We start from the raw sequence: 72,089 nt of genomic DNA on the forward strand, positions 1-72,089 counted from the left end.
GGGTAAGGTGAGAGCGGGAGCATCAACCCTTCAAATCGTTATTTGGAAGCAAGAGAGAGCGGGAGGGTGGTTTCCGGAATCCACTTCGTTCAACACGGGATGTTCCCTTGAACTTAAAGAAATAAATTAGTAATTTCAAATCAAACACATAGCCATGTAATTTACACTAGAATGCATTTTTGTAGTGGATTATGATCTGTGCGCATGAAATTCTTTCCTATGAACAGAACCATGATCTTTTTCACAGAATCAACTGTTTATTCAAATGAGTACAATTATTCAAAGACAATTTGTTGTTTTGATAGTTAGACTTTTGTAAGTTGTATCTTGGAGTTTTGTTTTCAGAAAACTCATAAGAATAGGTGTTTATTAATTTATTTATAAATCACTTTAATAATAACTCGGATCCAACTTTCATCTACAATATTGACTATAGATTAGATTGATGGTTTACTTAATTGAAATTTAAGAAAGAAGATACTTGATTACTAGCCAAACAAATCCAAACTCGAGTACAGGGATCAAGCATGAGAAAACGAACCACATGGTTGAAACATATCCATTGTGTAACACCCCGACCAAAGGCGGATTATACATCGGGGCGCCACATATTGCTTCATTACTCGCGACACTATTGGTGTCAATATTTATTAATACACATTTTATCGCGCACGCGCAGCGGGGAAAATAAAGAACATAAATCAAACATAAATCAATATATTATAAATTATAACATTCAAACAACATTAACTTGTCTTGATACATTTTAATTCTAGGTCCAAAAGTAAAAACGTCCTACGTGTCCACAAGCTCCAGAACAGCTACTGCAAACCTGAACATGTGTTAAAATAAACGTCAAACACTTGCGTGTTGGTGAGAAATCAAGTTTAATACAATACATAGATAACAATAAATCTGCGCGCAACATGTGTATGTCTGGTTTTCAACAAGGGTGTAATCTGATCGGGACCAACTCTAAGAGACAAGACTGCCAGTGCTCACAATTGAGCTCACAAACAAGACTAACTGTGCAAGTGTAACAAAAGAGAAAATCATAAACGAATGTTCTCCCGTGTTCATCTAATGGTACCATGAAAACTGCGGAATAGACCGTCCATACGGTTAATGATCCACACATACAAATAAACAGCCAAGTCTACGTCCTCAACACATGGGATACTGCGCGACTAAAGTTCATAAACAAGTTTAAGACTCTAAGTTGTATGAACACATGAACATCCCAAAACATTAAAAGCAAAAAGGGATTAGATACGAGATAACTCACTTGATAAACGATGCGGTGTAAGATAAAGCAAGAACCAACTTTAAACAAGCACAAGTTAACCTATAATTAAGATTATTGTTTTAACGATCTGTTTTAAGTCTTGATAATAAGTTAGCATAATTAATAAGTAAATTATTATATAATATATATATATTACCGGAAAAGCAGGGCAGAACAGGGAGGAAGACGGAGGCAGAGAGGAAGACGGCAGAGAGAGCAAGGAGCAAGAGAACAGGAGAGATTAAGTGTTTGTGTGTGATGTGTTATGAAAATATTATTATTATTTATAGGAAAACCCTAGGAGACACAAACCCTAGAAAAAGGGGAAAAGATCTCAAAAAGTAAAAGAAAAGATATCAACGGTAAAAAGTTCTGAAAAGTAAAGATATCAAAAGATATGGCAGCTGCAGGGGGCAAGATAAAGCTGTCAGGGAAACAGTAAAAAGCATGGGCGGTTCAGATAAAGGTACTGGTCAAGCATGGCAAAAGCAGATCTCAAAAGATAATGTCAGTCACTTTTTCTACCAACCAATGGGGTTGGTACGCATGCTGCGCCGAAAGTAACTATTCAGACATTAGATAGGTTAGGTCAACAGCTCAGAAGAAAAGGCAACACAAAAGCATACAGGCTGGATAAAACAGAAGATACAAGGGTTAAGCGCGAGAAGGCTGAGTGCGCGAGCGCGAAGGCTGGCACAACAATCCTTAGCGCACTGCGGGAAGAATCACATCCTTAGCGTGCTGTGTGAAGAACAAGAATTCTAAGCGCATCGCGGGAAGAACATACATTCTTAGCGCATTGCGGGAAGAACATGCATTCTTAGCGCGCTGCGGGAAGAGTTCTCTTCACGCATCGCAGGAACAAGATGTCTTCACGCAGGCTTCCATGTAAGGAGTCTGGCGCGTGGAGCTGCAGACATCCTTAGGCGGGAAGAACCAAAGGACAAGCAAAGAGTTAGAGGGAAACAAGGCTTAAGGGCGGGACGGCGACAAGAGGGAAAAGAAGGCGGAATGAGAGAAGGAAGAGGGAGGGGACGGCGGAAAGAAAGAGAGAGAAAAAGGCGGGAAGGAAATATATATTTTTATTAAAAGTAAAATATAAGTATAAATAAATATTAAGTCATAAAAGAAAGAGATCGGGTCAGAGAAACGGGTACCTGGGTCGGGTCGGATCAGGGCAGATGTCACAGTCTCCCCTACTTTAAGAAATTTCGTCCCGAAATTTATCTCGAAGTAGGTTGCGCAGAGAACAGGTGCGGGTACTTGATCTTCATTTGATCTTCCCTTTCCCATGTAAACTCGGCTCCGCGCTTGGACTCCCAACGAACTTTCACGATAGGGATACGACTGCGCTTGGTTTGCTTAACCTCGCGATCCATAATCTCAACAGGCTTCTCAACGAAATGCATAGATTCATCAACTTGGACTTCATCAAGTGGAATGTGAAGGTTCTCGTCAGCTAAACACTTCTTGAGATTGGAAACATGGAACGTTGGATGCACATTACTGAGCGCGAGCGGCAGGTCAAGTCTGTAGGCAACTTTTCCCACACGCGCGAGAATCTTGAATGGACCAACATAACGAGGAGCAAGCTTACCCTTCTTCCCAAAGCGAACAACACCTTTCCAAGGCGACACTTTGAGGAGAACAAGATCACCAACTTGAAATTCGAGAGGCTTTCGCCTACGATCTGCGTAACTCTTCTGTCGGCTTCTGGCAGTCAGCAGATGATCACGGATCTTGGCGATTTTATCGGTTGTCTCTTGAACAAGTTCGGGTCCTGTGATTTGAGTTTCACCCACTTCGCTCCAACAGATCGGGGAGCGGCACTTACGACCGTAAAGTGCTTCAAATGGGGCCATACCGATACTGGAATGATAGCTGTTGTTATAAGAGAACTCGATCAAAGGCAGGTGTGAATCCCAATTACCTCCAAAATCAAGAACACAAGATCGGAGCATATCCTCAAGAGTTTGAATAGTTCGCTCAGACTGTCCGTCAGTCTGAGGATGATATGCAGTACTCATGTCCAAGCGAGTTCCTAACGCAGATTGGAGAGATTTCCAAAAGCGAGATATAAAACGGCCATCACGATCGGATATGATGCTCAAAGGAGTACCATGGCGGCAGACAATTTCCTTGACATAAAGCTGCGCGAGATGCTCAACACGGTAGTTTTCACGAATGGGCAGAAAGTGAGCAGACTTAGTCAATCGATCCACTATTACCCAAATGCTATCATGTTTGCTTGCTGTCAAAGGTAACTTGGTAATAAAGTCCATCGCTACACATTCCCATTTCCACGTAGGAATTTCTGGTTGTTCGAGCAAACCAGACGGGCGTTGGTGTTCAGCTTTTACTTTAGAACAAGTCAGACATCTAGCTACGAACACAGCAATATCCTTTTTCATACCGGGCCACCAATAAGTAATGCGCAAATCCTTGTACATCTTATCAGCGCCAGGATGAATAGAATACCGAGATTTGTGCGCTTCACTCAGGATATCTGCGCGAAGATTCTCATCAAAGGGAATCCAGATGCGATTAAGATAGCAGAGAATTCCACTCAGATTAGGGACAAAGAGTGCTTCCGCGCCACACGCTAACTCGGCGCGAAGGTTACCATTACTGATGGATGCGCGCTGCGCGTCACGAATACGCGATTCAAGGTTGCTTTGAATCGGCGCGAAGTGAAGCTGGGTGCGCGGCAAGATACAGTTAAGTTGGCAGGGTTTTCGGCTGAGCGCATCGGCTACCACATTAGCCTTACCAGGATGATACCGGATCTCACAATCGTAATCGCTGATGAGTTCGTTCCATCGGCGTTGCCTCATGTTAAGTTCCTTTTGATCAAAGATATGCTGAAGGCTTTTATGGTCAGTGTAGAGGATACACTTAGTACCATAAAGGTAGTGTCTCCAGATCTTCAAGGCAAAAACAACTGCACCAAGTTCGAGATCGTGAGTTGTATAATTCTTTTCATGAACCTTAAGTTGCCTTGATGCGTAAGCGATAACCTTGCCTCGTTGCATAAGAACACAACCGAGACCTTGGTTGGAGGCATCACAATACACAACAAAATCATCACTTCCCTCAGGTAGCGCTAGAACAGGAGCTTCACACAACAAACGCTTGAGCGTTAGAAAGGCTTCTTCTTGCTTCGAGCCCCAAATATACGGTTTACCTTTGTGCGTCAGAGCTGTTAAAGGCAAAGCGATCTTCGAGAAGTTCGAAATGAAGCGCCGGTAATAACCAGCTAAGCCCAGAAAGGAACGGATCTCAGAAGGAGAGGATGGCGTAATCCAGTTCTTGATTGCTTCAATTTTGGATGGGTCGACATGAATACCCATCTTGTTGACAACATGGCCAAGAAACTGTACTTCATCAGACCAGAATTCACACTTGGAAAGCTTAGCATAGAGTTGATCAGCTTTAAGCTTTTGCAATACCAATCGGAGATGTTGCTCATGCTCGGCCTTGGTCTTAGAATACACCAGAACATCATCGATAAACACGATCACGAATTTATCCAAGAAAGGCCTACACACCCGATTCATTAGATCCATGAAAACGGCGGGTGCGTTGGTTAGACCGAAGGACATGACCAAGAATTCAAAATGGCCATAACGAGTTCGAAAAGCAGTCTTCGGAACATCTTCATCGCGGATGCGCAACTGGTGATAGCCAGAGCGGAGATCAATCTTCGAGAAACAAGAGGCACCTTGGAGTTGATCAAAGAGGTCGTCAATACGTGGTAAGGGATACCGGTTTTTAATGGTGAGTTTGTTCAACTCGCGGTAATCAATACACATGCGAAACGATCCATCTTTCTTTTTAACGAACAACACCGGAGCACCCCAGGGCGAAGAGCTAGGGCGAATGAATCCTTTAGCAGTCAACTCTTGAAGTTGGCTTGCCAATTCTTGCATCTCAGCGGGTGCAAGACGATAAGGAGATTTAGCCACGGGGGAAGCACCAGGGACAAGATCAATACGAAACTCGACTTCACGAGCGGGAGGGATACCAGGAAGATCATCAGGAAAAACTTCAGGAAAATCACGCACAACAGGGATATCGCGAAGCTTCTTTCCTTCATCGGGTTTAACCACATGGGCTAGAAATGCAATACACTTCTTCCGCATGAGTCTTTGGGCTTCGGCGCAAGACATAAGTTTAAGACCACTGGAGGGTTTTTCGCCGTAAATATGAAGATCACCATTTTCTCGAGGTATGCGAATCAATTTCTTGGCGCAAATAACTTCGGCGCGATTATTCGAAAGCCAGTCCATACCAATAATAACATCAAAGCTTCCAAGAGGCATAGGGATGAGGTCAATCAGAAAATCGTTTTCGTTAAGATTAAGCGTACAATCTTTAATCACTGAGTTAATTAAAATAATTTCACCATTAGCCAATTCAACTGAAAAATCTTCTTTTAAATCGTTGCGCGGTCGCGCAAGCTTCTGCTCGAAGGCGCGAGAGATAAAGCTTCGATCGGCGCCAGTATCAAAAAGTACAGAAGCATAAAATCCGTTAAGTAAAAATGTACCATTAACTACGTCATTATTCGCTTGCGCTTGGTGCGCGGTTATGTTAAAAGCTCGTCCACGCGTCACTTGGTTCGAAATCTGGTTCACCGGATTCGCTTGTGTGATTTGCACTTGCAGTCTCGGGCACGCGTTCCGGAAATGACTGGGATCACCGCAGTTAAAGCACGATCTGGGTCGTGGGTTTTGGTAGATTGATTGTGGGTTCTGCGGGTAGACTGGTGGTGTTGGCGCAATTGGATTTGCGGGAAGGACTCTACAGTTTTCAGCAGTGTGACCAGTACGGCCACATCGGGTACAAAGTCGACACGGGGTTTGGGTTGGGTGGTGAAATCTACAGGTTGGGCAAAAGGGATGGTTTCCTGTGTAAGGTTTCTTAGGAGGCGGGGCAGGGAGTGCTGGATTGGTTAAGGCATAGTTATGGACTGCAGGAGGTGCTGGGTAGGTTGACAGTGGGTTAGGCGCGTAAACTGGGGGTTGGTAAACGGGTTGCTGGACAATGGGCGGGTTGGTAAGCGCATAGGCCTTGCGCCTGCGCTTGAGGTTGTTACGGTTTGAGGGTTCTGGTTTGGTTTCTGCGGGTTCAGGGACAGTTTTGGTGGTTTTGGTCTTCTCAGTTCCCCGCAGGAACAGGGTTCCTGCTCTGACATGGTTGTCGCTAAGCACAGCGGCCAACTCGATGGCGTCAGAGAGGGTAACTGGGTTTCTGGCCCATACAGAATCTTGAATTTCCATGGGGAGACCCCCAAGGAATTTCTCGATGGCTCGGCGTGAAGGGGTAACAAGGTGAGGGACCAGTAAGCTTAGCTCGTGGAAGCGCGTCGCGTACTCTCGCGCTTCACCACTGTACTGCTTAAGATTCCAAAATTCCTCCTCCAGGCGCTTAACTTCGTTGGGAGGGCAGAATTCTCGCGTAAGAATTTCCTTGAATTCCTCCCATGTCATGCTAGAAGCAGCCTCTGCGCCACGCGCATGAGCTACTCCATTCCACCATGTAAGCGCTCTGGATTCCAGGACACTGGAAGCATACAGGGTTCGTCTGTCTGAGGGGCATTGGGTGTGGAGGAAAGTGTTTTCTATTTTCTCAAGCCACTGGAGCATCACGGTGGCTCCTTCAAGACCTGTGAACTTTGGAGGGTTACCCGCGTTAAAGGATTTAATGTTATAACTCGAGGTGTTGGTATTGTTTTGGCTCAAAGCTTGGGCTATTGCGGCGGCCATTTCCTGGGAACGTTGCTGTCTACGCATGCGCGAGGCTTCTCTTCTCTGAAATCGGCGAGATAGCGGAGGCATTCTATAAAAGTTTTAATTTTTGGTTAATGTCTTAGCGCAAAGTATAATCTCATAAAGCTTGGTTTCGCAGGGTTAGATACTATCAAAAGTTAAAGTAAAATAAATGACCCTAAATGCAGACTTAATAAAGGTAACAAATTCGAATCAAGAATCGACAATTCATGTATCACCATGACTTTCCGAATTCCCAATTTAAAATATACGAGCAAACGAGTATTGGAGATTGACGATTCATGTATCACCATGACTTTTCAATCTTCAATATAAAACATACAAGAAAATGAGTATTGGAGGTTGACAATTCATGTATCACCATGACTTTTCAAGTCTCCAACCTCAGAACATAATCGTAAATGGAAATTGAAAATCAACTATTCATGTATCACCATGACTTTTCGGATTTTCAAACCCAACAAACGAATATGTAAGAAAAATCAATAAAAATCGAAATTCGACAAAAATCGAAATATCGCGAAATAAAACATAAAATCATATACCGCGCAAGTGCGAGCATATTCATAAATAGCGAGTAATTAACAATAAGCGCGCAAACATGAGATTTCTCTCATGCGCGAGAAGGGACTCTTAGGTATTCTAGGCCGTTACGTCTAACCACCTATCCTAAAGTCAACGAGCTCTGATACCAATCTGTAACACCCCGACCAAAGGCGGATTATACATCGGGGCGCCACATATTGCTTCATTACTCGCGACACTATTGGTGTCAATATTTATTAATACACATTTTATCGCGCACGCGCAGCGGGGAAAATAAAGAACATAAATCAAACATAAATCAATATATTATAAATTATAACATTCAAACAACATTAACTTGTCTTGATACATTTTAATTCTAGGTCCAAAAGTAAAAACGTCCTACGTGTCCACAAGCTCCAGAACAGCTACTGCAAACCTGAACATGTGTTAAAATAAACGTCAAACACTTGCGTGTTGGTGAGAAATCAAGTTTAATACAATACATAGATAACAATAAATCTGCGCGCAACATGTGTATGTCTGGTTTTCAACAAGGGTGTAATCTGATCGGGACCAACTCTAAGAGACAAGACTGCCAGTGCTCACAATTGAGCTCACAAACAAGACTAACTGTGCAAGTGTAACAAAAGAGAAAATCATAAACGAATGTTCTCCCGTGTTCATCTAATGGTACCATGAAAACTGCGGAATAGACCGTCCATACGGTTAATGATCCACACATACAAATAAACAGCCAAGTCTACGTCCTCAACACATGGGATACTGCGCGACTAAAGTTCATAAACAAGTTTAAGACTCTAAGTTGTATGAACACATGAACATCCCAAAACATTAAAAGCAAAAAGGGATTAGATACGAGATAACTCACTTGATAAACGATGCGGTGTAAGATAAAGCAAGAACCAACTTTAAACAAGCACAAGTTAACCTATAATTAAGATTATTGTTTTAACGATCTGTTTTAAGTCTTGATAATAAGTTAGCATAATTAATAAGTAAATTATTATATAATATATATATATTACCGGAAAAGCAGGGCAGAACAGGGAGGAAGACGGAGGCAGAGAGGAAGACGGCAGAGAGAGCAAGGAGCAAGAGAACAGGAGAGATTAAGTGTTTGTGTGTGATGTGTTATGAAAATATTATTATTATTTATAGGAAAACCCTAGGAGACACAAACCCTAGAAAAAGGGGAAAAGATCTCAAAAAGTAAAAGAAAATATATCAACGGTAAAAAGTTCTGAAAAGTAAAGATATCAAAAGATATGGCAGCTGCAGGGGGCAAGATAAAGCTGTCAGGGAAACAGTAAAAAGCATGGGCGGTTCAGATAAAGGTACTGGTCAAGCATGGCAAAAGCAGATCTCAAAAGATAATGTCAGTCACTTTTTCTACCAACCAATGGGGTTGGTACGCATGCTGCGCCGAAAGTAACTATTCAGACATTAGATAGGTTAGGTCAACAGCTCAGAAGAAAAGGCAACACAAAAGCATACAGGCTGGATAAAACAGAAGATACAAGGGTTAAGCGCGAGAAGGCTGAGTGCGCGAGCGCGAAGGCTGGCACAACAATCCTTAGCGCACTGCGGGAAGAATCACATCCTTAGCGTGCTGTGTGAAGAACAAGAATTCTAAGCGCATCGCGGGAAGAACATACATTCTTAGCGCATTGCGGGAAGAACATGCATTCTTAGCGCGCTGCGGGAAGAGTTCTCTTCACGCATCGCAGGAACAAGATGTCTTCACGCAGGCTTCCATGTAAGGAGTCTGGCGCGTGGAGCTGCAGACATCCTTAGGCGGGAAGAACCAAAGGACAAGCAAAGAGTTAGAGGGAAACAAGGCTTAAGGGCGGGACGGCGACAAGAGGGAAAAGAAGGCGGAATGAGAGAAGGAAGAGGGAGGGGACGGCGGAAAGAAAGAGAGAGAAAAAGGCGGGAAGGAAATATATATTTTTATTAAAAGTAAAATATAAGTATAAATAAATATTAAGTCATAAAAGAAAGAGATCGGGTCAGAGAAACGGGTACCTGGGTCGGGTCGGATCAGGGCAGATGTCACACATTGGTCTGGTTATAAGAGGAAACCCTTATAACCCAAGCATTTCACTCTTATAATGTTATCTACAAGTCGATAATTTAATCAGATTATTATGCTTCACGCTATGTTTTTAAACTTTTGGTTTTCATTTTTCACACTCTACAAGTCGATAATTTAATCAGATTATTATGCTTCACACTAGGTTTTTAAACTTTCAGATTTTCATATTTCACACTGCCCCGTATAGGGTTTTCCGGCAAGGGCTGTGTACACAATCTATGATACCAACTTAAACGTAGAAATATGATGTATTGTATTGATTCTTAATTAGGGTTGCAAATGATATCTCAATTTATAGCTTAGAGAGATATTACATTTCCCTTTATTCTAAAACAATTTTTATTTTAACGATCAATCTTTTTTTTATAAAACTAGCAATCTGTCAGATACACCAATACATGTCAAAAGGGCCGGAAATTAATCACACCACCAAAACAAAAACAACAACACAAACAAAAGCAAGCGCTGTAACCCCACCCGAACCTCTAATTACACCTGAAACCGAGACCAATCCTCTCAAGAAAGTTTGCGCATTCTCCTCCTATTCTTTATCCAAAGAAAGCTCAAAACTTTAATTTCCTCCTGCAATATAGAGAGAAGGATAGGAGTCCCGTTATGAACTAAAGCATTTCTTCTTTACCACAAACTCCATGCCACAATCCAACAAACCGCATGAAAAACTAACCTTTTATCCTTTGGAAACTTCAAGACTTTATGTAGTTTCAACAAATCCCGAAAGCTAAAAAGAAAAAAGTAGGGCATCTTACACCATTGCAAGATTACACTCCATAAAGATTACATAATACATAATTTATTTATAGTCTAATACTATTTAGCAACACCCTATCTAACTAATTATCTGACACTTGATGTTATTTAACTTTTTCTGTTTAAAGCAATTCTTCCAGAATATGAACTGTTGATGATGAACCTAGTTATTACCATTGTAAGCTTTTCTTAACTTCATTTCTAACTGGAGCTACCCCATAAGTCTAACTCGCATTAAAGAAAGGTTATCATTCATTTCATGTAAGAACTAAAAGCACAAAAGTCATTATAACTATTTAAACTTTACTCTTGTCTAAAAGTTTTAGTTAAACTTTAAAAAAATTATATTATTTTCATCCCCACTCATAAATATATCAGTTTTACGATATATATATATATATATATATATATATATATATATATATATATATATATATATATAGATGAACCGGACTTGTGGGCCCGATACTAATTAATAAACTAAATACTATAATATTATATTATTCAATATTATCCACATAAAACCCTGATTTCATATAATACTTGTAAACCCTCAAAACCAACATTTTAATTCACATTATAGAATTGCTTTACACTATAAAATTAACTCAAAAACATGTTATACATGCGCATAATGTAAATTATAATGCTTTAACTTATGTGTTCTGCAAAAATGATGGTTAGGCTTTTCATGAGATGGGTGAAAAGACCAAATGCCTCCATTATGTTAAATCACTAACAAACTATACTAACGCCCTTAGACGGATAGACACCAAATCGATCCCTCCTGTAAACCACAAGGACACAAACTGCTAATTTTTCATTGGAGGGGCGAAAGTGATTCCCACCCGTATACCACATGCAACTCATCATCTAATTGAATATTATTTTTTTTAAAAGGCAAAGCAACTTAAAAAAAGAGTAAAGTATCATTTTCGTCCTTTTGGTTTGACAAATGATGTGAATTTAGTCCAAAAAGTTTATTTTTTTGTATATGGACCATCCACGTTTCCCATTTCTTGTCAATTACATCCAAATTACTAACTCCGTTAAAATTAATCGTTAAGTCAGGGGTGGACATGTCTTTTCACTTTTTCTTTATTGTAATACTTATTTCAGTTAACTGCGGTTTTCGTATTTGTAGTGTGTCCACAAAAGCGGTTCTAGTCCAATAGTTTCAAGTTTGCAATTTCCGTCCTTGTAGTTTCATTTCATTTGCAGTTAAACCCGAATTTAGTAACCCCGTGCTGGTCGTTAACTCGTCTGCGTGCCCCTCACGTGACGGCCAATTTTGTCGTTTTTCTCCCCAAATAAACCTCATTCCTAATTCGCAAGCCCCCTCACGTGAGGGGCTGGGGTGTATTTGGGGAAAAAGGGAAACAAAAAAGAAGGAACAAAACCGCCCCTCACGTGAAGGGCACACTGTAGGGTTTAATGACCAGATTTAACGAGATTAGTGAATTCGGGTTTAATTGCAAGTGAATTGTAACCATATGGAAGAAAATTACAAATTTGAAACTACTGGACTAAAACCGTAGATTTGGACAAACCACGGGGACGAGAATCGCAGTTCGCTTAAATAAGTATTATAATAAAGAAATTGTGAACATACATGTCTACCCTAACTTAACGATTAAATTTAATGGAATTAGCGATTTGAATGTAATTGAAAATAAATGTGAAATGTAGATTATCCATATGCAAAAAAAATAAAATTTTTGAAATAAATTCGGATTATTTGCTAAACCAAGACGACGAAAGATAACATTTTACTCTTAAAAAATAATTGCTTTAACCTTTAAATTTCTTTTCAGATGTTATATCTTGGACATGACAATATGTTGGTACAATTCACGAAAAGATGTATAACTCCAACGCATGCTAGGTAGCTAGGTCTATTGATATTCTACAAAAGCTTGAACAATAGATGGTACAGTACAATCAAAACCTGCACAGTCACGAGTTGTAGAGGGTGAAAGAAAGAAAGAAAGAAAGAAAGAAAGAAAGAAAGAAAGATTGATTGATGACTGATGAGGGTAAGGCCGAGGGGTGCGGAGCGCTAGGAGGGGCGCGAGAAGGCGTTCGATAGCGCCCCGGGGCGCGAGAGCCACACCACCGGGGCGCGAGTGGGGCGCGAGAGGGGCGCGAGAGCGGAAAACGAGGCAGGCGCAAGGGAGGTAGCGCTCGTTATGGGCTGTGGGAAAAGGAAAGAGCCGTTGGGAGGCTTAAATAATTAATAAAAAAATATTTTTTTTTTTAATAAAATCATCTATATATATCACAATACATATCAAACACCAACCATTCTCACATATCAAACTCCAACCATTCTCACATACTACAACCAAAACCAATATCACATACCACACACAAAACCCAAAATCACCCTATCTTCGAAACCTTTAAAAATAATGTCGTCGTACTCGTCTGATTCCGACTCCTCAGAAGAGGATGATTTGATTCCGACATGAGTTGGTTGAACATTTGTGGGCGAGGAGACCAGATGATCTTGTATTAGATTAGTGTTATTATTAAATATTATTGTTTGTTTAATTTTTAGTATGTTTTTTTTATTATGAATTTTCAAAAAAATGTGTGTTTTTTTAAATAATTTATTGTTTTTTTAATAATACGTTTTTTTAATACATTTATAAAAAAATAAAAAAATAAACCGCTCGCGCCCCCTCTCGCGCCCCTCCACACCATGCCCCGGGGCGCTATCACCACTACCAACACCCATCTTATCAAGCTTCTCTCTCTGCCACACGTCACAATATTATTGGATGGCGCCCCCACTCGCGCCCCCTCTCGCGCCCCCCACACCCCTCAGCCTAATGTATCCAAACACACGAGATGGATATTGTAGCTTCAAATATGCCATAAATGGATACTTAATTTAATAAACAAATAAAGAGGTCTTAAATGTTTTTTTGTTCATTATTATTCTGTCAACCTACAAATCTATTAACCCAGTCAAATACGTAAACTACTTGATTAGAATTTATTACTTATAAATTCAGCAAAATAAATATGTATTGTTAGAAAATCAACAACAAAATACTCATTCTTCACAAAGAAAAAAAAAAGAAAAAAGTGTGGTATTCTTTTATATATATACTTTTTTTAAAGACCGATTAGACAAAAACCAAAAAAGTGACCTAGCAAGTAACTAACTCAAAATCAAGAAAACAAGGGAGATAATGAATATAATTATTACCGTATGTTGACTCAAGCTCTATATTCTTGTGGAGTAGAGGTGACAGCTGTAATAGTTTTTTAGGCCGAATGTTGTGGATTAATAACGCCCCGGTGTTAATCTCATCCACGTTAGCCACAACATCTAAATATAAGAAAGACAGATGATATAAATTAAGACTGGTTAACCACTGCTTAAACTAGGTTAGCTTATATAAAAAGCAACCAATCAAACCTTTTTTCTTTGTCTTAGAATGGTAGGTGTCGCCCCTAACATCATTGGCACGCACGCTCTCTCTTTTATACCAGTGTCACATTATTTTTACTTAAAAGAAACACTAAACACCCATTGCAATGGTTATCTTTCACATCCCTCCAAACCATCAAATTTTGTAGGTATTGTGTTGCCTTACATGTACATTAGAAATTTTCTTCATCGTTTTACATTGGTTGGTTCCAATGACGGGCATATGCTGCCCATAATCCATATCATGCCGTTGCAGGTAGGGTACTAGCGTTCCCTTGTTGCACGGCTTGCCACCTTAATGTCCTGTTCTTGAGTTTTTTTAAAGGAAGGAAATGAAAAGAAAACTAAGGATAGTTAAAAAATAGATGTTCTTGAGTTTTTTTTAGGATGGAAAGGAAAGGAGTAAGAGGAGTTAGGAGTGATTAAATTAATGTATTCTCTCAATAAGTTATCCTTCCAAAAATGGGATGATTACTAAGGATAACCATTTTTTAACATAGTTATCATTTCCTTTCCTCTAATTTCCTTGTAACTCAAGAACACACCTAATTTAAAAAAAATTTCTTCCCTTCCCTTCCATTTCTTATCCTTCCCTCTCATTTCCTTTTCTTTCCTTAGTTAAAAAACTCAAGAACAAGGCGTAAAAGCCTTGCTGAACAGCTGGCACGATCCCGTATCCATAACCACCTCTTATAATGTTTTTTGACCATAACTTATTTTTTTCGCGAACCAAATTTATAAGCACAGCCCCTAGCCCGTCCTCCGTTCTATATTCTTCATTATTCCCGTGGTGCCAAAAAGATACAAACCCGATGGGTCAAAGCATGAAAAGATTATTGCACCGGTCCATTTATAGTCTTTATATGTGTCTCTCTTTTATTTTATATCATCAATATTACAAAAGTCAACATAGATAAATCGCTCAAAGTAACATGAGCAATATCTATGGTAATTAACCCCATTTTCGTTATTTTTTATAACAACTCATTATCTCTAACGAGTTCAATAGCAAATAGTATTTGTTTCTCCATGTCTCCGTTTAAAGAAGTCAAGTTGTTGAGCCACAACCAAAGGTAGAGAGATTACAAGTTGACCTGAGCTAGCTCGTATAATGTTGAGCTTGAGTTTAATCTCACTTTGACTTGACTCATATATGAACAAAATGCATTGCATCTTTTACTACAAATTTTAAGCATTGGTGAGAAGAAACCTAAAATGAGCACGTTACTTGGTGCTAGTACCAACATATATACTTTTACAAAGTAAAAAACTTTTACTGAATTTATTATTTCGAGTATTTTTTTTTCTTATTCTAATAAATTTCTTTGTCAAGAAAACATGTCTTAGAACCAAGCAGTTTAGGAATTAAGCCAATAACAATGTAAATTCGCTTTTAACATTCCATAAGACTGGAACATGGGAAAACCGACAAAATGTTAACGATATGTTGACAAGGTATGAAACACTTAAAATTGCATTTTGATTAATTAGATATACATATGGTGTTTAATACATGGTTACATTATGGAGTGCGAGTGGTTATTATTACATAGTAATGTGATGAATTTTCATTGTAGCAAAAGTGAAATATAAGTGGGACATAAGTTGTGGTCTGCATAAAAGACATTCACGAGTCATGCTCTTTTTCTTTTGTAGATAAAAATCATAAAACCAACCATGAGAAAAACGTTTCACCAACTATTCCTCCGTTTTACTATCGTCACATGGCAAGTTATGAATGCTTTAATAGTGTTAATTGACACAAAGCTCATAACATATATGCTTTAATATGGCAAGTTATGAATGAATGCTTTAAAAGTTCAAATAGCACTAAACTAGTTATATGTGATTGACTCTCTTCTATCGAGTAGGGCTGTAAACGAACCGAACGAACACGAACAAGGCCTTGTTCATGTTCGTTCGTTAAGGAAATAATGTGTTCACGAACACTTACCGAACGATATTTTATGTTCATGTCCGTTCATTAAGGAAATGAATGTGTTCACGAACGGTTCGCGAACACAAACGAACACAAATAAAATCGGTAGAGCCTAAAGATTGAGACCGATATATTCATTAATGTGAATAATGAAAGCATGTAAACGAATCAAACAAACATGAACAAGGGCATGTTCGTGTTTATTCATTTAACTTTAAACGCACACACACACCTAATCGAACAAATATATAGGTTCATGTTTGTTTATTTAAAAAATAAACATTTGTGTTCGTTTAAGTTCGTTTGTATAATCTAAACGAACATAACTGAACAAAGATAAACGAGCATATATGAACAAATGTAAATCACCATAAACAAACATAAACAAACATAAATGAAAACACTTAAATGAACACGGATTAACAAATATAAAACCTTTAAATAGATGACTTATTCAAATAATATTTAATTATTTTCTAATAAACGAACATAAACGAACGTTCATGAACATAAACGAACGAACGAAACATGTGTTCATGTTTGTTTGATTAATTAAACGAACACATATTTTGAGTTCATGTTCGTTCGTTTATTAAATAAACGAACATAAACGAACTTCCCGCCGAACGGTTCACAAACAGTTCGTCGAACGTTCGGTTCGTTTACAAGCCTACTATCGAGTGTAATATATACATGTCACTACCACCCTCTATTAGTTACCTGGCTCTCATATTATGATAAAATTTAACATTTCATCACACCACTCGCACGAGCCGTTATCAAATTTAGCGAATATATCACGAACAACAATCATCATTGGAATTCAAAAAACCTCGATGCTAAGTCGGAGTCTTTCATTTTTGGGTTGTTCATTGTAACAAACTTATCACGCATTAGGATTCTTTTCTCAAACTTTCTCTGTAAATCTAGCCTCTCGTATGATTAATATTGTCAGCTACCACGTCATCGCCAACGTTACTACCAAGAGGGCCTAAGACAGTCATTTTGATCAATTTCATGGATGGTCTTTGTAGGTTAGATAGTCATTAATTAATTATATCAATTTAACAGCACAAATTGTTTTTTTTTTCAACGAATTTCATTAAAAAGCTAGTAAGGCGCTAAAAAACGAACACTGAAACATATTAAGATTACACCAATAATTCGAAGCCAAATTTTTAAACGAAGAAGAACGATTTTTAATCCAAAGGAAACCCAAAGATTATATATCCTCCACCGTTTTAGAAAATATAGCCGACTTGTTTTGAAAGATAACTTCTTTGCGGGTCTTTCATATGCTTCAACATGCCGTGAGAATGATCCCGTATAACACTTTGTTTTTCTTGTTCCCCAAATTTCTAGATTCATGAATATTGAGCAATTTCAGACCGAGAAGGCGAAGATCGAAGGAATATGTATTACACCAATTGCTAACATATTCCCAAACTAACAAACTGTTAACTAATAAACCTAGGACCAGTGTTGCAAAAATCCCGACTAGTCACTGATTAATTTTGGGCTAGTCGGCCAATTAATCGGTTAAGGGTCAAATCCGGCCAAAATCGACGATTTTCGGCGAGATTCCGACCATAATCAGTGGTTTCCGGCGAGATTCCGACCCAAATCAACTATTTTCGGCAAGATTGCAGCAAAAACTAGTGGTTTCCAGTGAGATTCCAAGCCAATTTCCGGCTAAAATATGTTTGTGTATGTATAAAACTGAAAATTACATATAAAAATGTGTATGTGTATGTATAAAACTGAAAAATATACATTAAAGTCCGATCCGTCTTAATCCTGATTAATCTCGCTAATCCCGATTAATCGCTAGTCCTCACTCCACCGCCCACTCCACCGCCCGACCACCGACTAACGATTTTTGCAACACTGCCTAGGACCAAGGATGATATAGTAATAGAATATTGTGGACCATATTCATAAATTTTGAACTTTAATCACCAAATTCAAATCTTTAACCAAACAATAGAGACCAACCATATACTTACTGTTTTTATAAATAATAAGGTTGATGTATTTTTGTTAACCTATAATAGCTAGTCTGACAAACAGCCGTTAAAAAAAGGTGGTGTAACAAACAGTTCTTATTATCATTATTTTATTATTATTTTACGAAATCAAGAAAAGTAAGATTTGAAGTGTCACATCAATGAAAATTAAGAATAGCAATAACTTGAAAGAGTTAAAGGAGAGTTATCGTCTAAAAATAACAACCTTAAAAAAAAATCTCTTAAAAAGTAACATTTTAAACATCTGGTCAAATAATTCTTTTTGTTTAAAGAATGCTACTTTCTATCTCTAAAAAATATAATGATGGAAAGAACTATATTTTTCGTTTTTGTGGTTTGTTTAAATTTATATTTCATTCAGAAGTTTAATAATCGTCATTTTCGTTCATAAATTATCATTTGCATTGCAAATTTCATCCTTTCATAAACATCTTTAACTAGAATAACATATTTCAACAAATAACAGAAATTGTAACAAAAATGAAACTCCATAGACGGAAAAAGGTAGTTTGAACTTTTGGACTTAAACAACAAATTTAAACAAACTATAAGTATAAAAACCGCAATTCTCATAAAACACTACTAGAAAACATGTCTTTTTCCTACAAATATTTTCTACAAATTCCTATGACAACTAATTCTAACATATTTCAAACGAATTTCCAACAACAAAAAAATAAGCTCTAATTTTGCTACAATATTGCAACAGAATAGTAACAATATGATTTTTGTTGGAAAATTGTTGCTAACTTTCCAAAAAACTTCCAACAAAGTATATTTATCAGTTACTTCTTTTGTTTTTTTTTTCTTGTATAAACTAACACCAAATGAAAAATAAAACATAAAATAGCTTTTGTAGGAAAGTTGTAGGTTGTTTGCAACGATATATATTTGTAGTAATTTTGTAAGAAATCTGTTGGAAAATTGTTGCTAACTTTCAAGCATGTGTTTTTCTATCACGACCATTTTGTTGGAAAATTCTTGAAAAGTGAGGTTTCCAACAGATTTCCTACGAAATCAGTCATAGTAAAATGTCTGATTTTCTAGTAGTGAAATAATGATATATGTTTGAAAAATACATATATTGTTTTAGAAAGGGACAGTAACGTTTTATTAATTAGTTGACAGGACCCAAAAACTAGCCAAGTACTATATTAATAATTTTCCATCATGTATACATTAATACATTGGTTGTGCTTTATGTGAGAGTAATGAGGAATCGCTCGAGCACTTGTTAACCGGGTGTTTCATTTCTATGGCCGTTTGGAATCGCTCTGGTTCATGGTGCAACATCCCTAGATCTTTTGTTTTTCATGTCAATGATTTGGTGGAAGTGCATAAGGTTTGTGGTGCGACGGGGAACAAGAGATTGATTATTCATGGAATTGTCATCATTACTTGTTGGAGGATTTGGCGGGCTAGGAATGAAAAGATTTTTTCGGGCAAGAACACTAAGGTGGTAAAAATGGTTGCGGATATAAAATCTTTGGGTTTTCTTTGGCACAAAAATAGATCTAAGATAGGGGTAGTGGATTGGAAAAGATGGTGTTTATTTGATGTAACGTGATTGTTGTTTTTGGTTTTTGGATTTCAGCGTCTTTCTCCGTCTTGGTGATAGTCGTTGGTTGTGTTTGTTTTTAATGAAAGTCAATTTTCAAAAAAAAAAAAAAATGTATACATTAATAATATATATTGACACAACACACCTGATGTTATTGTTTGGCTTTTCTTGTGTTTGTTATGAAGATGTTAACAGCACATAAACTGCATGTAGACCTATACTATACATAATACAATCAACCCTATCTTCGAATCTTTCATGATACCCACCCATGACCCGACCCAACCTGTTATAATAAATACAGTCGAAAATGTACAACCATTGAATCAGACCTGAGAGTTAAAGTCCAAGAAACATGTATGTATAGGGGTAGTTATGGGATTTTATGTTTAGAGGAGATGTGTTGACCATTGAGTTGACTAGTGTTTGTCAGTATACTGTTGGCTGGCATCTGTTATGTTATGTTAGGTTAGGTTACGTGTGTGTGAAAAAGATAAAAGGACAATCTAGCTTTTGTTCAGTCATTGGTGGAGAAAGTGTTTGGGTTACATTTGTGTTTGGATTCTTCACTAGTTATTATTGGTATTGGACACTTTAGGTACTGTCTTGTGTGCACGTGTATGTGTGTATGTGTGTATGCACACACATCACTCAATTATCAACTCAACTAGCTATACCCTAAAAAACTTTAAAAATGTACCACCTTTGATCATTAAGATAAATGAAATATGTAAAATTGTTAACACATGTTTGTAGATAATAATCATCAATACTAGTGGTGGTAGAAGTCTTAATAAACAACTGACTGATTTTTATCATAACTGTTAATTAAAATGTTGTAAGTTGTTTTAAAAAGATATAAGTGAACGTTTTGGATGGACGGGGTTATGCTTTTTGTCAGGGTGAGATATTTTTTTTGTAACGAAAAGTAAAGTTACATTTTATTAATATGGGTTGTTGTCGGCTAATGAGTTATAATTTGAATTAGACACTTTAGGTACTGTCTTGTGTGCATGTGTATGTATACAGCATACACACAGGTCACTCAATTATCAACTCAATTAGCTATACCCTAAAATCTTTAAAATGGTACCACCTTTGATTATCAAGATAAAGGAAATAGGTTAAATTGTTAACATATGTTTGTATATAATAATCAATACTAGTGGTGGTACCGGTTTTAAAAGAAGTCTTAATGAACAACTGACTGATTTTTATTATAACTGTTAATTAAAATGTTGTAAGTTGTTTTAAAAAGATATAAGTGAACTATTTGGATGAACAAGTTACTATTTTTGTTAGAGTGAGATTGTTTTTTTGTAGCTAAAGGTAAAGTTACATTTCTAATATGGATTATTGTCGGCTAATGAGTTATTATTTGAATTGTTACCGATTTAAAAAGAAGTCTTAATAAACAACTGACTGATTTTTATCGTAACTATAAATTAAAATGTTGTAAGTTGTTTTTAAACGATATAAGTGAAAGTTTTGAACGGTTGGGGTTAATCTTTTTGTTTGAGTAAGATTGTTTAAATGTAACGAAAGGTAAGTTACCTTTCTAATATGAATTATTGTCGGTTAATTAATGAGCTAGTTATAATTTAAATTGTTAAAATAGTTTTCGTTAAAGGATAAATAGACTATATAAAAATATTGTTGATTTATGTTAAAAAATTAAAACTAAATGTTTTGACGAGTAATAATTATCTATTGATCTAGTGGTATACTGTCCATCTTCAAAAATGTGATCATGTTGCGGATTCAAATCCTTGAAAGTGCAAGATAAATGTGAAAATTTTGCTCTTCATAAAAAGAAATTTCGGTGAGTTATAAATGCTTTGAATCTTTGATCTTATCTTCAAGAATGAAATCAAACCTAGTGTTGAAACCACTAGTTTGACTATAATAGTTAAAACCCTTGGAAATTTATCTTCATTTGAACTATTTTGTCAACTCACTTAAGGTTTATTACAAAATTAAGTTATAGGGTGTAAGTTGTTGAGTGGTATGGGTGTTAGTGACAGTGTTCTCATTTATAGCAATTCATCATGTAGTCAAAGATTTGGGTAGTGTGAGTGTCTGGCAATGGACCCTTGATTTGATATGTATGAACCCTGATTAATTTGTTCAAAATGTATGAAATCTATGTTGTATAGTTGCAGGAATTTATGTTTTTTAAATGCCTAAGTGAATACTTCTATACAAACCTAGTTCTTACTTCATTGATGTTAGAGGAAATCCAAAAATGCATGAGAACTACTTAGTTCTTTCAAAATGTATCATTTGATTTCTTTCATGCATTATGGAACTAAAAATCCATTATGTTAAAGGGTTTGTGAAAATAAGACATAAACTCAATCAATTTTTTTTTGAAAGGCAAACATTTATATAAAACCACTCTGGTTAGAAATTTCTAACCAGAAACAGACAAAATTGCATACTAAGTAACGGATTTTTCAACCACGTCACCCAGTTTATACGATGTTTAAAGTTACGAGACGAATACCACAAAAAAGAAACTGAAACAATGGAATCAAAGAGACTTTCTCTATACTTGATACTCGAACCAAAAATCATTTCGTTCCGGGCACTCCAAATAATCCACCAAGCTGTAAAAAATAATCGTCTCGACGACCTCTTTTCTCTTTTTCACCCAAGTATTAGAATCCAACCAATCAATAATACTTTTGGGGCCTTTATTAATCGAAAAATCCAAATCCAACCACCGAGCAATAGAATTCCAAATTTAGAAGCTATAGCACAACCTCCAAAGACATGATCCAACACTTCCACCGAATTCAAACACAACTCAATCAATTTGTCATGTTAGGTCAACCATGGTAAATCTTGATCAATAATATGCAATATTGATATGTCATGCATGGGCATAGGGATGACAATGAAACCCGAACCCGATGGGAAAACCCAAAACCCGACATAAATGGGACGGGTAATACCCGACCCATTAGGGTTTGGGACGGGTTTGGGATTAGTTTTGAAAAAACAGCGGTTTCCGCACGAGATTCAAGCAAATTTCCGCCCAAATGTGTTTATGTATGTATAAAACTGACAATTACATATAAAACGTGGGTCTGTATATATAAAACTAAAAATTATACATTATAATCCGATCCGATTAATCCCGATTAATTGTTAGTCCCCACCTTATCGCCCGACTAGAGACTAGCAATTTTTACAACACCTGATGACATGTTTGTGCTTATTAAAACTTTTTATAGTCTAACATGACTCATGGCTGGTGACAAGTTTCACCCACCAAGTCATGTAATATAATATAAAATACGAACACAATGATACGTTTAACTTATAACCATAAGATGGAAGAAAAGATAGTTCGAAGGTTTCAATATTACTGAAATGTAGACGGCCGACTCAATCGAACATAGGATCGTAAGAAAACTTGATCCAAGAAACAATTACGGTTTAAAATGGTTTTTTCAAGCTATCAAAAGTTACCAACGAAAGCATAATGAAAATGGTTCAAAAATTAAACTATCAAAACAATAAGTGGTCAAATCTTGTTTTCCTCCTTTTTTTTAACTCCATTCAACTCCTCAACTCTAGTACACAACAGAATAAATGAGTTAGAGGTCTATGAAGAGACTTCAATTCACTGTATTAGGAGAAAAATGAGGTAATATAACAGAGAAAAAGTATAATTAAATCAGTCACAAAAACGATTCAGTCGCAAAAATCGGTATGAAGAATACTGAGTCGCAAAAAATGGTCGCCAAGTAATTACTGGCCAAGATATAATTGACCGATGTAACCAGTCGCGTAAAGGCATTTGTGACCGGAAAGGCAATAAAAAATGCCTAGTTTTCTAGTAGTGACTTTTTTGTTATGTTAAAAATAGTTACAAGTTACAACTATTAATATTTTTATATTATTAAGCTAATATAATTCATTTTGTTCTAACAAGTACATTTAACTAATCATAACCAATATATTCAACACAATGGTCTATGACAATAAAAAAACGTTGTGGTTACAAATGACAGTAACAATTCCTTGATCTTAAGGTCAGCGGGGTTGCAATGGCAAAAGGCACGATGTTATCACTACAATAGTAGGACCTACGATTATGAAAGTGAGAGCTACGACAATGAGGAAAATAAATAAAACATGGTATGTATGTGTGTGCGTGTCTATATGTCTCCAAGGACATCTCCAAAAAAAGGTCACTAGACGATCGCAAAAAAGGTAAGGGCAAACCAAGATACGGCGATTGTAACGGTGGAGGAGGATAAGCAATCGTGTATATGTATTGTACGACTATTTATTAGGTTACAAACTTACAATCAAATCAAAAATCTTATATCTATAAATCAATAATAAGAATAATTTTATCAAATTATCTATATGTTTTATTTTATTCTAATTCCTATATTCTGTAACTGGACCAAACAAGCCTATCGCCTATGTATAATGTATGTGGTCCAAAAACCGTTCAGCAGGCCCAAATGCTGGTGACTGACTACTGGACTGGGTCTTAAAGCCCACTTATAGTGAGGATGCTCTTTTCACTAGCCCATTAACCCAGGGTGATAAAGATTGAGAAAATAAATCATCATAAAATAAATAAATAAATAAAAATAACAGAATTAACAACCACAACTATATATACATATGAAGATATAAGTCACATGACTTCTTAATATATTTTTATTAGTTTGATTATATTATCTAATATAACAATTCTTATTAGTGCATTAACCATCTTAAATGACTAATTAGTTTTGCGTACTCTGTCTCTATTCTTTAGTTAGTTCGGCTGTTATTTTCATTGATATATCCTTCATGTTTAAACCATTCAATATGCACATGTTTAATTTCGCGACCCATGATCGTGACCCGTTTATTGTAAACAAATAGACCTTATATTTACTATGATGTTGATCCGCTTGTCGTAGACCAAGTAGAATATTAGTTAAGTAGGGTCTTTGACTCGTTGGAAACAAAACATGTGCGGGAGTCATATCCTGATATGTGAGCAATTTGGTTCAAAGTTTGATGTAACGTGAATTTTTAAGTGGTAGAATTGATAAATAATGCTGTAATCTGTTTATATATGTTAGATGTAATTACTGTTATCAACAATGGATCTTGATATATATCAAGTGGCATTGGTTAGTGATCGATGTGTGTGATGTTGTATGTTCTTGAGGTATAGTTGACACATTTCTTGTTTAAAATTCATAAGTCATGCTATGATTTTATTACCTTAACTCTGCTACACAATAGGCAAGTGTACACATCGTTACATATTAGTATTGGTAAGACCAGATATCGATAAAAGGACATGGTAGTTGTCAATACTAAATTCACGTTACTTTTTAGTTGAAAGGTTTTTGAAAAATAAAAAGAAAAACAAGACATTATTAAAAATAATTCAAACATAAAATAAAAACTAATGAGGATAATATTAAGGCAAAAGATCTAATTACAATAGAGAGGCGGATAAGCAGGCAACAAGCTGCGCCGTCACTAAAGATTCAAGCTCCTTTCTTGGTTTCTCTCTAACTTTCTCACTTTAATTAGAAACTTGGAGAAGAAGTATGGAATGCTTGTGATGATAGATGGGATTTGATTTTAGAACAACATGTTTAAGGATTGAGGTACTTACCCCTTTAGCTCTTCTCGTTTTACCAAATTTTATACAAATAGTCATAAAATAAATACTCTTTATCTGTTTATTACTTTCCTTAATATTATAGGATGTTAGAGAATCTCTCCCAAGCTCTTCCACAACAAACATGAATATTGATTTTTTAATCATTATCTACAAAATAATAGTAACAAAATTATATAACAACATTTGGAAGATGTCACACTAAATTGTCTTTTGGATAGTGTAAATTCTATACATTGTTTGAAGGGAACAAATTAACCAATAACTGATATATAACTTAAAAAACCCTTGTTTTTGCATACTTTGCATTAGCCCACATATAGTATAATCACACAAAAGGATTATCCATCATAGAAATTTTGCTCAACTACTCAATCATTTTAAGTAACTACTCAGCTCAAGCATGGCTTTTTCTTACGTGTTGTTTTTGGTAATTGTTGCATAAGAAGGTGGTGTTTTATTAATGTGAACCGTTGATTTATTAGTCGACTGCTTTGTTTCCATAACCGCAATAAACGGTTAATACTTTGAACTATCATTTTCTAATCATCAAATATTTCACATTTGTGTTCAATCATATCAAGTTTAAGAAAAAATGGGCCTACAAATTAATATTATATGAAAATATGATCATTTTAGTTACCACGAGAACCTAATACTGTAAACCTCATGTGACTCCGTTAATACCCTACTAACCAATATGATCAAGTAAATATGGTTTTGTGTCAGCTAAATGACTTTCAAGATGTTAGACCATGTGTCGTCATGAAGCCCCATTACGCGTGACGCCCAGTCAGAGTTATTGCTTTTTACAAAAACATTGTGTAGTAATAAAGCATCACCCCTGGGCGTTCTCAATCACTTTTACTCCTTTTTGTTTTTTAAATAATAATTCATTACATTTTTAAATATAAAATTAAATTAAAATAACATAAACCCTCAAAACGCGCGTTATGTAGGAAACGTCTTGTTCAAAAGCCATTCATAATGCCTAGGGGGTGGTGTTCCCAGGCTTTATGACACCATAAGCCACAATAAAGCCACCACTACGGATGGTCTTATAGTAGTAAGAATATAGTAGAAAAAAGATTGAACCTAAGTCCTAGCTAGGATCTCTACTTAAGAAGAACAAGACGTTTACAATTAGAACACCCCTTGAAGTTTTAAACTTTAACACGTGGGAGTTTCATGTTTGTATAGAATCCAACAATTCATGTTAAAGTGTAGATTACTGTTAACTAATTTTTAAGTTATCCGTAATATAAAGTAATAATATTCTATGAATAACCCAAGTAAACAAATCAGGATTGCAATCATATAAGCCAAACCCACGATGAATAAAGTTAATTAACTTAATTAATTATAACAGTGATAAAATAAATTATATGCCTGATTTTTTTAACTTCTAATATTAATCTATGATGATTACTAACAACATATATTTGTACTTTCCAGTATTTGAACACTCACTCCATCACTTAAATAGAGGGAAACACAATAGTATTACCATCCGGATGCCTTTAAAGTTAAATATGTGTGTGACATAACATTTTAAAATTACCATACTTTGTTTAAGCTGAAGAATACAAAAGAATATATAAACAGCAGGTTTAATATAAAATTAATTTTAAATAATAAAATATAAAGAGATAAAAGAAAATTTATACTATTAAAACAATTCTTTCACGTGTTATGAGTTGTTAAAGTCTACCTATACTATTAAAACAAAATTATTCTTTCACGTGTCATTCAACTATAGTAACTACTAGCCAACTGGGATGTCAACTAATACTATTACAATTTATAGAATTACTAACAAAATTACAATTATAACTTTAAATGTTTTACAATTTAACCTTTTTATTGCATTTTTATAACCACACGTATACTACAATGCTATCTTAGTCATCTTATATGGAGTATATACAAATACTAAGTTTTCTTTTTATAAGGTTTTACAATTTCTTCTATATATTTAATTATTAATATATTCCTAACATACATTTAGTTAAAAAAAATCCAGTTAAACACTTTCTTAACTCTTTTCTCTTCACGTAAACTATTCTACAAAAGTACCAAAACTAAAAAAAAAGTCACAACATCAAATGCGCCTATCAAAAAGTTATATCTGTCGGTTATCAGATCCTTCGAACCCTCATGTGGTTCTGTTCCTCGGTATAATATATTTTAAAAATATCACACTTGATTTAAAATAAAAAAAAAAAAGACATGTTCACATATTTATATATTATTCAAATATTTACTGGCTTCTTTAAATATTTTTTATAGTGCTATATATTTTTAATATATTAATCAGAATATATTTTTTGGAATAAGAATGTATTAATAATGTATATCAAAATCCTACACCAAATAAAAAGTAGGCCTACCCCACTTTCTCCCAAAGAAAATCTCCCAAGCCACAAAGAACTTGTGGCTCACATTTACTTCACCTGCCTACGTGTCATCCCCTAGCCTCTGCTTTTTAACCACCACTCCAACTGCCGCAAAAACATAAACATTAACAGATTTTAGTTATAATATCAAACACCCTCTGCCACCATAATGCCGGAAGTTAAAGATCCAGCCATCAAACTGTTTGGCAAGACAATTCAGTTGTCATATGTTGATAATGAACAACAACAACAATATTGTTTTGGTCACATTAAGGTATTATTATTATTATTTATAAACGTAGTTTTTTAGAGTTATTAAAATGTTCATTTTGTTGGGATTTTGTTTAAGTAACCTATGTTTTTTTAGTTTTTTTTTATAAAAAAATATTTTTTATAGATTTATTTTAACTATTAAATGATGTATTAGTGACTCTATTTTACTTGTTAATATCAAGTTTAACTTTCTTGACAAGATTTTTTAAAGTTTGCTTGATTGACCTCTGTTTTTATTAAAATTTTAATTATAAAAATTAAAAATTTTATAGATTTATTTAAGCAATTCAAATTATTTAAACTATGCTTGACTGACCTCTGTTCCTCTTAATTTTTTTTAATAAAAAAATTGAAATTTTTTATAGATTTGTTCTAACATTTTATATAAATAAGGATGGATAAATCATAAAAGACTCCATTTTAGTTATTTAAATGAAATTAACCTTATTCACAAGATTTCTTGAAGTTTACTTACTGACCTCTGTTTTACTTATTTTTTTTGAATAAAAAATCACAGCTTTTAACAAATTTATTTCAGTAATTCAATGATGTGTTAGTAAATCTATCTTAGATATTAATATTAAATTAAAAATCTTGACACTATTTCTTAAATTTTGCTTGATTAACCTCTGTTTTTTCAATCTTTTTACAACAAATTACATATTTTTGTATTGATTAATTTCAGTAATTTAACCATGAATTAGTGACTCTGTTTTAATAATTAACATAAAATTAACCTTCTTCATCATCTACCATAATAATAAAAATAAAATTAGCCATTTTTATGCATCAAAATACATCCCCTGTTTCACTAATTAAGTTAAAAACAGAGTATTCTTAATTTTCTTATAATTTGATTAATTTCAGGAAACAATTGAAGACGAAAACATAGACGAAACAAGCTCCGATCAATCAACATCTATCGGACTCAACGACGACCCCAAAACACCAAATCCAGACAAAGAAATCACATCAAAAACCACCCAAAAGAAAGAAAACCCGAACCCGGAAGAAAAACCCCAAAAACCCGACAAGATTCTACCTTGTCCAAGATGCAATTCAAGTGACACCAAATTCTGTTATTACAACAATTACAATGTTAATCAACCTCGCCATTTCTGTAAAAGTTGTCAACGATATTGGACCGCGGGCGGGACAATGAGGAACACTCCAATCGGGTCGGGTAGACGAAAGAATAAGAGCTTATCGTCCGCCTCTTATTACCGACATTTGATTATTAACGAAAGTTCAATGAAAAATAATGGGAATTTTCTTAATTTCGGTTCGGATGTTCCCCTTTGCGAATCCATGAAGCAAGCCCTCAACTTTATTGATAATTCGCGTAATCTTGAAGATGATTGTTCGATTTCAGCTTCGAATTTGGTCGAAAACGGCGGGAATAATGGGAATTTAAGGAATTTAAAATACCCTGTTCAAATCCCCTGTTTTTCGGGTCCTCCATGGTGTTATCAGGTAAATTCGGGTTACCCGGTTAATTTTTACCCTCCTCCTCATTACTGGGGTTGTACGGTACAAGTCCCGATGCAGGTGCCTTATATGAACTCTAATTCCCCATTGGGAAAGCATTCTAGAGATGGGAATTTGTTATCTCCATCTTTGAATAACGCACATGAGGTGGGAAAAAGTGTGGTGTCGATTGATGGTGGGATTCTTTTAAAGGCGTTTAAGACGAAAATCGATGAGACGAATGAAGTTGTGGGTACTTCTTTGGTTAGTTTGCAAGCTAATCTTGCAGCTTTAGAAAGGCTTGTAGACTCGTGACGCTGAACGAGACATTCGAAAACTAAAGCGCACACTAGAAAGTGCTTCGAAAGGTGTCAGCAGGTGCGCGGAGCCGGAGCCCGGCATGTTCGCCCGCTGGGCCGAGTGTTCGCCCACTTCCGAGTCTTCGGCTTTAGATAACAAAAAGTGTCCGCCCCTTAGGTCGCCAAACTACGACGAGAGTTTCGCCTTTTGAAGCGCCAGCCGCGTAGGGCGACCGGGCCAGGCCGAGTCAGAAAGGCTTTGATGACTCAAGGTTCATATTAGTGAAAGGAGAGTGAGGGGAAGAGAGGGCAGCCCTCGGCCCGATCATCCAATTCGTCAAGATCAGTTAACTTTCGTGAAACTTCTTAGACAATGGTGGGCCCATGACTTTTTTATGGAGGTGATCAGGGGGGCTTAACCAATGTTTTATGGGAGACGACCGTGATTTTCAAGTATAAATAACAATAAAAAGTTTTTATGAAAGGCAGTTGCCCCAGTACTTTGTATGTAGGTCCGCCGCTGCTCAAAGGGGGAAGATGTTTAAGTTTTGAGCTTTTTAAAAAGGTTAGGGACTATAGAGGAATGGTTTTGGTTTGTGATGACTTAGGGTTGTGAAGTGTGCAATGTAAAGTGTACATGACTATGACTAAAGAAATAAAAGTGTTTTAACAAAGGGAATTTAGATGGGAAAGAAAGGCACTTGAATGTGCTAAGTGCATGATGATACTGATGATGAAGAACAATAAGTGAATTTTATTCAAGAATGTCATAGTTTTTTATGTTTCTAGTGCTTAGTATGTCACAAACTTTTATCAAAAGTTAAAGACTTTCTCCCAAGAGCAATAAACATGTATGATCTAGAAGTATTGAGTATGAATACTGTATTTGTATTTAATTTATTCAATAAATTAGTGGATACATGTTAAAGGTATACATACTTGTTATTTTGATATAGAGGGATTATATAATAGATTGTGAAATTGTTTTTCCCTCTTTCTTAAACTTTATAAGCTATATATGCATGTCTGTCTGTCTATAAGATTTTGAATGTCCTAAACGAATAATAAAGATTGACCTTATATATAGAACTTCTTTTTTTTTCATAGATCAAGGTTAATTTTAATAACAATAAACAAAATAAAATTATTATAACCGTGAAATTTAGTTATTTTGTTTTTAACCCATACAACTAAATTGTTGTGTGAAGTATATTTAGACTATTACTATTTTTGACCCGATTATGTTGTTATTGTTTTTTTTTTTAAAGTAGGCTTAAAAACTTATTGTAATTTTGCAAGCTTTACTTATTTATTATTGATTAAAAGTTATATATATTTTAAACTTTGCCCCCCCACCCCCCTCCCCCTCTGGTAATGGGTCCTAGACGGTGGCTAAGGCTTGCATGGCTTCTAGGCTGGCCCTGTATTTACGGTTACCTATATAAAAAGTTAAAACATTAGTAATTGTTGACTACCCAGTATGTAATTAACTATTCTATAACTATTAAACATACCTCCTCAACTAACACGTAGATTTCGTTTCGATTTCAACATGAAAGAAATAACGGAAAGAAAAGCTAAAAATAAAAATTAAAAACATCAACATTAAGTTTTGTTATTGTGCTTACAGTGTTCTATGTTTCCCTTAAACTCCGACTTCAACGACGACTTTCCTAGGCTGTTGACGGTTTATGGACCTATAAACAACGAAGACATTGACCATAACAATGTATTCAGACGACGGAGCCAACAACCAACAATTTCATTTGCCAACACATACATTTTTCAATTCTTCGACGAATCAACGAAGTGGCAATCACCTACTGGCTTAGAAAAAAAGTCACTTGACATGAAATAGGGTTAGGTTTGATTAAACCGTGTGTGGACAGTTTAGGAACAATTCGGTCAACTGAACAAACTTGAACTACTTGATCAAAATGACATTTTAAAGATTTTCTCTATAAGTATCGACTGCTAGTTTTATTTATCTTGTAAATGATGATTTTAATTTCACTTGTGTCCATGCATGGAAATATCTTAGTTGAACGGTCATAATTAGAATATTACGAATGTTGAAGGGGCAAAATGCATATTATGAAACACAAATAGGGGTTTTGTGGGGGTGGCTTGAATTCAATTCATAAAACCAAACAAAAATGTCTCTTTCAACCAAAAAGCTAGGAAAGGAAAGTGAAGCATAAAGTTTTTAATTTTTCTCTAACTTTCACCTTTCTCTCTCTCATTTAGTATTCAACTATTCTTGCCTGACAAAATAAATAATATCCACTGAGTCACAAAAAATGATTTTTTTTTTAAAAGAAAGAAAGAACATCTTCTATGATAATTACCCATTCTACACTCTCATGATTGTGTCATGTTGATGGTTTAACAAATTGAATACTTAACCCTAAACATGAAGTAGTTTTAACCCGTTGAAACTTAAAGTTGTGTAATTTGAGCACGACTCGTTCAACATGAACGAGTCGAGCATGTTGATGGGTTATAATTTTGTTATAACTAATGAGAGTAAACATGTTTGTGGTCGCACTACTTAGTTAAATGGTTTGACGAGTTGACGTGTTTAGTTAAATGTCTTTAACAAGTCAATATGACCACGATCAATTAATTTAAATGTGTTAAACATATCAATTCAAGCATGACTTTTTTTCATTAGCCGAGTTAGATACGACAACTAAAGTAAAATCTGAACATTTTCGACTTTTCGTTTCATGTTGCCTCAAGAATTACACCCAAGTTCTATAAGAGTATAAGACAATAAGGTAGACATTATATGATTATCATATGTTTTTTTCTTTAATTATACAAAATTTGAACACTTACATACCAATCAAATGAGCTCAATCAACTACCCCCTTTGTAGAGTCAATTCAAAGAAACAAGCAAGATTTGACAAGTACCAAAAACTTAGTTTAGCTTGGTGGTATATGTACAAAAATGTTACCAACATATGTAAGTGTCAACCTATAGGGGATTGAGTGGGGGATATATGTGGTAGTGTTATCAACATTTGATAGCCACAAACAAAAATGTTGTGGAATTATGAGGGACCAATGTCATGTGATACCTTTAATGCTTCTTTAATGATCTTTTGTTTCTTTCCTTTTATTACTTTCTTCTTTCTTTCCTCAATTAGAATTTTATTTCTTTGTTTTGACAATGTTTTAGTATTTATCCAAAATTATACAAGCATCCTAAAAATTTAGAAAGAATGATAACTATTCTTGTATCGGAATTTAAAATACAAACAAAACATGGTTTTACTAATTAGGAAAATTGGATTTAAATAATCCTACCTTTAATGGGTTGGCCAATAATAATCCCATCTCCGGTATTTCCCGCTGGCAGTCCCACCTTTTCAATGTTTTTTGTTTTATAAACCAGCGTTAAAAAAACTTAACGGGGTTAAGTTTTTGCTGTTGTGGCTGGTGAGTTGGCAGTGTCATAATCCTACATGGCTTTTCCCTTTTAATCCTAAAATGCAATTACAATATTAATCCTACAAAAACGGGCTGCAGGGGATTCGAACCTGCGCCTCCAGCCCCGCAGTCAACACCCACATGCATAAGCCAACTGATCTTAGTGATCCGTTGATAAAAATCCAGAAACAGAACCTATATAAACAGACATTCGCAACCCATAGAGTATTATGAACCCTAGATCATCAATCGGCCAGGTCGTTATTTGATTGGCCGATTGAAATTAGGGCTATTAAAGAGTGAATGACGACGAACACAAAGGTATAATTAGTTACCTATAAAGATGATTGGAAGAGGGTTAATTTGATCCTGGCAGTGACGGCGTAAGGGGCTCAAGAACACGCATCAAAACATCAATGATAATATAATTCATTATAGGGTAACTGTAGGCGATGTATGTGAGGTTCTTTCTGAAAGTTTAATTGAATTATTATGAACAATATAAAGTATATTGATCAACAGGTTACGTCGGTTCGTTCAAACGAGTAATACGAATCAATAATTGATCTCATTCCATGTTTTTGGTGTCGGTGGGCTCGTTATGGTATGCATAAGGATATGCAAGATTCAATTTCTAAGTTTAGGACGAGAATTATAGTGCAAGCTAGTGATTTGGGTATCCAGGTTCGCTAATCGGGTCGCGGGTTTGGGTCAGATCCAAGTTAATAAATCTGGATAATAGGATTTAATATAATAAAATATAGTAATTGCATTTTAATCCAAAGGGAAAAGCCATGTAGGATTATGACACTGTCAACTCACCAACCACATCAGCAAAAACTTAACCCCGTTAAGTTTTTTTAACGCTAGTTTATAAAATAAAAAACATTGAAAAGGTGGGACTGCCAGCGGGAAATACCGGAAGTGAGATTATTATGGCCAATCTATTAAATGTGAGATTATTTAAATCCAATTTCCTACTAATTATATAGCAACATCATATCTAAATGTAAGTTTTTTTTAATCCAAATCCCCTATAAATGTATAATTTATATTATTCAAATAAACTGTAAGGTAGTAATTACATCGAATCAGAAGTCAAACAAGCAACAAGTTGCGCCGCTACCCCCTTTTAAATTGCAAACCATCCCTTCCGAGTAATGTCTCACTCGTAGCCTCGTAGGTAAGATCGTGGAAGGATGAGATAATGACAAACCTTATATTATCTAGAAGAATATAAATAGACAATGAGATTTATAATGAGATTTATGGCTCGACAACATTTTTATTTTCTTTGTAATATAAGTACAAATAACATACGTCACATACTAGTAGTGTTAAAAAAAGACAGCCACGTCAACTAGACGGGATAAGACCACCTAGACATAGGTAAGGGTCTATGCGCTTCTTAAAAATCCTTAAAATCTTTAGCATTTACCTGAGATCGCCAATAACATCCATTACTAGTCATGTTCTCATATAGGTATAAGTCTAGCAAATTATGCTTAATCTTTTCGTCCCATGTTTGTTTGGATCTGGCTCTACTATTCTTCCCCTCCACTATAAGGGTCTCCACTTGTTTACCAATGTTTTCATTTGTCTCCTCTTCACATGTCTAAACGATCTAATAGCTAATCCCCTCCCTTATATTATTAAAATATTTCCACTCCAATTTATATCTAAATTCAGTATTATGTGTCAACACATCCACCTCAACATTCTCACATATGCTACTTGTAACTTTTGCGCTTCTCTTTTTGATGATCAACAATTGGTCCGTATTTTCAAATTAGTTAAGAGAATGTTTTATTTAAACCTTCTTTCATATAAGAAAAAAAGTCACAAACGAGTTAATAGAGTGAACATGCACTATGCATCTATGTGGGGGTCGATATTAGTACAAAGTGTGTTTAGCCTAAAAGCATAACAAACAATGATGATCGTCGGGCAATGGACTCCTAAGTAAAATATGAACTCAATAACTCACATACAAAAAGTGAATAATGATTAAGAATTTCGACTGAAATGAGTTATAAGACCAAAATGTATTCGTGAATTGCGCTACGAATTATATGTGATTCGCTCCCTAACAATTAATGGTTACTTTTTGCTAATATTGGATTTCACATATATAAACATATAAACCTTATAATGAAAGTATGAAACATGCATGATGAGCTCATCCCTATGTAACAATTTGATATTTGGAACAGTTAAACTGTTGAACCTTGCTACCCAAACAACAATGGTATTAAATATATACGATGCGGACACTCCATTCCTATTTAGCCTTATAATGACAATCATTTTCATAGCACTTCTTGACAAAACCAAACAGCCCCTCAAACAGCCTCAAGTATTTAATATAAAATATAATATAAGAAAGTTAAACACGTAACAAAAAATTATAAAAGAACCGCAAAAACCAATTAATCTGAAATATTCATATTTAGCTACGTACTAAACTAAAATAACTATTAGAGATAACTACATGAAGGGTCTATGTGATATAACCATATAGCAAGTATGACCCTTAATTTTGAGAAATTACACATGGTCCCGAAACAGTTTAAAATTGTAACACGAATGGTTCTTGAAATGGATGAGCGTTAGTTATTCAATTAAGGTCCAACTTAACTGAAAAAAAACTAGCATACATCATGTCAAGTACCATCAATGATCTGGTTTGAAATTCTTTGGTGATCATAGATCTAATTTCTTGAAGTTAAAGACCATACTTGTTATATGTGTGTGTAATGGCCACAGGAACACCCATGTAATTAACTCTTGCTATTAAAATCCATCATGATTATGTGTGTACTTGATTGATATGTAAGTGGTGATAAATTTATGCATGTTCATATGCTATAAATTAAGTGTAGATTGACAATCTACATATGTTTTGTGGAAGAAACAGGAAAAGTGTGAGATATCATTTGGTTTTTTAGTATACGCTTTTCATCGTTAACGTTGAGAAAGAAAGGCTTTAAAATGAATATCATTGTTGAGATCTGACTAGAAAAAACATTGTGTTGTTTTGGTAATTGTTGTAGTTGTGTCATGTTGCATTATATGTTTTCATGTAAATGTCATGTCATATGATACATCATTATGGACAACTGAATTTACTTCTCGGTTAGATTGATATTTGCATTTTCGTTTAAATTAAAATTAAAAGTGATATTAATCAAATTGTAAGCATCAATTATTATATGTTAGTGAGTCATATTTTTGGATTATTACAATCTAGTTCGCCAAAACAATAAGAAAAAAACAAAAAAAAAAAAACAAAATCAAAGTTGATATCATATCATTGACGCATCATGTGCATACATAGTTATTTCTCTATTGTAGTGGACTGTCTTTTACATCAAAAGTGAAAACTAAGAGAGTACGTTTTGATATTTTTTTAAGTATTAGGTATACCAACAATAAGTAATAGTTTAGATTGTTAAATCTAATGTGCCTATAAAAACGTCATTCGTCTAGATCATGGTTGATTGTGATCTTACGAGTCTCCTAATGAAAATCTTGTCTAAATGAGGCTCATGTTCACCAACTTTACAACAATAAAATTAGAAAAAATGCCAATTTTTTTTTTTTTCATTTTGCTTTATTTCTTTTCATTTTGCTTTAGACCTTTAAAAGCCACCCAGAAATTACTTACTACAAAGTCTTTCATTGCTTTAAGATTGAGGTGCATTTTCTAGGTTGGGTTGATACAATACAAGTTTTATGGTGTGCAGGAACCGCAATACTTAATAGAGTAAACTACGGTTATGGTCTTCGTGTTTGGCCTCTTTTAACACCTTTTGTCTGAAAAATAAGCTTTTGACAAATAAGGACATGAGGTTTAAATCATATAACCGTTTTAGTACTTGGTTCTAACCCAAATACCTTTTTCTATTAAACATGCTCACGTTCTCCGGCCTCGTGTATTTGGAGTTGGAGCTAGATGCGGAAATGGTGTGGTTTGAATATATTTGAACAATCGTTTTCATTTTTGGGAGATTTTAGGCAGGCCTGTCTAGATATATACAAGAGAAAAAGTCTTGGCATAGTCAATGACTTAATGTATTAATTAGTTATTTCATATTTGGAAGGCGGTAAATTCACGGGTTTTTCATATTGAAGCTCGTTCTTCTGTGAAGGTTGCAGATGAGATTATGATTGCTTCGTTTGGTTGGCTTAATAGTAATAAACTAATAGTAGAGCAAAGTCAGGTCATTTTTCTTGGTTGGAGTGATGTTATCCGTTTTCATTTAGCTCTCTTTTGTTTTGTTGTACTCTCGTCTAGCTTCTTGCTAGCTTTTTATAAATTGCCATTGTTCGGATTAAAAAGATTCATAAATTAAACTTTAATACCCGGTCATGTCTTTGCAAGAATATATTCTCAAAGAAAAAGATAAATTCTATAGATCATTAATTGAATTCATCGTCTTTATAGACTTGACGATTTCAGCAATGCACATTTAATTTAACATATTCTAGGAACCTTCAATCAGAGCACAATGCAAAAACTACCATATTTCAGTGTAATTGATAAAAACAATTTAAAAGTATATTTCACAATATTGTTTTTATCTTATCTATATAACAATCACTTTTCTAAGAATTACCAGGTAAAACTATATGCCCTTTTTTTCAATGTTTTCCTATTTATGGATATATAATAAAATCAACTGACTATATATATAAACAAATCAAAACAAAAAATGTCAACATATTTATAAAATTCTGCCAAAAATCGTACACAAACCAAAAGATTTCTATAAAATTTCTACAAACACAAGTGAAACACAATAATTTTATATGTATTAATTTCATATATACGTCCTCATTAAAATAACATTATGAATTGTAGCCAACTAGCCATCAAAATGGGGGAAATAAATGAAATATGCAGAATTATAATATATTTTTAAAAAAATATGTGACATTTTAATTTGATATTGTTTAGAAGTTACCTTTAACCTTGTTTGACACGTTCAAATCTTCAATTTTAGCAATCAGCAAATCAAATGGTAATGTGAATTCCTTGTTTTCTATTGTTGTATTTGTATATATTAACTTGAAACTGATCCAATTGTTTTGTTTGAGATGTTTTAGATTAATCAGAAGATGATGATGAATCAGGAATGATCAAGGACCACTCTGAAAATGAATTGCTTAAGCAAGGTAAAATTACTTAATTGCACATTGTATTTTAAACTCTCTCACTATGGTAGCCCATAATTAACAATCTGTATACTGCTACTGTTGGTTGACCATAGGTATATGTTTCTAGAGAGAAAAATAGAATCTACATACCAAAAGACAGATATCTTCATGAAGAAGATGATAAAATGGTAATTTTCCATGAATTTGCATTTAGGCTCATTGAAATTATTATATTATCTTCAACAAATTATCTCTCTTTTTATTGAAAGTTTAGTGATTTTTTGGCAGCTTAATCCAGTTCATGGCATGATAAGGATTCGGTTTCCGTTCCACTCTGGATTTGGGACCGAAGTTTTTATAAAATGGCATGATAAGGTAATCAAATTTTTGAATTTTAGCTTAAACATGTATAGAAGCATTTTCATGGTGTCATATAGTGTATATTTTTATGGGATTGAAACGGGCCAGTCGGGTTTGTGCCAAAGTGTACATTTTCATTGGTCGGAAAGTAGGCCTTGTCAGGTTTCTGTTAAAGTGTATGCTTTTATGGATCAGAAACACAGGTTGGGTCAGGTTGGTGTAAACTTGTATATATTTGTGGGCCAAAAGTGGGTCGTGTAAAGGTGTATATTTTTATTGGTCGGAAAACGGGTCAGGTCAACTTGGTGAGTGTATAGTTTTATGGGTTATTTATGTGTCGGAAATGAGTTGGGTTGGGTTGACATTGAAATGTTCATTTTTATGGGTTGGGAAATGGGCGAAGCCATTTTTCATATACTGGAAACGGGTCGGGTAAGCTTATGGTTATAGTGTATATTTTTATTGAAATTAACGTGTCAGGTAGGGTTGGTGCCAAAAGTGAATTTTTATGGGTCAGAAACATGTTGGTGTCGAAGTGTATATTTTAAATCCTCTGAAAACATAGCGGATCGGGTTGGTGTCAAATGGAAACTGAATGTTTTATATGGCTCATCAAGTGTCAAATTCTATGTTTTATATGGTTGTCAAACACACCTCTATATGCGCCCTATATGATAGCGCGAGAAACTTGGATATATTGCTAATATGGTTCTTGTGGTTGTATGTATTAAAAATAGACTATGAGTGACTTTCAACTCAATTTGACACTTTTTTGTTATTTGTTTACTTTTGTATATTTTATTTTAGTTCAATAGTTTATTTTAGTTCAATGTGCCCTAACTAAACACCTTCATTTCCCTTTCTTGTTGTGGTTTTAAGAAATTTACCTACAGGTCATACTCGGGCTGACCCTTCCATACACGCCATTTTCGGAGCTTTCATCTTCGGACTAACCATACCTAAGGGAAATTTTGCTGAAAAACTAATAGAACGAATCGAAGACTTTGTTTCTGGATTGCTTCTCCCCTTGTACTTTGCTACCAGTGGGCTGAAAACTGATGTCACAAAGAACAGTGGAGGGAAAGCATGGGGCCTGCTAGCTATGGTGATCGCTGCTGCATGTGGTGGTAAGATTTTTGGGACGTTCGTGGTGGCGGTGCTGTGTATGATGCCAGTGAGGGAATCGATTACACTTGGGTTGTTGATGAATACGAAAAGGTTAGTTGAACTCATTGTTCTCAACATTGGCAAAGAAAAAAAGGTTAGTGTAACGTTGAGCTCGAGTTTCACTTGTCAAATGGTTGAGTTAGCTCGTTTATTTATAAAAAAAAAAATTCTTAACGCATATTTACGCGTATAAGAAAAAGTATCATTAGAGAAAAATACCAAAATAGCCCTTTTGACTGAATCTTTGAATTTGCTGCGCCAAAGTGATTATTTTATTAATTATCTCGGTCAAAATGGATATTTTGGTGATTTTGCCTTGATTTTACCGTACACATCCATGTATAATACTATAATGTTGAATTTACATATATCAAAAGTTGTGTTATAAGTAATTAATGTTGGTTATATTACAAATCAAACCAACAAGCGAGCTTACCTCGGCTCAGGCTTGGCTTGTTTACAAACCAAAATGACCGGTCAATGGTCACTTACAAATGATTCGCTTTCAAGCAAACCTTTACTTTTAAAACATTCATAGACTTAATCCGATAATCTAAATGTACATGTATACCAATGTTGCAGGTTCTTAATGATGAGGTTTTTGCCATATTAGTCCTAATGGCACTTTTTACCACTTTCATCACAACTCCTGCAGTCATGGCTGTCTACAAACCGGCCCATACGAGCGGGAGTAGAAGCCCGACCTCTGGGAAGAAGTATGATCTAAGAATCTTGGCATGTGTCCATGGCCCAGGAAACATATCTTCATTAATCAGTTTGATCGAATCAACTCGGCCCATTAACAAGGCGCAGCTCAAACTCCATTGTATCTTCAACTCCAATTAATGATTTACTTGTTAATATTTGCATGTGTTTATTTTTGATACTTGGTTGCAACTAATAAAAGAGTGTGCATCATTTGTACGTAATGTTCCTCTTCTTTTGTTATTTCCACAGTTTTAATATGTATCTTTAGTGTTTTAGAGTTTTAATTATCTGCGTACGTTTGTTTGTTTCAGTAGGCGCCTTGGTCTAAGCCTTTCTTTTAGTCTCTGACTTTGTGTTTGTTACTGATTTGCTTGAATGTGAGTGACAAGATAATGTAGATTTGTTAAGTGTTTTGTGTTTTGAATGTTTTAAGCAACCCTCATTATTTGCTTTACTTTGTTAACTTAAAATCGTATATATTGAGTAGGTTTGTTAATGTTACTGATTTGCTCTATTTTAAACATAATTAACTCCTAAAATTTTTAACCAGCAGTAGACATGCTCAAATAAATACAAGTCTAAAGAGTTTGACTCGGGGATCAACAACTGAATAATTCCACCCGCTGCAACGCGTACGTCAACCGCTGCAACGCGTAGGCCAAATATACTTGTTCCTTTTTAGTTTGTAACTTGTTTTGTATGCTTTTTGAGTTACCCTGGTTATCTTCTGGCCCGTTTTCAATTAAAAAAAACTTAAATTATGTAATTGTGTTTAGTTTATTTTTTTTATGATATTGTTATGTAAAATTATTATTTATTGCATTGTAAAGTTTACCGAGTATAAATTTGTTCTAGCAAATTCCGGTACCATAACTAACCAAACCTATACTGACCGAATCTTTGTTGCTTCCCCGCCGCAACGCGCGGGCTCTACTACTAGTATGAGAAAATGATTATTATATAGATCGATAAATAATATTATGGTTCGGTGTCACAAGTTTTCTATAATATATTGGTATCTGGTTGGTTAATTGAATTTTTAATTTTCTTTTCTCTTATTTTTTAATAGTGTTTTCCCCCTTTTTAAAATGTTATTTGTATTGTACTGTAACATACGTAATTGATATCAACTGAATTCGTGTCGACTTGACGTCGTAACGTTGGGTTTTATCAATGCCCGGGTTTTAACGACAACATGCGAGTTTTGTCAGTGTCTGGGTTTTACCAACAACACTATAGTTTAAATAAGGTATGGGCTTTACTAGTCGGATAAACTTCAATTTAAATCCTTTTGTTATATGTTAATATGACGAATTTATATTTTTGGTTTAACTATGATACCGTAACGAACGTAACAAACACTGACCAAATTTGTGTTGACTCACCATCACAACTCTTGGGTTTTACCAACGGTCGAGTTTTACCAATAGAATAAACAATGTTTTAAATATGTTAATTTTTTTTCCGGGTTTTACGTCCAGCAACGCTAGGGGTTTTACCAACACCCTGGTTTCAACGCTCTAGTTTTACTGACAACGCTCGGGTATTGCCGACCGAATAAATGTTGAGTTAAATGTTTTATTTTTTATATTATATGTTAAGTTAACGGATTTATTTTTTGAGTCACTTCTGATACCATAACGGTCGTAACCGATGCCAATCAAATTCGCGTCAAGTAGTCACCACAAAATGGAAGAATTCATCCGGCGACGCAGTCGAAGAAATCACTACTTGTTATTATCGTCATTAATGTTACTCTTATTATTACCACTAATGTTTTAATTATTATTGTTTTCTCAAAAGTAATATGCGTGTTTTTGTGGGTTACACGTTTTACTCAACTTCATAGAAATTTCTATGTAATCTTGTTGAAGCAAACAAAACGATGCCTCTTGTTCAACACTTACATATATGATATATATATACATATGGATGTTGTCTACAAAATCATGTATTCTTGAATCAACTACAAATACCAATTCATATAGTAACAAAGTGTTTATTTTTTTCTTTCTCGGTCAACCAACACTAGATCTATTGAAGTCGATAACTTGATCCAAGATGGTCGTGAAACGATTCTCGTCATGCATCCTTTTATTCTTCAAAATTGCACTTTATAACATCAACTATTGTGAAGTTTTGTTGAAGTCTCTTGGATCTTCAATGCACTCTCTATTGACCCGTTATTCGGTCTTATGGAACAAGTTTAGCACCACTCCCACACTACCTAACCTAAAAGACACCATCAAGAAAGAGTTTGTGACACTTGACGAAATAAATACCGTCATGGATCAACTAGGGTTCCAACAATGTCGTGATCATGATAATTGTATCAACATTGTGTCAATGTTTGATGACGAGGAACCTAGTTTGGGGGAAGTTAAGATGGCTTTCGATGTGTTTGATGAGAACTCGGATGGGTTCATTGACGAGTTTGAGTTGCAAAGAATGTTGTGTAGATTTGGACAAGTGACAAAGTTGGAGGCATGTAGAAATATGATCAATGGTTTTGATATCAATGGTGATGGACTCATTGATTTTGATGAATTTGTTAGGCTCATGGAGTCATGTTCTTTCTAAGAGGTGGATTTTTTTTTCTTCAATTGTGATTTTATATTTTACGGCGTGGGCAACATCTCAATAAATGACTATTTTCATATCTATAATGGTTTACTTGGCTCGTTGTGCCGGGATAGGTCTGTAAAACCCAAGCGTTGTCGGTCTCAAACGATTGTGGCAGTTGGTTTCGGATACGTGTGTTATTGTATCAGAAGTAAAACAAAACAAAAATATATGTAAGTTGAGGTGAACCAGTGGGGTGACGTCGGTTGGTAAAACTCGATCGTGATCCTCGATGTTTAGGTGGTCAGTCTATGCAAATTTGGTCGGTTTTCGTCATATTCTTTATGACATCCGAACTAAAAGTCGGTTTTCATTACATTAGTTACATAATTAGAACTAAAAGAAAGCACGCTGAGTTCAAGCGAATTTGATCAGTTTCTGTCACGATCATTACGTACCGAAACTACAATAAATAATAAGTTGGCATTCAGTCGGTTTTCGCTGCGTACCGAAACTACAACAAAAAAACAAATTAAAAAAAAACCACCAATAAATTGCCGCAAAGGGCCCAATCAAGGCTTCGTTACAAATTAGAACAAAAACAAAGCACGCTGAGTTCAAGCAAATTTGGTCAGTTTCTGTCACGATCATTACGTACCGAAACTACAACAAAAAGTAAATAATAAGTTGGCATTTAGTTGGTTTTCGTTACGTACCGAAACTACAACAAAAAAACAAACAAACAAACAAACAAATTAAAAAAAAAACCTTCAATAATTTGCCGTAATGTGGCCCAATCAAGGCTTTGCGGCACCAAAGTTTCAAGTTGTTATATATATTAATAATATTGCAATGATATTATTTATTTTTTGATAATCATTAATGATACTATAATAATATAGGAATCAGATGAAATTACACATTATTAAAGAGTGTGTTCCTATACGTACAACACCTGAAAGGGGATGTCCTTTACACGGACATCCTCCCACAGTCACATTCGTCGTCGATTCACCTTAAAACGTGCTATAGATTTTGACAAGGTCATGTAAACAAGCATTTACTTGTGAATGGTTGCATGTATATGTATGTGAATAAGTGTCACATCAGTCATATCCGTAGGAGGTTAATAAGTGTTGCAACTGGTGTTTATAGAGTTTGGTTTAAATATTTGAATCATAAAACAATTAGTTATCACGATGTATTTAAAAATTGAACATCATATAAGGCTATATATTTTAGATTTTCATATTTTGGGCCGAATTATATACATATGGTTTACATGTATGCCTTTGTTCAGAGGGCCAAACCGGTTCCTACCCTTAACCGACCTACGGGTACGACCTGGTAAAGGATTTCTTCTCGGAGCCGTACGCGGAACCGGAACTGAAACCTGAAATACCCGGTAAAACCCCGACCCTACCCTACCCGAAAAACCAGCTCAAATGCCCAAGTGGGTCCGTTCGAACAAGCATGGGTTAAGCCCATTAGTCCTTCATTAACAAATGGCTTAACAAATTATTAAATATTAAAAAATTATAACAAAATAATTTGGTATCTAAACTTATATAATATATTATTGTTACCGCTTAGGTCATTTTTTAGTTAATTCTCAAGTTTCAAAATATTTATGTGTGGATTTATTATTATATATATTGTTGATTTGTAGTAATTAAATTATTTTAATTTCCGAAATATTCAATAATGATGCACACCAAGAATGGGGCCAACCTCATGTAACTTAATTCTGTTATGTTTCCACAGAAACATATGTTTGATGATGACAATGTTGTTAGCTTGTTACATGTCCACTAGTTTCATGTGAATAACATGAACAATCACACCAGCGAAGATTCTGCTGAGGAAAAGATGTTTGGCCGTTACTCGTCTTAATTAACAATGAATTAATTTCCCACAATACATTAAAACTAAACTTAACAAATTATAGTTGTTTAATTATTAAAAAAACATTATTTTATTAAAACTTAGTTATACTTGTAACCCATCTTTACCAATTAATGAGTCTTATCATGCAAATGGTTTGTAAGAAATTGAATCATTAGCATTTGGTTCTTAAAAACTTATTAAAATATTTAATAAGACGTTTAATTAAATGACATTTTGAAATTTCATCCGTTTTTTTTAATACCCGTTCACTAATGATCCATCGTTCACAAATATTCTTACGTTTCTACGTTCTAATCACTTTTGGCATTTACTTTCATAGCCAAATATTTATTCTAATAAATATAAATTTTAATTTCATATTATTATAGTTTATATACAATTAAAGATCACACTTTTACCACTTGTAAAAGTTAATTTATAAGTTAAAACAATAAAGTTAAACATAATCTTGTATAAAAAAAGGAAAATATAAATAAAATGTAAGAAAAATGTTTAAAAAAAGATTACTCGACCCTTTTCCTCATTTACCCTAATTCATCCGACCTATTCTCATTTTCTAAAACCGAGTGAAAGAGAAAAAAAAATAATTAAAGAAAACCCGACCCGGCTTCACAAATCCCCGTTCGAACCAGTCCTTCCACCACGGATGCCCGTCCTGATCACGACAGGCTCTAATAGACGCCAAACCAAACGTAATGTATACCCTCCACGGACTTCCGTTAAAGATGCTCCAATTATTAGTCCATATGACCAATGAGTTGATATGAGAAGTAGGACACGGGTTACATCAAGAATCTTTTTCACTAGGGTGTAATTTTGTGAATGAATGAATATATTTTCTAAGGTGAACAGTATTAGTAGGGGACAGAGGGACTTTATAATATGTGTCCTATAGTCAAATACAAATTTGAAGTATAATAACCAGGAGTCATGATTAATAATAAATAAACTCAGAAACAATTTAATTCAACATTAACTAATAGAAGTCAAAGACAAAAGTTAAACACAACTACACAAGTCATCATTAATATTAATAACTTTTAAGTGGCTCCAACTCCAAGAAAGTCTATAAGAGGTGGTGAAATGTCAATATTAGCTTCAGAAAACTGCTGGCTTTGTAAAACTTGTGATGGTGGTGGTGGTTGTCCTGCCACTGAGCCACCGCTACTGCTACCGCTACTGTTGTAAACATGATGTTGATAGTGGTAATATTGATGACTTAAACCAGCACTCATCATCACCAATGGTGTTGTTGCATATTGATGTTCATAATCTTGATCATGATATTGTTGATGATGATTTTCATATAATGAGTTCTTGTTGAAAATATCCATCATCATAATCATCTGATTATTATTGTTGTTCTTCCCACCTGAAAAATATACCATTTTGTCACCAGAAATAGTAAGTTATATACATGACACAAAAAGTAAACATAAATGGCAACATGTGTGTACTTTCATGCTTTAATATCTTGTACATTATGCATTAAAATCCATGCCAAGGTTTACTCTTTTTCAACAAAAAAGATATTAGGTTTTTTTAAGAGGTCATCTATACACATTGACATCTAAGCCATAGAGTTTCATTAGGATTGCCGTCCGAACTACCGTTCTAACCAATAATTTTAAAGTTCGATTTTTTTTCAAAACAGCCGTTTAACGTACGATCGATCGTTTGATTGTGTGAAATCAAATGAGGTGGTGTAAGTGTAACACAACACTTTTTAATGTCAAAAAAATGAAAACCCTAGCAATAGAATAATTTAACTAATCATAGATGGGACCAAACATCTAATCCCAGAGTTTCAAACTCCCATCTTAATAAAGGTCAGTAACCACTTTGACAAAAATTTTAACATTTGACCATCAATTGTTAGAACGATCGTTCAGATATTGCCCGGACAACCGATCTAAAGAATAACTTTCAAAGTTTGACTTCTTTTTCTTTTTTTCTTTTTTTTTTGGTAAAAACAATCGTGTGAGTGTTTAACGGACGATCGTTTGATGGTGTGAAATCAGATGTAGGCAGATAACACTTTTTTAATGTCAAAAATGAAAACCCTAAAAAATAATTAAACTAACCAGAAATGACACCAAAAGGTGGTTGATGAGGATACACCCCATTATAACATGGTTGAGCTAACACCGGTGGTGGTGGTGGTGGCGGTGGCGGTGTGGCAAAGCCGGCAAGCATTCTTCTTTTCCGGTGAGCATTTGACTGTTCTCTATACTTTCTTGCCATGATTACATGCCAATGATTCTTGACAGCATTATCAGTTCTTCCAGGAAACAGCCTTGCAATTAATGCCCATTTGTTGCCGTACATTCTGTGAGCAGTCATCAATCTTTCTTCTTCTTCATCACTAAAAGCTTTTCTGTTAATTCTTGGATCTAGTTGATTAAACCATCTCAACCTACAACTCTTCCCTAAAGTTTTCACAAATTAATTAAACACATATTTTGTCACATAAAAAATATATATAAATATTAGGGCTAGAATTTTTTTATTATTTTTTTAATAACAATATAAAAAGTTGCATTTTATAGGAATATCGAAAATTCGAGTTGCTGAAGCTAAAGCAACTACTATCGAAGTAACAGAAAGAAAAGCAACGACTAGGTGAGAGAGTTAATAATTGAAAAAAGGATTCGTCACTTTTTTCTCTCATTTAAAACCGAGTGTGAGACTTTCATCTCATACCGCTCCTAAGTAATAAAATAATTAAATCGTAAGTAATAAAATAATTAAAGAACTCTTATTTCTTTTTTATTACCTTCCTCACTTATGTATAAGACGGAATCCATTCGATTTTTTTTTTAAAGATTACTAATCCTTAATTTTTGAGGAATCTTTCATCATTGGTTGTGAATAACATTTTTTCATTCTTTTCGATCTTGGTTTCGTAGGAGCAAGACATGGAAACAAAAAACTAAGTCGTTTAAAAATTAAATTTTTAAATCTTGGGGTCAAAAGATTACTATTCATGCCTGTTGGACACGACTAAGTAGCACAACAGCCTCAAGCGCAACTGCGCAAGTAAAACAAAAGTACCAAACTCATTAGAACTTAAAGAACTTTGTGCTTAAACTATAAACAAAGTACCTGATCTTCCATCAAGTTTCTCAGCAGTTAAATTCCAGTTTTGTGGACCATAAAGAGCAACAAGCTCTTTAAGTTTAGCATCTTCAGCTGGTCTCCAATGACCTCTTGCACAAGTCTTAGTTGGTCTAATCCTACCATTATTATTAATATTATTATTACCACAAAGATTGAGGTCAAGTTCTTCTTGTTCTTCTTCATCCTCTTCATCTTCTTGAACATTTGTGGTATTAATATTATAGGGATTGTGTTTAGGGTTTGAAGTGTTGTTGTGATTGTTGAGAGAGAGAAAACGAAAAGAGTCTGAAAAAGTCATGTTCATTGAAGAAGAAACAATAGTTTCAGTTCTTAGTTGTTGTGGTTTATGTTTGGTATATAAAGTAGATCATGTGTATGTGTTTGTGTGATGTTTAGAGAGAGAAAGAGAGACGTGCGTGCGGGTGCTGCTACAAAAACGTCATGTTCTGGTTAAAGACATGTTGAAATAGAGGTGTTTTGCGTGTGTGTGTGTGTGTGTTTTGGAGTAACAAATAGTAACAGGAAAAGCATTTGTGACAGAAGTCACAATTTTATCTGCATTCCACTCGTGGGGGTGGTAGGGATAGGGTGGGTAAAGAAACCATTTTAGTAACTATTTGGCAATACCCTAACAAAGGGTGTTAGAGCAACCGCAACGGGTGGTGTTGCATAGACTGTTACGTCTAAAATTTCTTGCGAAAATATAGATCGTGCTCTCCTGCTCACTCGTTCACGTGGCTCGCCTTTTGCATCGCACGGATAATCTGTAAGTACAGACGAAATATGCACTCTCTTTTCCACGTCAAAGTTTTTAAAGTTTGACATGCCTGATGCTGATTACGATATAGCATTTCAAACATTTGAGAAATTAAAAATTTTGAAAAGTTTTTTAGATAAACGTTGTGTTAAATTCATAATTTTAACGTGAGAATCTCAACATCCCACAGACCTCGCTCTCCTACTCTTTCCTCTTCTCTCACACTGCCCGCCTTCTATGTTGCAGTACGTGTAACTCTTATATTTTCTTTTATGAGGTTTACTTTGTATGTTTGAGCTTCTCGCTTCTTACTAGTAGCCTTGTTTTAGTTTTTCTAATACAATTTGGCCTTCATAAAAGAACCGATGACTAGCTATGCACCCTCTCCATTTCACGTTAAAGGATCGATGGCCGTGATGCTGATCTCAATAAAAGGGTCTCAAAGATCAAAGGCATGTGAAAAAATGTTGTTACATAAATGTTAGACTTAATTATGGGTGTTAAATTCTTAATTTTGAACATTATATGTATCAAGAAATTAAATACCCTAAGAAATCCTACATATGCTAATATTGTTATTCACTTTTACCCCTCAACCAAATTTGTTAACTAAGGATTGGTTACCAGGTTGTTGCAAAACTAATAATAATAGTAAGTATTTGGAAAGTTTTGATCTGGACGTTTTTGTCTACTGGTACAAATAACTTGGCCTCGTCGCCAAAAGATTCTTGTTTTTGTTTTTTTTCTTTGAGTTTTATTAATATTGCCCTTATACTATTAGTTAAGATGTTTTTAGTCCCTCTGTAATTCAAAATAATGCTCTCTAGCTCAAATGAAAAACTATCAAATGATAACTGTAGTCTCTTTCCCTTTATAACTTACATTATTTAGTATTTTATAACTTCTGAATATAGTGCACGCTTCAAAATTCATAGGTTCGTGTCTTACTTAAATAAAATATATTCGAATCACGGATTCGGATTTATTTATTTAAATTTCTTTCTGTTTGATTTTCAAGGTTTTATGACTTATAATCTGTATCGGTACTGCTATTTATTTCTATGATATGTTTTCAATTGATGTAAATTCTTTTGAGCATTTGAGTTTTCTCTTTCAGTTGCTCTAACGAATATCGATACCATAAACGTACCAAACAATGCCAACAGAATTCCAGCAAGCGTAACACGGACCAATCCCACTTATTATTACTAACTTTTGTCTTCTTTTAAACTAAATGTTAAATTATATTAACTAGAAAACATCATTAAATAGGCTTTCCTTTTTCCTTTTGTTTATTTCAGAACAGTTCTATAAAGTCATTCATTTTATATCTTCTAAACTTTTTATAACAGTTAAAATTCAAAAATCAATAAACAATGTTAATAAAAGAAAGTAAAATTAGTTAGTACTTTCATAAAAAAATTCTCTAGATATTACAAACTTAAAAGGCATTTTTCATATAAAAATCATCTGTGTCATAAACATCAGACTACAGTATGCATAGATAACTCCATCAAAAGTTCAAAACAACTTGATCAGTGTACAAGTTTTGTTAGAAAAATTACAAGTTAACCCAACATATTAAAATAAAGACCATAACTGAAGAAGAAAAGGTTGAAACAGTAACAGAACTTGAAACAGCAAAAACTTTGATAGAAAATAGTGATTGATTAAAACACCTGTTAACTCATCCACCTAAATCTCTTACTTTCGTAACATAGACCTCACTTTACTTCCTAACTGCCTATGGATACTTGGTTTAAATTAACTTGTCTTCACACCGTGAAAGGAGCCCCTAAGAGCGTTTTATATCACTACAAGACCTTTTTGATAAAAATGGATGTAGTCAGTGAAGCCCCCTATTAATTATTATCTTTTATTATTAATATTGATTAAAAATAATGAATAAACCAACCCACCAATCAAAACCAACATTTTCATCCCACCCGACGCTTAATTTATTGAACCCCCCTCCCCACTCCAAAGCGCCCAAAGTGCCCCACGGAGCGGTGTTCCCGGCGCTTTGGGTGCTCCTTGGAGGTGGGAAGCGCCCCACTACGCATGGTTGCAATGGGTCTTTGGAGATTAGCCTTTTAAGTCCTTTACCATTTGAGCTTATCCGTCCAAAGAAACCTTTAGATGAGGCACGTGCCTATGCATAAGATAAGGGCATGGGTTTGCCGTGATGATGAGACGGGTCAAGAGTAGAAAATGGAAAGTTGTACTTAAATATTGTGTATAATAAGTAGGTGATAGGGTGAAAATTAAGAACAAAGATATATGTACGTTTGGAGATGAATTTGGAGTTTTTAAGAATTTACAAATATATTACAAGACAGATGGCATGAGAACTAACGACAACTAAGGCCGCACGTAGCATTGAAGATAGTCTTATTATCTTATGGGTACGGTGCATGGTGTGGATTGGGTTAACATATAAAAATGAAATTAACGATACAAGAACAATAATTATATAAGAATTACTGATTTCATGAAAAACATATGCGTATACAATCAAGATCAGTGGTGGTATTACCCCATCGGAATTCGTATTCTATCGTCACGTCGTTTACCTAAAAGACTCACACACATATATAAGTTTATTTTATACAATTTACACCAATTACCCAAACTTTCTAACAATTACACTTAGGGTACAAACTTTACTAACGTACATTAACTAAATCTTACCGAGTGCTAACTGTTCGAGATTGAATCCTCCAACACTTGGAGCTGGAGGGACGGGGTGGAGGGACATAAGATGTGTTGGTGATTTTGGAGTTGCAACCTGGATAATTCATAGGGTCGTATTATAATTTTCAGATTAAAAGTTATTTCGGTGGTTTCCTAAAATACTTTAATTGGATAAAACTCTGAAGCGAGTCAACAAATTAGTATGATTTTGTGAGAATGATGAACCAGAGAGTTTTGATCAATTGGAAGAACATCATGTATATCTGTAGAAGCAGTTGGATTTGGATAAATGCATAAGACAGTTATAATTCTTATTTTAATTTTAATTAATATGCCTCCAAACTAAATACTTATGATTACGTGTGGCATAATCATATATTAATTTTTCTAATGAATTTTGATTAACCTTAGCTAGGGGTTGCCGCCCATAGGAACTCGCAACTGGGAGTGCTGCCCCTGAACCCTTGTTTGTTAGTGGCTTCGCCCTTAACATCATAATAAACTAAAACAAGCGTGCACTCCAAAAATCCCCGAACTTGCTTAATGTTTATTATGTCACATTGATCGTACGGTTAATCCAATTACACTAAAATACTAACAAGATAATGTGGGGTGGAATCACGGGATGTTCACTTGGATCTAGAAAGTAAGAAGAAAGGAAATTTCCTTTATGGGATGAAGAAGCGGGTAAGGTGAGAGCGGGAGCATCAACCCTTCAAATCGTTATTTGGAAGCAAGAGAGAGCGGGAGGGTGGTTTCCGGAATCCACTTCGTTCAACACGGGATGTTCCCTTGAACTTAAAGAAATAAATTAGTAATTTCAAATCAAACACATAGCCATGTAATTTACACTAGAATGCATTTTTGTAGTGGATTATGATCTGTGCGCATGAAATTCTTTCCTATGAACAGAACCATGATCTTTTTCACAGAATCAACTGTTTATTCAAATGAGTACAATTATTCAAAGACAATTTGTTGTTTTGATAGTTAGACTTTTGTAAGTTGTATCTTGGAGTTTTGTTTTCAGAAAACTCATTAGAATAGGTGTTTATTAATTTATTTATAAATCACTTTAATAATAACTCGGATCCAACTTTCATCAACAATATTGACTATAGATTAGATTGATGGTTTACTTAATTGAAATTTAAGAAAGAAGATACTTGATTACTAGCCAAACAAATCCAAACTCGAGTACAGGGATCAAGCATGAGAAAACGAACCACATGGTTGAAACATATCCATTGGTCTGGTTATAAGAGGAAACCCTTATAACCCAAGCATTTCACTCTTATAATGTTATCTACAAGTCGATAATTTAATCAGATTATTATGCTTCACGCTATGTTTTTAAACTTTTGGTTTTCATTTTTCACACTCTACAAGTCGATAATTTAATCAGATTATTATGCTTCACACTAGGTTTTTAAACTTTCAGTTTTTCATATTTCACACTGCCCCGTATAGGGTTTTCCGGCAAGGGTTGTGTACACAATCTATGATACCAACTTAAACGTAGAAATATGATGTATTGTATTGATTCTTAATTAGGGTTGCAAATGATATCTCAATTTATAGCTTAGAGAGATATTACATTTCCCTTTATTCTAAAACAATTTTTATTTTAACGATCAATCTTTTTTTTATAAAACTAGCAATCTGTCAGATACACCAATACATGTCAAAAGGGCCGGAAATTAATCCCACCACCAAAACAAAAACAACAACACAAACAAAAGCAAGCGCGGTAACCCCACCCGAACCTCTAATTACACCTGAAACCGAGACCAATCCTCTCAAGAAAGTTTGCGCATTCTCCTCCTATTCTTTATCCAAAGAAAGCTCAAAACTTTAATTTCCTCCTGCAATATAGAGAGAAGGATAGGAGTCCCGTTATGAACTAAAGCATTTCTTCTTTTCCACAAACTCCATGCCACAATCCAACAAACCGCATGAAAAACTAACCTTTTATCTTTTGGAAACTTCAAGACTTTATGTAGTTTCAACAAATCCCGAAAGCTAAAAAGAAAAAAGTAGGGCATCTTACGCCATTGCAAGATTACACTCCATAAAGATTACGTAATACATAATTTATTTATAGTCTAATACTATTTAGCAACACCCTATCTAACTAATTATCTGACACTTGATGTTATTTAACTTTTTTTGTTTAAAGCAATTCTTCCAGAATATGAACTGTTGATGATGAACCTAGTTATTACTTGTTGGGTTTCTATGGAATTTATAAACTTAGTTAACCATTTAACTAGTCATTAAAATGGCGGGAGCGTGATATTTACAAACTAAACATATGTATCCATGTGTTTATACATGTATATATTACAAGTTTATATAAGATGTGTTCATGAATAACCTAGTTTATTCATTTCATAAGATTACCAATAATCTATTTATTAGAAACCCGAAACAAGGATCAAATGATACGGAAAAGCTAAACTATCAAAGCTATAAATACTTACATTCTTAACCCTTTAAGAGTGTAGTTGATGTTGAAGAAGATGATGATGTTGATGCTAGACTTTCAAAGGGAAAATCCTCAAACAGAATATACCCCGAGCCTCCAACACACACCGAGCTATGTTAGGAAACTTGAACACGAGAAACCGAGACCCGAACCTCTTCTTTCTTGACTTGGCGGAACCCAAAAAAAACAAGAGAGAAAGAGAGTGGTATGTATTACTTGAAAGTATATGCATATCATTTTAAATGAGATCATATCTCAAATAAGTCCATGGTTAGGTTTTTAGTTAAGTAAAGCACACTCAACTTCCATCCATTCTTTACCAACTTTGACCAAACTTTTGGGGTGTGGGGCCCACCCAAAACCGGCCCCAAATAAAATTATTATTATTATTTTTTTTATTTTTTTTATTTTATACTTTATAAAATATATAAACACCCCATCTTTTATAAACCATTTTACAAAAGAACATATAGTTAAATAATCATTCCAATAATAATTATTTGAATAAATAAATTAACCAATTAATTTATTTAACACTTTCAAGTAAGTATTCAGAAACCCGATTTTCTGAATGTATCGTGTTCTGTATTTGTCTTATAGATCTTATCTTAACAAATACATAATTGGTGTGTGTCTAACTCGTTATTGGGTATGACCCGACTTGGATCAAACACGGCTAGCCACATTAACCTAATTATGTGTCTCGGGCATACGGTATTCCAACAATCTCCCACTTGCACGAGACTCATAGGAAGTTAATGCTAATGGTGAATACCGCCTAACAACAGGTCACCACCCCTAGTGTGTTTGACTAAGTGCCATTCAATAACATCATCCCCTTCAAGTCCATACTTGATATGATATAGGTAAGTCTTATCATTACATCCCTTTGTTACTAGATGTCATGTCAAATCGAAGAGACACAGAGTGATCATTCTCTCAATGATTTAACTTAACAGGCCTTAGACATCTAAACTCTCAACACATAAGAGGAACAAATCCCATCTTGACTGCATACATCCTCGTTGACATCTCATATGATATCTGAGCTCTTTCTTACACGTCATAGTGTTACCGAAAAAACAAAGAAGAGAGTCAAGATATCAGACTTGATGAAAAACCAGATCCAATATGCATCTCAGGTCAAAGGACACAATGATACTCGCCTTTACTCAAGGATTACTTATGATCAGTTGCACTAACTCCATGCAGTGATCCTTGAGAGCGGATCATGTCCAATATTTGTATCCCACAAATATCTATGAACCTTGGTGGCAAACCTATGCCCTATATTCATCACATGAATATCAACCAATCCGGGTTCATAATAGTCTTACCTTCATACTTGTTCCCACAAGCATGATCGACTACGGACGTTTAGAACAACATAAGTCATTCATGGATTAAACATGCAAATATAGAACATAACTCATTGAAAAATTAAAACATAATTAATTATCATGAGATACCCATTACATTTGTTCTTATACAAACATTAAACACAGATTAAATCCACTCACTAGAATACCGAAATCCTAATGCACAAACATGACCCTCATGCTTTGGCCTATCGAGGAGCTTCGTGAGTGGGTCCGCAATATTTTGATCGGTATGAACTTTATGAATACATATCTTTCCTTTTTCAACATCATCCCTTATGTAGTTGAATCTACGCTCAATATGCCTCGTTTTCTGATGAGCACGAGGCTCCTTGATCTGTGCAATAGCACCCTCATTGTCACAGAATATCTCTAGGGGCTCCTGAATGGTAGAGATAATCCCTAGATCCATGATGAACTTTTTCATCCATGCAGCCTCTTGGGCTGCCATTGAAGCGGCGATGTACTCAGATTCTGTAGTGGATAACGCGACAACATCCTGCTTCGAACTCTTCCAAGAGACAGCGCCTCCATTCAAAATGAAGACATATCCCGACTGTGACCGAGAATCATCTCGGTCAGTTTGGAAACTCGCATCCACGTAACCCTTTACGACGAGTTCCTCCTCACCAGACCCATATATTAAAAACATATCCTTAGTCCTTCTAAGGTATTTTAATATATTCTTGACAGCCATCCAATGACTGTCACCTGGGTTGTGCTGGTATCTACTCGTTATGCTTAAAGCATACGAGACGTCCGGTCTAGTGCACATCATTGCATACATAATAGATCCTATTGCCGAAGCATAAGGAACATGCTTCATCCTATCCTGCTCTTCCTTAGAGCTAGGACTTTGGGATGAGCTTAACACGGTTCCTCTAGGAATAGGTACCAAACCTTTCTTAGAGTTTTCCATCCTGAACCTTTTCAGGATTTTATCAATGTATGCACTTTGATTGAGTCCGATCAATTTCCTTTGTCTATCCCTATAGACCTTTATTCCCAAGATATATGTCGCTTCTCCAAGATCCTTAATTGAGAAACGACTACTTAAACACGCTTTAACGTTTACCATACTTGGTATATCATTTCCAAATAAAAGTATATCATCAACATACAAAATAAGGAACATGATTATACTTCCACTAGCCCATTTATACACACACGCCTCATCACCGTTTTGGACGAAACCAAACGCTTTGATTTCTTCATTAAAACGATGATTCCACATCCGTGATGCTTGTTTCAACCCGTAGATTGATTTCCTTAACTTACATACTTTGTCAGGATTAGATGGATCGACAAAACCTTCAGGCTGAACCATATGGACATCTTCCTCAAGATATCCATTAAGAAAAGCGGTCTTGACATCCATCTGCCATATCTCATAATCAAAATGAGCTGCAATGGAAAATAATATCCTGATCGACTTAAGCATCGTGACCGGCGAGAAGGTTTCATCATAATCAATCCCTTGAGTTTGCGTGAAACCTTTTGCTACAAGTCGTGCTTTGTAAGTATCTAAATTTCCATGCATATCGGTCTTCTTCTTGAAGACCCACTTACATCCAACCAGTTTGGAGTTAAGTGGACGATCAACCAATTCCCAAACTTGGTTATCCTGCATGGATTGCATCTCGGCGCTCATGGCTTCAAGCCACTTGTCACAATCAGGTTGTGACATAGCATCTTTGTAGGAGATCGGTTCATCCGAATCGACCAAGTAGCAATCATCCACGAGAAATCCATATTTCTTGGGAGGTCGACTAATCCTACTAGATCTGCGAGCAACGTGTGTATGATCAACCATTTGATCACCTTCAACATCCTCGTGTTGAAAACTAGTATCGACCAACTGTGTATCATCCAGTGATTCTTGAACCTCTTCAAGTTCCACTCTCTTTTCACTAGGTCATTCCATAAGGAACTTAGTTTCTAAGAAGTATCCTTTGCGTGAAACAAACACCTTTTGTTCACTAGGATCATAGAATATATATCCTATATCATCCTTTGGGTATCCTATGAAGATACACCTGATGGATCGAGCCTCAAGCTTATTTGGGGTGTCACGTTTAACATAAACTATGCATCCCCATACCCTTAAATATGAAAAGGATGGAACCTTTCCATGCCACACTTCATAGGGTATTCGATCCACCTTTTTGGTCGGGGCCATATTCAAAATACGAGCCGCTGTAAGTAGCGCATATCCCCAAAATGATGGCGGTAGTGAGTTTCGTGCCATCATTGATCGAACCATGTCCAACAGTGTTCTATTCCTCCTCTCGGATACTCCGTTATGTTGAGGAGTTCCAGGAGGAGTGAACTGTGAAATAATTCCACAATCTCTAAGATGACATTGAAAAGCATCACTTAGGTATTCGCCTCCTCTATCGGAGCGGAGTACCTTGATTGTTCGGTCGAGCTGATTTTGTACTTCATTTTGAAATTCCTTGAACATTTCAAAGGCTTCATGTTTGTGTTTCATTAGATACACATACCCATATCGACTAAAATCGTCGGTAAAGGTAATGAAGTACCTTTCACTATTCCTACTAGTGGGCTTGAGAGGTCCGCATACATCCGTATGTATGATACCTAACAAGTCCTTAGCCCTTTCATTTGTACCTTTAAAAGGTTCTTTGGTCATCTTGCCTTGAATACAAGATTCACACTCATCAAACGAACCTAACTCATTTGTTTTCAAAAGACCATTCTTTTGGAGAGTATTTACACGATTCTTGTTTATGTGTCCAAGACGACAATGCCAAATGTAGGAATCACTCAAATCCTTTTTGAGTCTTTTAGTGGAAGTTTTGATATAATGAGCTATTTGAGGTATAGTCATGAACCAATTCATAAATACCGTTGTTTGGTACAGCTTTAAAATAAAAGATACCATTAGATGATACATGCATTTCTGATTTTACAAATTTAAAGTCAAAGTTACATTGTCTAAGAAGGTGCACGGAAATAATGTTCCTAGTCAAACTAGGAGCATACAAAACATTTCTCAAAACAACTTCCAAACCACTTGGAAGCGATAAAGTGAAGCCTCCTCTAGCGACCACGTGCACCCTTGCACCGTTGCCCATGAAAAGACTCACTTCGCCCTTCTTTAAGTCTTCATTCCTTTTGAACCCCTGCAACCAATTGCAAATATGAGTTCCACATCCGGTATCCAATACCCATGTGTTAGAAGAAATAAGATTTAGCTCAATATTAATCATAAAGACATTACCCGAGGCATGCCCCGCATTCCTCTTGTCTCTTAGCTCTTTTAGGTAGACCGGGCAATTGTGTTTCCAATGTCCGGTCTCCCCACAACCAAAACAAGGATCATCCTTATGACCCCTCGGTTCCACAACCTTTTGTTTCTTTGCCATAACCGGTGATTTGCCCTTACCCTTAAGATGCACAGGAGGACCCTTTCTTTTTGCTACCTTAGCCTTAGAATTGGGTTGAGATCGATTCTTGGATTTACCTTCATTGATCGCAAACACGGGTAAAACCCTTTTACCCATGCTCGCCTCGGCTGTTTTAAGCATTGAGTGAAGTTCTCCAATGTTTTTGTCCCACCCATTCATGTTATAATTTAACACGAAAGTGTCGAACCTTTTCGACAGGGAGTTAAGGATCAAATCCGTTGCTAACTCTTTTGAGATGGGACAATTGAGCTTGGCGAGGCGATCAATGTAACTTTTCATCTTAAGTACATAAGTTGAAACTGGTTGATTATCATCCATTCTACATGCATGCAAGGCTCGAACCGTTTCGAACCTTTCAACTCTTGATTGCTTAAGGAACATTTCCTTAAGTTGAGTAATCATGTCGTACGCATTATGGTTTCGAAATCCTTTTGGATTTCGGGAACCATAGTCGCCAACATGAGGCATGACACTTGAATGGAATCTTCCGTGTGTTGGACCCAATTCATATATTCGACCTCACTTCCCTCTTCTGGTTCATTGGGGATAGGTGTTTCCAAAACATGATATAATTTTTCTTGTTTTAGAACAATCCTTAAATTTCGGAACCAATCCGAAAAGTTATTGTGGTTAAGACGGTCTTTAGCGAGAATAGATCGGAGAGATACATTTTGGACGTTAGGGATTATGTTGTCGTCGACGTGTGCGGCCATCTGCAGAATTTTAATTAAGTTCATTTTAGTGTTTTACCTTTTTAATTATTAATACCCTTTTATATATACCAAATATAATTAATAATTAAAATCTAGAATCCAACGATGAACGCGACTCCGGTTAGGTGACCTTTTTCCCATTGTCGGTTTATCAAGGTAGTTATTCATAACAATTGCAAACCCTTTTGCAACCTCTAGATTTTATGGGACCGGTTCGAAATCATATTTCGTGTCGGCATGTTTATCCCATCAACACCTATTAGACCCCATGCTTGGGTGACCCTCTTCACATGGTTCTAATTTTAAGTCGTCCTACTTGTATCAACTTGTAATATCAACATATAAATGGTTAGGTGACCTTTTTCCCATTTATATGCCAATATTACCTCAACATATTAATTTACTCTACGCGGTTAGGTGACCTTTTTCTCACTAAGAGCTTACTAATATGTTAAGCGTTATACAAAAGGATGGTGTTTAACTTGTTATCCTTAATTTTAAAAGGGATTTTTAGTTTTAATAATTCTAGTTGTAAAACTTTAAATCATGTTCTAACATGCATTTAGTAACATGATTATTTTGAAACCATTTTCAAAATTATAATTTATAATAAAACCATTTTATTATGGGCGTGAGACGGCTAGTTAATAAATCCATTTTATTAAACTACGTGTCACGTAATTACCGATAATTATTAGAACCCGTTTTATGCTTTGTTAATTAATTCTATGTGACGAAGTTGATATCCTAATATCTAGCAACCACATAATCAAACAATCATTAACAAGCATACACAATTATACTAGACACGAGCCGCTAAGTTAGACCACACTTGTTAGCCGAAACAAGTGTGTGTCTTAGGTCCGATCCTAAGGGACACATGACACATGGATGTTGTAGCTCCCACTCGATCCCGCATCCAAATGCTTCGAGCATCTTCTTCAACCCCGTTGTGATCCATTGGGCTTGAACTTGGGCCTTAGCTTCCATAAGCTTCCATTTGGGCTCAATAGGTGGGCTTAGGTCCTTTTGGGCTTGAATCCCCTTAATGGGCTTGTGAGACCCATTATCACCATACCCGGCCCAATAAGGCCCAAACTTCCAATTTTGCAATCTTCTTTAATTTTACAAAACAAATGTCCTAATACATTTTTCTATAAAATAAAAATATTACAAACAATCTATTTATTACATACCCATATGAATAAATAATTACAAAACTGCCCCTAATTAATTATTACAAACCGAAACTTGAATAATTAATTACAATTATCAACCACAAACAAACATCCATTTTGGTCTAGGCTCGGTCTAGTTTTAACAAACATAACCCGTTATGTCTTAGGAACCCGTTCCAAAACCCCTTGATCTTATCGGGCCTAGCCCAACCCATTTGGGCTTGACCCAATAACATGATTATGAGCTTCGGCCCACATGTCCAAAACACATGGGCTTCGGCCCATTTAACCAAAATGGGCTTCGGCCCATTTCACTTTCTCCCCTCTTTTTTTTTTCTTCTCGGTTAACCCATTAACCTAATGAAGTGGGCTTCGGCCCAATATCATCCGAATTGGGCTTCGGCCCATTTACTCGGTTTTATATTATTTTTTTTTTTTTTTGAACAAAGCCAAAAATATAACAAGATTAAATACAAAAAATCATGCATGTTAATTTTTTGTATAAAATCTTTCAAGGGGAAAATATAAAACCGAAAACCCGAAGCTTAGTTTCCCGTATCCCGGCTCTTATACCATGTGTTGGGTTTCTATGGAATTTATAAACTTAGTTAACCATTTAACTAGTCATTAAAATGGCGGAAGCGTGATATTTACAAACTAAACATATGTATCCATGTGTTTATATATGTATATATTACAAGTTTATATAAGATGTGTTCATGAATAACCTAGTTTATTCATTTCATAAGATTACCAATAATCTATTTATTAGAAACCCGAAGCAAGGATCAAATGATACGGAAAAGCTAAACTATCAAAGCTATAAATACTTACATTCTTAACCCTTTAAGAGTGTAGTTGATGTTTAAGAAGATGATGATGTTGATGCTAGACTTTCAAAGGGAAAATCCTCAAACAGAATATACCCCGAGCCTCCAACACACTCCGAGCTATGTTAGGAAACTTGAACACGAGAAACCGAGACCCGAACCTCTTCTTTCTTGACTTGGCCGAACCCAAAAAAAAAACAAGAGAGAAAGAGAGTGGTATGTATTACTTGAAAGTATATGCATATCATTTTAAATGAGATCATATCTCAAATAAGTCCATGGTTAGGTTTTTAGTTAAGTAAAGCACACTCAACCTCCATCCATTCTTTACCAACTTTGACCAAACTTTTGGGGTGTGGGGCCCACCCAAAACCGGCCCCAAATAAAATTATTATTATTATTTTTTTTATTTTATTTATTTTATACTTTATAAAATATATAAACACCTCATCTTTTATAAACCATTTTACAAAAGAACATATAGTTAAATAATCATTCCAATAATAATTATTTGAATAAATAAATTAACCAATTAATTTATTTAACACTTTCAAGTAAGTATTCAGAAACCCGATTTTCTGAATGTGTCGTGTTCTGTATTTGTCTTATAGATCTTATCTTAACAAATACATAATTGGTGTGTGTCTAACTCGTTATTGGGTATGACCCGACTTGGATCAAACACGGCTAGCCACATTAACCTAATTATGTGTCTCGGGCATACAGTATTCCAACATTACTATTGTAAGCTTTTCTTAACTTCATTTCTAACTGGAGCTACCCCATAAGTCTAACTCGCATTAAAGAAAGGTTATCATTCATTTCATGTAAGAACTGAAAGCACAAAAGTCATTATAACTATTTAAACTTTACTCTTGTCTAAAAGTTTTAGTTAAACTTTAAAAAAATTATATTATTTTCATCCCCACACATAAATATATCAGTTTTACGAGATATATATATATAGATGAACCGGACTTGTGGGCCCGATACTAATTAATAAACTAAATACTATAATATTATATTATTCAATATTATCCACATAAAACCCTGATTTCATATAATACTTGTAAACCCTCAAAACCAACATTTTAATTCACATTATAGAATTGCTTTACACTATAAAATTAACTCAAAAACATGTTATACATGCGCATAATGTAAATTATAATGCTTTATGTGTTCTGCAAAAATGATGGTTAGGCTTTTCATGAGATGGGTGAAAAGACCAAATGCCTCCATTATGTTAAATCACTAACACAAACTATACTAACGCCCTTAGACGGATAGACACCAAATCGATCCCTCCTGTAAACCACAAGGACACAAACTGCTAATTTTTCATTGGAGGGGCGAAAGTGATTCCCACCCGTATACCACATGCAACTCATCATCTAATTGAATATTATTTTTTTTAAAAGGCAAAGCAACTTAAAAAAAGAGTAAAATATCATTTTCGTTCTTTTGGTTTGACAAATGATGTGAATTTAGTCCAAAAAGTTTATTTTTTTGTATATGGACCATCCACGTTTCCCATTTCTTGTCAATTACATCCAAATTACTAACTCCGTTAAAATTAATCGTTAAGTCAGGGGTGGACATGTCTTTTCACTTTTTCTTTATTGTAATACTTATTTCAGTTAACTGCGGTTTTCGTATTTGTAGTGTGTCCACAAAAGCGGTTCTAGTCCAATAGTTTCAAGTTTGCAATTTCCGTCCTTGTAGTTTCATTTCACTTACAGTTAAACCCGAATTTAGTAACCCCGTGCTGGTCGTTAACTCGTCTGCGTGCCCCTCACGTGACGGCCAATTTTGTCGTTTTTCTCCCCAAATAAACCTCATTCCTAATTCGCAAGCTCCCTCACGTGAGGGGCTGGGGTGTATTTGGGGAAAAAGGGAAACAAAAAAGAAGGAACAAAACCGCCCCTCACGTGAAGGGCACACTGTAGGGTTTAATGACCAGATTTAACGAGATTAGTGAATTCGGGTTTAATTGGAAGTGAATTGTAACCATATGGAAGAAAATTACAAATTTGAAACTACTGGACTAAAACCGTAGATTTGGACAAACCACGGGGACGAGAATCGCAGTTCGCTTAAATAAGTATTATAATAAAGAAATTGTGAACATACATGTCTACCCTAACTTAACTATTAAATTTAACGGAATTAGCGATTTGAATGTAATTGAAAATAAATGTGAAATGTAAATTATCCATATGCAAAAAAATTAAAATTTTTGAAATAAATTCGGATTATTTGCTAAACCAAGACGACGAAAAATAACATTTTACTCTTAAAAAATAATTGCTTTAACCTTTAAATTTCTTTTCAGATGTTATATCTTGGACATGACAATATGTTGGTACAATTCACGAAAAGATGTATAACTCCAACGCATGCTAGGTAGCTAGGTCTATTGATATTCTACAAAAGCTTGAACAATAGATGGTACAGTACAATCAAAACCTACACAGTCACGAGTTGTAGAGGGTGAAAGAAAGAAAGAAAGAAAGAAAGAAAGATTGATTGATGACTGATGAGGGTAATGTATCCAAACACACGAGATGGATATTGTAGCTTCAAATATGCCATAAATGGATACTTAATTTAATAAACAAATAAAGAGGTCTTAAATATTTTTTTGTTCATTATTATTCTGTCAACCTACAAATCTATTAACCCAGTCAAATACGTAAACTACTTGATTAGAATTTATTACTTATAAATTCAGCAAAATAAATATGTATTGTTAGAAAATCAACAACAAAATACTCATTCTTCACAAAGAAAAAAGTGTGGTATTCTTTTATATATATACCTTTTTTAAAGACCGATTAGACAAAAACCAAAAAAGTGACCTAGCAAGTAACTAACTCAAAATCAAGAAAACAAGGGAGATAATGAATATAATTATTACCGTATGTTGACTCTAGCTCTATATCCTTGTGGAGTAGAGGTGACAGCTGTAATAGTTTTTTAGGCCGAATGTTGTGGATTAATAACGCCACGGTGTTAATCTCATCCACGTTAGCCACAACATCTAAATATAAGAAAGACAGATGATATAAATTAAGACCGGTTAACCACTGCTTAAACTAGGTTAGCTTATATAAAAAGCAACCAATCAAACCTTTTTTCTTTGTCTTAGAATGGTAGGTGTCGCTCTAACATCATTGGCACGCACGCTCTCTCTTTTATACCAGTGTCACATTATTTTTACTTAAAAGAAACACTAAACACCCATTGCAATGGTTATCTTTCACATCCCTCCAAACCATCAAATTTTGTAGGTATTGTGTTGCCTTACATGTACATTAGAAATTTTCTTCATCGTTTTACATTGGTTGGTTCCAATGACGGGCATATGCTGCCCATAATCCATATCATGCCGTTGCAGGTAGGGTACTAGCGTTCCCTTGCTGCACGGCTTGCCACCTTAATGTCCTGTTCTTGAGTTTTTTTAAAGGAAGGAAATGAAAATAAAACTAAGGATAGTTAAAAAATAGATGTTCTTGAGTTTTTTTTAGGATGGAAAGGAAATGAGTAAGAGGAGTTAGGAGGGATTAAATTAATGTATTCTCTCAATAAGTTATCCTTCCAAAAATAGGATGATTACTAAGGATAACAATTTTTTAACATAGTTATCATTTCTTTTCCTCTAATTTCCTTGTAACTCAAGAACACACCTAATTAAAAAAAAATTTCTTCCCTTCCCTTCCATTTCTTATCCTTCCCTCTCATTTCCTTTTCTTTCCTTAGTTAAAAAACTCAAGAACAAGGCGTAAAAGCATTGCTGAACAGCTGGCACGATCCCGTATCCATAACCACCTCTTATAATGTTTTATGACCATAACTTATTTTTTTCGCGAACCAAATTTATAAGCACAGCCCCTAGCCCGTCCTCCGTTCTATATTCTTCATTATTCCCGTGGTGCCAAAAAGATACAAACCCGATGGGTCAAAGCATGAAAAGATTATTGCACCGGTCCATTTATAGTCTTTATATGTGTCTCTCTTTTATTTTATATCATCAATATTACAAAAGTCAACATAGATAAATCGCTCAAAGTAACATGAGCAATATCTATGGTAATTAACCCCATTTTCGTTATTTTTTATAACAACTCATTATCTCTAACGAGTTCAATAGCAAATAGTATTTGTTTCTCCATGTCTCCGTTTAAAGAAGTCAAGTTGTTGAGCCACAACCAAAGGTGGAGAGATTACAAGTTGACCTGAGCTAGCTCGTATAATGTTGAGCTTGAGTTTAATCTCACTTTGACTTGACTCATATATGAACAAAATGCATTGCATCTTTTACTACAAATTTTAACCATTGGTGAGAAGAAACCTAAAATGAGCACGTTACTTGGTGCTAGTACCAACATATATACTTTTACAAAGTAAAAAACTTTTACTGAATTTATTATTTCGAGTATTTTTTTTTCTTATTCTAATAAATTTCTTTGTCAAGAAAACATGTCTTAGAACCAAGCAGTTTAGGAATTAAGCCAATAACAATGTAAATTCGCTTTTAACATTCCATAAGACTGGAACATGGGAAAACCGACAAAATGTTAACGATATGTTGACAAGGTATGAAACACTTAAAATTGCATTTTGATTAATTAGATATACATATGGTGTTTAATACATGGTTACATTATGGAGTGCGAGTGGTTATTATTACATAGTAATGTGATGAATTTTCATTGTAGCAAAAGTGAAATATAAGTGGGATATAAGTTGTGGTCTGCATAAAAGACATTCACGAGTCATGCTCTTTTTCTTTTGTAGATAAAAATCATAAAACCAACCATGAGAAAAACGTTTCACCAACTATTCCTCCGTTTTACTATCGTCACATGGCAAGTTATGAATGCTTTAATAGTGTTAATTGACACAAAGCTCATAACATATATGCTTTAATATGGCAAGTTATGAATGAATGCTTTAAAAGTTCAAATAGCACTAAACTAGTTATATGTGATTGACTCTCTTCTATCGAGTAGGGCTGTAAACGAACCGAACGAACACGAACAAAGCCTTGTTCATGTTCGTTCGTTAAGGAAATAATGTGTTCACGAACACTTACCGAACGATATTTTATGTTCATGTCCGTTCATTAAGGAAATGAATGTGTTCACGACGGTTCGCGAACACAAACGAACACAAATAAAATCGGTAGAGCCTAAAGATTGAGACCGATATATTCATTAATGTGAATAATGAAAGCATGTAAACGAATCAAACAAACATGAACAAGGGCATGTTCGTGTTTATTCATTTAACTTTAAACGCACACACACACCTAATCGAACAAATATATAGGTTCATGTTTGTTTATTTAAAAAATAAACATTTGTGTTCGTTTAAGTTCGTTTGTATAAATCTAAACGAACATAACTGAACAAAGATAAACGAGCATATATGAACAAATGTAAATCACCATAAACAAACATAAACAAACATAAATGAAAACACTTAAATGAACACGGATTAACAAATATAAAACCTTTAAATAAAAGACTTATTCAAATAATATTTAATTATTTTCTAATAAACGAACATAAACGAACGTTCATGAACATAAACGAACGAACGAAACATGTGTTCATGTTTGTTTGATTAATTAAACGAACACATTGTAACACCCCGACCAAAGGCGGATTATACATCGGGGCGCCACATATTGCTTCATTACTCGCGACACTATTGGTGTCAATATTTATTAATACACATTTTATCGCGCACGCGCAGCGGGGAAAATAAAGAACATAAATCAAACATAAATCAATATATTATAAATTATAACATTCAAACAACATTAACTTGTCTTGATACATTTTAATTCTAGGTCCAAAAGTAAAAACGTCCTACGTGTCCACAAGCTCCAAAACAGCTACTGCAAACCTGAACATGTGTTAAAATAAACGTCAAACACTTGCGTGTTGGTGAGAAATCAAGTTTAATAGATAATCATAGATAATCACAGTAAATCTGCGCGCAACACGTGTATGTCTAGAGTTTAACAAGGGTGTAATCAGATTGTGATCAAGCCTAAGATAGTTCATAGATCATAGTTCAATCCATGCTCCCAATTGAGCATAAAAACGAGAAAACATATGTGCAAGTGTAAACAAAGAAAACCGTAAACGATAGGTCTCCCGTGTTCAACTAATGGTACCAACGGAACTGCGGAATAGGCCGAACAAAGCGGTTAATGATACACACATACAAATAAACAGCCAAGTAAACGTCCTCAACACATGGGATACTGCGCGACTAAAGTTCATAAACAAGTTTAAGACTCAAGTTTTGTATGAACACATGAACATCCCAAAGCATTTAAAATAAAAAGGGATTAGATACGAGATAACTCACATGATAAACGATGCGGTGATAGATAAAGCAAGAACCAACTTTAAACAAGCACAAGTTAACCTATAAATAAGATTATTGTTTTAATGATTTGTTTTAAGTCTTGATTATAAGTTAGCATAATTAATAAGTAAACTATTATATATAATATATATTACCGGAAAAGCAGGAAGAACAAGGAGGAAGACGGAGGCAGAGAGGAAGACGGCAGAGAGAGCAAGGAGCAAGAGAACAGGAGAGATTAAGTGTTTTGTGTGTGATGTGTTAGGAAAAATAATACTATTATTTATAGAGAAACCCTAGGGAACACAATCCTAGAAAAGGGGAAAAGATCTCAAAAAGCAAAAGATATCAAAAAGCATAAGAATCCAAAAGCAAAAGATATCAAAAGATATGGCAGCTGCAGGGGGCAAGATAAAGCTGACAGGGAACAGTAACAGGCATGGGCGGTTCAAATAAAGGTACTGGATAAAGCTTGGCAAAAGCAGATCTCAAAAGATAATGTCAGTCACTTTTTCTACCAACCAATGGGGGTTGGTACGCATGCTGCGCCGAAAGTAACTATTCAGACATAAAGCAGATTAGGTCAACAGCTCAAAAGATAAGACAACACAAAAGCAAACGGCTAGATTTAAACAGAAGATACAAGGGTTAAGCGCGGGAAGGCTGAGTGCGCGAGCGCGAAGGCTGGCACAACAATCCTTAGCGCACTGCGGGAAGAATCACAAATCCTTAGCGTGCTGCGTGAAGAACAAGAATTCTAAGCGCATCGCGGGAAGAACATATATTCTTAGCGCATTGCGGGAAGAACATGCATTCTTAGCGCGCTGCGAGAAGAGTTCTCTTCACGCATCGCAGGAACAAGATGTCTTCACGCAGGCTTCCATGTAAGGAGTCTGGCGCGTGGAGCTGCAGACATCCTTAGGCGGAAAGAACCAAAGGACAAGAGGGAAGAGAAGGCGGAAAGAGAGAGGGAGAAAGAGGCGGGCAGGAAATATATATTATTATTAAAAATAAAATACAAGTATAAATATTAAATAATAAAAGAGAGATCGGGTCAGAGAAACGGGTACCTGGGTCGGGTCGGATCGGGGCAGATGTCACAGTCTCCCATACTTTAAGAAATTTCGTCCCGAAATTTATCTCGAAGTAGGTTGCGCAGAGAACAGGTGCGGGTACTTGATCTTCATTTGATCTTCCCTTTCCCATGTAAACTCGGCTCCGCGCTTGGACTCCCAGCGAACTTTCACGATAGGGATACGACTGCGCTTGGTTTGCTTAACCTCGCGATCCATAATCTCAACAGGCTTCTCAATGAAATGCATGGATTCATCAACTTGAACTTCATCAAGTGGAATGTGAAGGTTCTCGTCAGCTAAACACTTCTTGAGATTGGAAACATGGAACGTTGGATGCACATTACTGAGCGCGAGCGGCAGGTCAAGTCTGTAGGCAACTTTTCCCACACGCGCGAGAATCTTGAATGGACCAACATAACGAGGAGCAAGCTTACCCTTCTTCCCAAAGCGGACAACACCTTTCCAAGGCGACACTTTGAGGAGAACAAGATCACCAACTTGAAATTCGAGAGGCTTTCGCCTACGATCTGCGTAACTCTTCTGTCGGCTTCTGGCAGTCAGCAAATGATCACGGATCTTGGCGATTTTATCGGTTGTCTCTTGAACAAGTTCGGGTCCTGTGATTTGAGTTTCACCCACTTCGCTCCAACAAATTGGGGAGCGGCATTTACGACCGTAAAGTGCTTCAAATGGGGCCATACCGATACTGGAATGATAGCTGTTGTTATAAGAAAACTCGATCAAAGGCAGGTGTGAATCCCAATTACCTCCAAAATCAAGAACACAAGATCGGAGCATATCCTCAAGAGTTTGAATAGTTCGCTCAGACTGACCGTCAGTCTGAGGATGATATGCCGTACTCATGTCCAAGCGAGTTCCTAGCGCAGATTGGAGAGATTTCCAAAAGCGAGATATAAAACGGCCATCGCGATCGGATATGATGCTCAAAGGAGTACCATGGCGGCAGACGATTTCCTTGACATAAAGCTGCGCGAGATGCTCAACACGGTAGTTTTCACGAATGGGCAGAAAGTGAGCAGATTTAGTCAATCGATCCACTACTACCCAAATGCTATCATGTTTGCTTGCTGTCAAAGGTAACTTGGTAATAAAGTCCATCGCTATACCTTCCCATTTCCACGTAGGAATTTCTGGTTGTTCGAGCAAACCAGATGGGCGCTGGTGTTCAGCTTTAACTTTAGAACAAGTCAGGCACTTAGCTACGAACACAGCAATATCCTTTTTCATACCGGGCCACCAATGAGTTATGCGCAAATCCTTGTACATCTTATCAGCGCCGGGATGAATAGAATACCGAGATTTGTGCGCTTCACTCAGGATATCAGCGCGAAGATTCTCATCACAAGGGATCCAGATGCGATTGAGATAGCAGAGAATTCCACTCAGATTAGGGACAAAGAGTGCTTCCGCGCCACACGCTAACTCGGCGCGAAGGTTACCATTACTGATGGATGCGCGCTGCGCGTCACGAATACGCGATTCAAGGTTGCTTTGAATCGGCGCGAAGTGAAGCTGGGTGCGCGGCAAGATACAGTTAAGTTGGCAGGGTTTTCGGCTGAGCGCATCGGCTACCACATTAGCCTTACCAGGATGATACCGGATCTCACAATCGTAATCGCTGATGAGTTCGTTCCATCGGCGTTGCCTCATGTTAAGTTCCTTTTGATCAAAGATATGCTGAAGGCTTTTATGGTCAGTGTAAAGGATACACTTAGTACCATAAAGGTAGTGTCTCCAGATCTTCAAGGCAAAAACAACTGCACCAAGCTCGAGGTCGTGAGTTGTATAATTCTTTTCATGAACCTTAAGTTGCCTTGATGCGTAAGCGATAACCTTGCCTCGTTGCATAAGAACACAACCGAGACCTTGGTTGGATGCATCGCAATACACGACAAAATCATCATTACCCTCAGGTAGCGCAAGAACAGGAGCTTCACACAACAAACGCTTGAGCGTTAGAAAGGCTTCTTCTTGCTTCGAGCCCCAAATATACGGTTTACCTTTGTGCGTCAGAGCTGTTAAAGGCAAAGCGATCTTTGAGAAGTTCGAAATGAAACGCCGGTAATAACCAGCTAAGCCCAGAAAGGAACGGATCTCAGAAGGAGAGGATGGCGTAATCCAGTTCTTGATTGCTTCAATCTTGGATGGGTCGACATGAATACCCATCTTGTTTACAACATGACCAAGAAACTGTACTTCATCAGACCAAAATTCACACTTGGAAAGCTTAGCATAGAGTTGCTCGGCTCTAAGCTTTTGCAATACCAATCGGAGATGTTGCTCATGCTCGGTCTTGGTCTTAGAATACACCAGAACATCATCGATAAACACGATCACGAATTTATCCAAGAAAGGCCTACACACCCGATTCATAAGATCCATGAAAACGGCGGGTGCGTTGGTTAGACCGAAGGACATGACCAAGAATTCAAAATGGCCATAACGAGTACGAAAAGCAGTCTTCGGAACATCTTCATCGCGGATACGCAACTGATGATAACCAGAACGGAGATCGATCTTCGAGAAACAGGAGGCACCTTGGAGTTGATCAAAGAGGTCGTCAATACGCGGTAAGGGATACCGGTTTTTAATGGTGAGTTTGTTCAACTCGCGGTAATCAATACACATGCGAAACGATCCATCTTTCTTTTTAACGAACAACACCGGAGCACCCTAGGGCGAAGAGCTAGGGCGAATGAATCCTTTAGCAGTCAACTCTTGGAGTTGGCTGGCCAATTCTTGCATCTCAGCGGGTGCAAGACGGTAAGGAGATTTAGCAACGGGGGAAGCACCAGGGACAAGATCAACACGAAACTCGACTTCACGAGCGGGAGGGATACCAGGAAGATCATCAGGAAAAACTTCAGGAAAATCACGCACAACAGGGATATCGCGAAGCTTCTTTCCTTCATCGGGTTTAACCACATGGGCTAGAAATGCAATACACTTCTTCCGCATGAGTCTTTGGGCTTCGGCGCAAGACATAAGTTTAAGACCACTGGAGGGTTTTTCGCCGTAGATATGAAGATCACCATTTTCTCGAGGTATGCGAATCAATTTCTTGGCGCAAATAACTTCGGCGCGATTCTTCGAGAGCCAGTCCATACCAATGATAACATCAAAGCTTCCAAGAGGCATAGGGATGAGGTCGATCAGAAAATCGTTTT

General features: G+C 35.5%; 2 protein-coding genes across 2 annotated transcripts; one reads left to right on the top strand and one right to left on the bottom strand.

The window, feature by feature from the left end:
- The first annotated feature begins 27,473 nt into the window (after nt 1–27,473).
- Nucleotides 27,474–29,916, top strand: LOC143611406 (cyclic dof factor 1-like). Its single transcript, XM_077085612.1, has 3 exons — nt 27,474–27,781; nt 28,648–29,546; nt 29,889–29,916. The coding sequence occupies exons 1-3, from the start codon at nt 27,677–27,679 to the stop codon at nt 29,914–29,916; spliced, it is 1,032 nt and encodes a 343-aa protein (XP_076941727.1). The 5' UTR covers nt 27,474–27,676.
- A 15,972-nt stretch (nt 29,917–45,888) lies between these two features.
- LOC143611411 (uncharacterized) lies at nt 45,889–48,622 on the bottom strand. Its single transcript, XM_077085615.1, has 3 exons — nt 47,954–48,622; nt 46,933–47,277; nt 45,889–46,220 (listed from the first exon to the last, which is right to left on the bottom strand). The coding sequence occupies exons 1-3, from the start codon at nt 48,270–48,272 to the stop codon at nt 45,889–45,891; spliced, it is 996 nt and encodes a 331-aa protein (XP_076941730.1). The 5' UTR covers nt 48,273–48,622.
- Between the last annotated feature and the right edge of the window lie 23,467 nt (nt 48,623–72,089).

This window comes from Bidens hawaiensis, unplaced genomic scaffold, assembly GCF_021521415.1.
Source record: "Bidens hawaiensis isolate Kalapana, Puna unplaced genomic scaffold, B.hawaiensis_p1.1 tig00031086_1, whole genome shotgun sequence".
NCBI lineage: Eukaryota > Viridiplantae > Streptophyta > Magnoliopsida > Asterales > Asteraceae > Bidens > Bidens hawaiensis.

Bases quoted from the DNA above. Each gene is read 5' to 3' on its own strand.
- LOC143611406 (XM_077085612.1), top strand. From the start codon at position 27,677: ATGCCGGAAGTTAAAGATCCAGCCATCAAACTGTTTGGCAAGACAATT. The intron at 27,782-28,647 runs GTATTATTATTA...GATTAATTTCAG, and splicing joins ATTGTTTTGGTCACATTAAG to GAAACAATTGAAGACGAAAA. The intron at 29,547-29,888 runs GCTTGTAGACTC...CAATTCGTCAAG, and splicing joins AATCTTGCAGCTTTAGAAAG to ATCAGTTAACTTTCGTGAAA.
- LOC143611411 (XM_077085615.1), bottom strand. From the start codon at position 48,272: ATGAACATGACTTTTTCAGACTCTTTTCGTTTTCTCTCTCTCAACAAT. The intron at 47,278-47,953 runs GTACTTTGTTTA...TGAAAACTTTAG, and splicing joins GAAACTTGATGGAAGATCAG to GGAAGAGTTGTAGGTTGAGA. The intron at 46,221-46,932 runs GTTAGTTTAATT...TATATTTTTCAG, and splicing joins ACCTTTTGGTGTCATTTCTG to GTGGGAAGAACAACAATAAT.